The sequence below is a fragment of the Elephas maximus genome, chromosome 4 (genome assembly GCF_024166365.1).
Source record: "Elephas maximus indicus isolate mEleMax1 chromosome 4, mEleMax1 primary haplotype, whole genome shotgun sequence".
Taxonomy (NCBI): Eukaryota; Metazoa; Chordata; class Mammalia; order Proboscidea; family Elephantidae; genus Elephas; species Elephas maximus.
The window spans coordinates 181,409,635-181,475,436 of record NC_064822.1 but is presented as its reverse complement, the minus strand read 5'-3'; the positions used below and the strand labels follow the sequence as shown (position 1 = coordinate 181,475,436).

At 49.0% G+C, this 65,802-nt stretch overlaps 2 protein-coding genes across 2 annotated transcripts; one reads left to right on the top strand and one right to left on the bottom strand.

Annotated features, from left to right (window-relative positions):
* Window positions 1-8,620: 8,620 nt before the first annotated feature.
* On the top strand, window positions 8,621-24,240 carry LGALS2 (galectin 2). The gene is made up of 4 exons (XM_049884981.1): window positions 8,621-8,689; window positions 22,268-22,350; window positions 23,782-23,938; window positions 24,094-24,240. Exons 1-4 carry the CDS (start codon window positions 8,621-8,623, stop codon window positions 24,238-24,240), a joined length of 456 nt encoding a protein of 151 aa, XP_049740938.1.
* Window positions 24,241-24,394: 154 nt separating this feature from the next.
* Window positions 24,395-33,058, bottom strand: CDC42EP1 (CDC42 effector protein 1). Its single transcript, XM_049884377.1, has 3 exons — window positions 32,949-33,058; window positions 27,557-28,311; window positions 24,395-26,220 (listed from the first exon to the last, which is right to left on the bottom strand). Exons 2-3 carry the CDS (start codon window positions 28,017-28,019, stop codon window positions 25,622-25,624), a joined length of 1,062 nt encoding a protein of 353 aa, XP_049740334.1. The 5' UTR covers window positions 28,020-28,311; window positions 32,949-33,058; the 3' UTR covers window positions 24,395-25,621.
* Between the last annotated feature and the right edge of the window lie 32,744 nt (window positions 33,059-65,802).

Genomic DNA, 65,802 nt, shown 5'->3' with positions numbered 1-65,802 from the left:
TGACACCTCTTAGCCTCCTAAACAGGGTCCTCACCTACCCACATCAGGGGGCTAAGGACTGGTGGCTCCACTCAGGCCACTCAGCCACCTGCGACAGGGGTCCAAAGATAACTGGTACCTCCCAGTCCTTACAACCAAAAACATTGGGTGCCCATGGTTCATCTGTAGAACCCATCCACCTGTACAGTGTAGGGAAGAGTGATGCGCTTTTCTCAGAGACATTCGGGGGCGATTCTCAGCCCCCTGCCTTGTTCAGAGCATGACCCCCTGCTGCAACCAGATACCGGTACCTACACCAATCACCCCTGCCCCTCTAAGACTGTAGGACAGAGTCTGTACACCACACTTGATGATCAGCTACCTGGACACCTGAGCTGAATTCATACAAGAAAAGTGAATAACCTCCTAGACTGATATACCTGATAACAGCTGTAGCCAACTGGGGACAGGACGTCAGAGCTCCAAAGGTGAAAATAATCAAGCTATCTACTCAAGCAACCCATTTGGGCATAATCAAAGCAAAACAAAGCAAAAAGCTATGATACAGTAAGCAAACATAAAATAAACTAATACAATAACTTATAGATGGCTCAGAGACAACAGTCAATATCAAGTCACATAAAGAAACAGACCATGATCACCTCAACAAGCACTCAAAACAAAGAATCAAGGGATCTTCTAGATGAAAGTGCCTTCCTGGAATTACCGGATGCAGAATACAAAAGATTAATATACAGAACCCTTCAAGACATCAGAAAGGAAATCAGGCAATATGCAGAACAAGCCAAGGAACACACAGATAAAGCAGCTGAAGAAATTAAAAAATTATTCAGGGACGTAATGAAAAATTTACTAAGCTGGAAAAACCCATAGACGGACAGCAATCAGAAATTCAGAAGATTAACAATAAAATTACAGAATTAGACAACTCAATAGAAAGTCAGAGGAGCAGAATTCAGCAAGCGAAGGCAGAATCTGTGAACTTGAAGATAAAGCACTTGGCACCAATATATTTGAAGAAAAATCAGATAAAAGAATTAAAAAAAAAAAATGAAGAAACCTTAAGAATCACTTGGGACTCTATCAAGAGAAATAACCTACGAGTGATTGGAGTATTAGAACAGGGAGGGATAACAGAAAATACAGAGAGAATTGTTGAAGATTTGTTGGCAGAAAACTTCCCTGATACCATGAAAAATGAGAAGATATCTATCCAAGATGCTCATTGAACTCCACATAAGGTAGATTTTTAAAAGAAAGTCACCAAGACATATTATAATCAATCTTGCCAAAACCAAAGATAAAGAGAGAATTTTAAGAGCAGCTAGGGATTTAACAAAATGTCACCTACAAAAGAAAGTCAATAAGAATAAGCTCGGACTACTCGGCAGAAATCATGCAGGTAAGAAGGCAAGGGGATGATTTATATAAAGCATTGAAAGAAAAAAATTGCCAGCCAAGAATCATATATCCAGCAAAACTGTCTCTCAAATATGAAGGTGAAATTAGGACATTTCCAGATAAACAGAAGTTTAGGGAATTCGTAAAAACCAAACCAAAACTACAAGAAATACTAAAGGGAGTTCTTTGGTTAGAAACTCAGTAATATCAGGTATGAACCCAAGACTAGAACACTGGACAGAACAATCAGATGTCAACCCAGACAGGGAAATCACAAAAATAAATCAAGATAAAAAAACGCTCAGAACAGGGAAACAGCGATGTTATTATATAAAAGAAGACAACATTAACACAATAAAGCGGGAGTAAGAAATGTAGTCATAGATCTTTCATATGGAGAGGAAGACAAGGCGATACAAAGAAATGAAAGTTATATTTAAATTTAGAAAATAGGGGTAAATATTAAGATAACCACAAAGGAGACAAACTATCCTACACATCAAAATAAAATGCAAGAAAAAAATAGAGACTCAGCAGAAACAAAATCAACAACAACAAATATGAGGAAAAGACAATACATAAAGATAAACTACTCAGAACAAAATATTAAATGGGAAAAAGAAGCCGTCAACAACACACAAAAAAAGACATCAAAATGATAGCACTAAATTCATACCTGTCCATAATTATGCTGAATGTAAATGGACTAAATGCACCAATAAAGAGACAAACAGTGGCAGAATGGATTAAAAAACACAATCTGTCTATATGCTGCCTACAAGAGATACATCTTAGACTTTAGAGACACAAACTAAAAGTCAAAGGATGGAAAAAAATATATCAAGCAAACAACAATCAAAAAAGAGCAGGAGTGGCAATATTAATTTCTGATAAAATAGACTTTAAAGTTAAATCCATCATAAAGGTTAAGGAAGGACACTATATAATGATTAAAGGGACAATATACCAAGAAGCTATAACCATATTAAATATTTATGAACCCAATGACAGGGCTGCAAGATACATAAATTCTATCAGCATTGAAAAGTGAGATAGAGAGCTCCACAATAACAGTAGGAGACTTCAACACACCACTTTCAGTGAAGGACAGGACATCCAGAAAGAAGTTCAATAAAGACACGAAAGATTTAAATGCCATGATCAACCAACTTGACCTCATAGACATATACAGAACACTCTATCCAAAAGCAACCAAGTATACTTCCTTTTCTAGTGCACATGGAACATTCTCTAGAATAGACCACATATTAGGTCATAAATCAAGCATTAGCAGAATCCAAAACATTGAAATATTACAAAGCATCTTCTCTGACCATAAGGCCATAAAAGTGGAAATCAATAACAGAAAAAGCAGGGAAAAGAAATCAAACACTTGGAAACTGAACAATACCCTGCTCAAAAAAGATTGGACTATAGAAGACATTAAGGATGGAATAAAGAAATTCATAGAATCCAATGAGAATGAAAACACATCCTATCAGAACCTTTGGGACACAGCAAAAGTGGTGCTCAGAGGCCAATTTATATGAATAAGTGCACACATCCAAAAAGAAGAAAGGGCCAAAATCAAAGAATAATCCCTACAACTCGAACAAATAGAAAGAGAGCAACAAAAGAAACCCTCAGAGACAAGAAGAAAGCAAATAATAAAAATTAGAGCAGAACTAAATGAAATAGAAAACAGAAAAACAATTGAAAGAATTAACAAGACCAAAAGCTAGTTCTCTGAAAAAGTCAACAAAATTGACAAACCATTGGCCAAACTGACAAAAGAAAAACAGGGGAGGAAGCAAATAACCCGAATAAGAAATGAGATGGGCGATATTACAACAGACCCAACTGAAATTAAAAGAATCATATCAGATTACTATGAAAAATTGTAGTCTAACAAATTTGAAAACCTTGATGAAATGGATAATTTCCTAGAAACAGACTACCTACCTAAACTAACACAAACAGAGGTAGAACAACTAAATAGACTCATAACAAAAGAAAAGATTGAAAAGGTAATAAAAAACTCCCCCCCAAAAAAGCCCTTTTCTGGACAGCGTCACTGCAGAGTTCTACCAAACTTTCAGAGAAGAGTTAACACCACTACTACTAAAGGTATTTCAGAGCATAGAAAAGGATAGAATACTCCCAAACTCATTCTATGAAGCCGCCATATCCCTGATACCAAAACCAGGTAAAGACACCACAAAAAAAGGAAATTATAGACCTATATCCCTCATGAACTTAGATGCAAAAATCCTCAACAAAATTCTATCCAGTAGAATTCAACAACATATCAAAAAAATAATTCACCATGACCAAGTGGGATTCACATTAGGTATGCAGGGATGGTTCAACATTAGAAAAACAATTAATGCAATCCACCACATAAATAAAACAAAAGACAAGAAACACATGATTTTATCAATTGATGCAGAAAAGGCATTTGACAAAGTTCAACACCCATTCATGATAAAAACTCTCAGCAAAATAGGAATAGAAGGAAAATTCCTCAACATAATAAAGGGCCTTTATACAAAGCCAATAGCCAACATCAACCTAAATGGAGAGAGCCTGAAAGCATTCCCCCTGAGATCGGGAACCAGACAAGGATGTCCTTTATCACCGCTCTTATTCAACATTGTGCTGGCGGTCCTAGCCAGAGCAATTAGGCTAGACAAAGAAATAAAGGGCACCCAGATTGGCAAGGAAGAAGTAAAATTATCTCTACTTGCAGATGACGTGATATTATACACAGAAAATCCTAAGGAATCCTCCAGAAAACTACTGAAACTAATAGAAGAGTTCAGCAGAGTATCGGGATACAAGATAAACATAAAAAAATCAGTTGGGTTCCTCTACACCAACAAAAAGAACATCGAAGGGGAAATCACCAAATCAATGCCATTTACAGTAGACCCCAAGAAGATAAAATACTTAGGAATAAATCTTACCAGAGATGTAAAAGTCTTATACAAAGAAAACTACAGTACACTTCTGCAAGAAACCAAAAGAGACCTACATAAGTGGAAAAACATACCTTGCTCGTGGATAAGAAGACTTAACATTATAAAAATGTCTATTCTACCAAAAGCAATCTATACATTTAATGGAATTCTGATCCAAATGCCAACGACATTCTTTAATGAGATGGAGAAACAAATCACCAACTTCATATGGAAGAGAAAGAGGCCCCAGATAAGTAAAGCATTACTGAAAAAGAAGAACAAAGTGGGAGACCTTACTCTACCTGATTTTAGGACTTATTATACTGCCACAGTAGTCAAAACAGCCTGGTACTGGTACAACAACAGATATGTAGACCAGTGGAACAGAACTGAGAATCCAGACATAAATCCATCCACATATGAGCAGTTGATATTTGACAAAGGCCCCAAAACAGTTAAATGGGGAAAAGACAGTCTTTTTAACAAATGGTGCTGGCATAACTGGATATCCATCTGCAAAAAAATGAAACAAGACCCATACCTCTTTTGATTTCTTGACTGCTGCTTCCATGGGTGTTGATTGTGGATCCAAGTAAAATGAAATCCTTGACAACTTCAATCTTTTCTCCATTTATCATGATGTTGCTCATTGGTCCAGTTGTGAGGATTTTTGTTTTCTTTATGTTGAGGTGTAATCCATACGGAAGGCTGTGGTCTTTGATCTTCATCAGTTTAAGTGCTTCAAGTTCTCTTCACTTTCAGCAAGCAAGGTTGTGTCATCTGCCTAACGCAGGTTGTTAATGAGTCTTCCTCCAATCCTGATGCCCCGTTCTTCTGCATATAGTCCAATTTCTCGGATTATTTGCTCAGCATACAGATTGAATAGATATGGTGAAAGAATACAACCCTGACACACACCTTTCCTGACTTTAAACCAATCAGTATCCCCTTGTTCTGTCTGAACAACTGCCTCTTGCTCTATGTAAAGGTTCCTCATGAAGGCAATTAAGTGTCCTGGGATTCTTATTCTTCGCAATGTGCAATTAAGTGTCCTGGAATTCTTATTCTTTGTTATGATCCACACAGTCGAATGCCTTTTCATAGTCAATAAAACACAGGTAAACACCCTTTGGTATTCTCTGCTTTCAGCCAGGATCCATCTGACATCAGCAATGATATCCCTGGTTCCACGTCCTCTTCTGAAACTGGCCTGAATTTCTGGCAGTTCCCATTAGAGAAATGCAAATCAAAACTACAATGAGATTCCATCTCACTCCAACAAGGCTGGCATTAATCCATAAAACACAAAATAATAAATGTTGGAGAGGTTGTGGAGAGACTGGAATACTTATACACTGTTGGTGGGAATGTAAAATGGTATGACCGCTTCGGAAATCGATTTGGTGCTTCCTTAAAAAGCTAGAAATAGAATTACCATACGATCCAGCAATCCCACTCCTTGGAATATATTCTAAGAAATAAGAGCCTTCACATGAACAGATATATGCACACCCATGTTCACTGCAGCACTGTTTACAATAGCAAAAAGATGGAAGCAACCAAAATGCCCATCAATGGATAAATAAATTATGGTATATTCACACAATGGAACATTGTTAAAGAACAGTGATGAATCTGTGAAACATTTCATAACATGGAGGAATCTGGAAGGCATTATGCTGAGTGAAACTACTCAGTTGTGAAAGGACAAATATTGTATAAGACTACTATTATGAGAACTCGAGAAATAGTTTAAACAGAGAAGAAAATATTCTTTGATGGTTTCAAGAGGGGTGAGGGAGGGAGGGAGGAAGAGAGAGAGGGAGAGGAGTAGCCACTAATTAGATAGTAGATAAGAAGTTCTTTGGTGAAGGGAAAGACAACACACAATACAGGAGAGATCAGCACAAATGGACTGAACCAGAAGCAAAGAAGTTTCCTGAATAAACTGAATACTTCGATGGCCAGCGTGGCAGGGGCGGGGGTTTGGGAACCAGGGTTTCAGGGGACATCTAAGTCAATTGGCATAATAAAATCTATTTAGAAAACACTCTGCATCCCACTTTGGAGAGTGGCGTCTGGGGTCTTAAACACTAGCAAGCGGCCATCTAAGATGCATCAATTGGTCTCAACTCACCTGGAGCAAAGGAGCATGAAGAACATCAAGGACACAAGGTAATCATGAGCCCAAGAGTCAGAAAGGGCCACATAAACCAGAGACTACATCAGCCTGAGACCAGAAGAACTAGATGGTGCCCAGCTACACCCTATGACTACCCTGACAGGGAACACAACAGAGAACCCCTGAGGGAGCAGGAGAGCAGTGAGATGCAGACCCTAAATTCTTGGAAAAAGACCCGACTTAATGGTCTGACTGAGACTAGAAGGTTGGAAAAAGACCAACTTAATGGTCTGACTGAGACTAGAAGGACCCCAGTAGTCATGGCCCCCAGACCTTCTGTTGGCCCAAGACAGGAACCATTCCCAAAGCCAACTCTTCAGACAGGGATTGGACTGGACAATGGGATAGAAAAAGATGCTGGTGAAGAATGAGCTTCTTGGATCAAGTAGACACTTGAGACTATATGTTGGCATCTCCTATCTGGAGGGGAGGAGAGGGCAGAGGGGGTCAGAAGCTGGCGGAATAGACACGAAAAGAGAGAGTGAGGGAAGAGCGGGCTGTCTCAATAGGGGGAGAGTAATTAGGGGTATGTAGCAAGGTGTATATAAATTTTTGTATGAGAGACCGACTTGATTTGTAAACTTTCACTTAAAGCACAATAAAAAAAAAGAAAAAAAGGTCTCAGGTGCTTCCATTTTCAGAGCCAACCAAGTACAGCCGCTGCCCATGAGACGCAGGGCTGAGACTCGCCTGGTGGAGGTCTTTGGCCAGGAATGATGAGTGGGCAAGTGGGGGTGGGGGTGGTGGGAGCTCCAGGATTAGGTATAGAGTGTGAGGAAGCCTGGCAGGAAGGGTAAACCATGTGTATGAGGCAGGGTAAGGCGAGGGGAAGGATTCACGTCTCTATTAGATAAAGGTGCTAAGACCTGAGGGTAATATTTGAGGGTCCCCCTGTGGGCTGGCCTTTGTATCTGTGTGTGCCTGAGGAAGCACATACTGAAGGCATTTGTACCTGCTGTGGGTGTCAGAATTATGTTTAGCTTTGGAAATTGGGGGCAGGGTGTTCCTACTTGGTTCACAAAACAGGAGGCCAGTCACAGCTATTTGGAGTTCACCAGGGATATGTGGTATGAGGGTTTTATCTGAGGTGAATATTTGAGAGTTCACACATGGGCAAGTCTCACTTGGTGTTCATATATGAGGGTGCACCTGGCTGGGAAGACAGTATTCCACAAGTGTACTGGGAGTTTCCCAGGGCATGTAGTCAATGTTTCCTCAGCTTGCCTTCAGGTAAGCCTCTGCATACCTGGGTCCCTGTATTAGGATAAAGTTTTATCTGCTGTAACGGAGCTATCCAAATCTAACTGTTCTTTTCCTCTAACATAAAGTCTGGCTGAGCAGTCCAAGCGAGGTGAGGCAGCTCTACAGTCACCCAGGTCCCTTCCATCTTGTTGTTCTGCCTTCTTCAACATTCAGCTTCTACCCATGTTCCAAGATGGCTGTTCAAGCTCCAGCCCTCCCAGCTGCATTTGAGCCAGTGGTAGAAAAAAAGGGATCAAGGGAGAGCTATTCGTATACTTTGAACACTTTCCATTGTGCAGACTGGACTACTCATAGCTTCAGGGGATACTGGGAAATACAGCCTACTCCGCATAGCCATGTGCCAAGCTAGATTCCTATTACTATGAAAGGAGGGGAGATGGTAGCAATAGTGGTCAACAAGATGTATGCCACACTCAAAAATTATGTAGCCATGACTCGGCAGGCGGGGGAGGTTGGTGGGGTTCACATGCTATCTGTTAGCTGGGTTGACTCTGATGTAGGCCTTTGTGGGGTTCACAGCAGGGGCTGAGATTTCTAGGGCTCATCCACCCTCCATGTGCCTGCAGACCGCCTTAGTGCAGAAGGTGCTCCAGAACTCCTCAGCCTGGTGTTCTCAAGTGCTTCACCTGTACTTGGCACAGAGGTACCTGGAGCTTGAGTGGACAGTGGGATCAATACCTGTGAGATGAGTATCATGACAGGGATAGCGGTGGGGGCAAGGCCAGGGTGGCTTTTAGGCGAGGCTCACAACCCTATCTTTTCACTGAGTGAAGTGACAGCTGGGGGAAGGAGGTCATCAAGTCATTTTGACACGATGCTGGAGAAGAATGGACGCTTCTACACAGACAGCAATGGCCGGGAGATCCTGGAGAGGAGATCCAACGTGAGTCAGGAGAAGCCTCCAGATAAACCCGCAGACCTGGGAAGCTTCTACAACCATGGGAGCCATTTCTTTGACATAAATCTATATATATATATTTATACGTTTCACTGGTTTTGTTTGTCTAGAGAACCCAGCCTAAGATTGTATATATATGTATATATATGTTAAGAAAATGGCTTATGCAGTTGCGGAGGCTGAGAAGTCTCAAATCTGTAGGTCAGGCATCAGGCTGGAGGCTTCTTCTGACTCACGGAGTTGCAGGGGCTGATGAACCCAAAATTGGCAGGTCAGTGGGCAGGCTGCTGGCTCATGTCCCAAGAACCAGAGGTCAGAGGATGAAAAAAGAGTAGAATGCAGGACCCAGAGAGAGTAAGTTTTGGCAGAACATCTGTATATATTGGGTGCAGGCCACACCGCCAGGGAAACTCCCTTTTCAACTGATTGGCTGCTTACATCAGATCACAAAACTGGGGATGACTACATCAGATCACAAAATGGAGGATGACTACATCATTGCATAACTGCCAAATGACTGAGAATTATGGTCCAGCCAAGTCGACACACAACCTTAACCATCACAACATCACAGCAACACACAAGCTCCCGCTGATAGACGAGTGATTGCTGTACATGAGGTGCACTGGCTGGAGATAGAACCCAGGTCTCCTGCATGGAAATCATCCCCTGAAGAGCCTTTTCTTAATTGCCTCCCATGAAATTTTAATACTACGGATTTCTGTATGTGCACTGCTTCTGTGGTTTATACTTAAAAAAGAGTTATATTTTTTCACCCTTCCCCCAGTAAACACTTTTGACTCCTTTGGGGGCAATGTCATCCCTGCTGAGAGTGCATGATGTAAATCAATAAATGAATGAGACGATTTCACATAAAACAGGGCAAAGGGTCAGACAGAATGACTAGGTGGGGACCCTCTAGATGAAGTGGCCGAGAAGATTTCTCTGAAAAGGTAACCTTCCAGTGAAGATCAAAATGATGAGGAGCTGAATCCAGCCAGGAGTGGGGGAAGAGTTCCAGGGGAAGTGAACAGTATGTGCCAAGTCTTGAGGCTGAAAGGGGCTTGGTGAAGTCCAGGGCCAGAGAGGTCAGGTGGCCAGAGCGCGGTGACCAGGGTATACAGGGCAAGTCAAGGCTGCAAGGTGGACAGGGGTCAGGTCCTGGGGACCTGGTCAGCCAAGAGAAGGGTTTTGGGCTTTGCTCTGAGTGGGAGTTGAAGCCACTGGGGGGTTTAAAGCAGGAGGGCAGGATGCACGTTTTACAAAGGCCCAGGGAGTGGTGGAAGGATTGTGGAATCAGGGGTGGAGAAGGGAGACAGCTAGGCGGCGGTGGCCATCCCCTCTTCCCACCACTCTAGATTCCTCCCTCCCTCAAGGCCCAGCCCCAATTCCAGGGAAGGTGTAGATGACCCAGGAGCCCACCAAGCTCCAGAAGGCCTGGCGGGCCTGGAGGGATGGCAGCCAGCTGGGAGGGAGGCCTGGTGCAGCCAAGCAGCTGGGTTCAGAGAGGGGCCATGGAACCTGGCGGACAGGTTAGACAAGGAAGATCCTGGGATGGAGGAGGCAAGGACTCTGTGGACATCCCTTGGAGAACAGGCTGCTGGGGTGACTGGAGCAGGAGGAGCAGGGCTGGACATCTGCTCGGCCAGCCTGAATGTCCAAGCAAGCCTGGTAATAATGTTCATAACAGTGAGCATTGATTTAACACCGTCTTTTTTTTTTTATGGGTCGGCCTGTGCTTAGTGCTGCACGTACGTTCTTCCCACCAGCTCACATCTACCTGTGAGGTGTGACGGTTATACTGCCCGTTTCACAGCTGGGCAAACTGAAGCCCAGAGAGGTTAAGCGACTTGCCCAAGGTCACACAGCTGTAGAAAGACCACCCTGTGGCGGCTGCTAACACGCCTGAAGAAAGACTGTGGGAATACAGCTGCTTCCAATCTGCATGGAGACAGAAGAACAGGTCATGGGCCCTAATGCTGTCTGGGGGAGACACGGTCTCTGACTTGCTAGCATGGGTATCTGGTCCCCTTGGCAGATGTCCATGGAGACAGTATAACTGATGGCCAGCTGCCAGCATCTTCCTTTTTGCCCCGCATGCTCTGGTTCCAGGCAGGACCACTGTGGAGATCAGGTGCTGGTTGGAGATATCGTAGCTGAAAAATTTTTCCCAGTCTGTAGGTGGTCTTCTTACTCTTTTGGTGAAGTCTTTAGATGAGCATAGGTGTTTGATTTTTAGGAGCTCCCAGTTATCTGGTTTCTCTTTGTCATTTTTGGTAATGTTTTATATTCTGTTTATGCCTTGTATTAGCACTCCTAACGTTGTCCCTATTTTTCTTCCATGATCTTTATCGTTTTAGTCTTTATGTTTAGGTCTTTGATCCATTTGGAGTTAGTTTTTGTGCATGGTGTGAGGTATGGGTCCTGTTTCAGTTTTTTGCAAATGGATATCCAGTTATGCATTATTTTTTTATCCAGTTATGCCAGCACCGTTTGTTAAAAAGACTATCTTTCCCCCAATTAACTGATACTGGGTCTTTGTCAAAGTGGATGGATTTATATCTGGGTTCTCAATTCTGTTCCATTGGTCCATGTATCTGTTGTTGTACCAGTAACAGGCTGTTTTGACTACCGTGGCTATATAATATGTTCTAAAATCAGGTAGAGTGAGGCCTCCCACTTTGTTCATCTTTTTCAGTAATGCCTTACTTATCCGGGGCTTCTTTCCCTTCCATATGAAGTTGGTGATTTGTTTCTCCACCCCATTAAAAAATGTCATTGGAATTTGGATCGGAAGTGCATTGTATATATAGATGGCTTTTGGTAGAATAGACATTTTTATAATGTTAAGTCTTCCTATCCACGAGCAAAGTATGTTTTTCCACTTATGTAGGTCCCTTTTAGTTTCTCGCAGTAGTACCTTGTAGTTTTCTTTGTATAGGTCTTTTACATCTTTGGAAAGATTTATTCCTAAGTATTTATCTTCTTGGGGGCTACTGTGAATGGTATTGATTTGGTGATTTCCTCTTCGATGTTCTTTTTGTTGATGTAGAGGAATCCAACTGATTTTTGTATGTTTATCTTGTAACCTGAAATTCTGCTGAACTCTGCTATTAGTTTCAGTAGTTTTCTTGAGGATTCCTTAGGGTTTTCTGTGTATAAGATCATGTCGTCTGCAAATAGAGATAATTTTACTTCTTTAAGGTGCATTCTTGTTAACATCTACATACACATACATATATGGAGCCCTGGTGGTGCAGTGGTTAAGAGCTTGGCTGCTAAGCAAAAGGTCGACAGTTCAAATCCACCAGCTGCTCCTTGCAAATCCAGTGGGGCAGTTCTACTCTGTCTTCTAGGGTTGCTATGAGTTGCAGCTGACTCGATGGCAATGGTATACACATATATTTCATGGAAGAAGGAGCCCACGAAGGCAGAAGTGTCTCGGACACACGGAAGTCATACTGAGGCCCTGGGAGGATATAAGGGAGAACATTCCCACAGACTGAGTGCTCACACACCCAGTAACCAGGTGAGGGTGAGGTGGTGCCCCCCGAGTTAACTCACGTGGGGTCGCTGGGCTCCTGATAATAATGATAAATAGTATCTATTGACTATTAACCAAATGCCAGCCTTTATCTCCCTTAATCCTCGTAACATTATTGTTCTCACTTTACAGAGGAGGAAACCAGACTCAGAGAGGTGAAGTAATTTGGCCAGAGGTCACACAGCGAGGAAGTCGTGGAACCAAGACTTTAGTCCTGTGCTGCCCTCCAAATGACTTATGAGGGTCCCTTCTGCCCCAGGATTCTGGGACTTTCTAAAGCTATCCCTGATGACTCAAGTCCTACTCTGTCTCGAGTCCTCCCTGCCAGAGCTGTGGTCATGTCATCAGGCTGGGTGGGGCATAGCTAATTGTCCTCTAGTTGTTCCCTGTGCCCAAGCTTGTCTCTCCAGCTAGACTTGGTCTCCTTAAGGTCTGGCTGTGTTTGGTGCTTCTATGTAGGCTCTCAATCCCACGCACTTCAACAGATTCGTATGTGCATGCATAGACATTAGGGAGACCTTGTGGGACCAGCAGGGTCATGTCCTCCTTGGCACCACAGAGGCATACACATTAATGACTTTGTGGTGTAGTGAATTACTTAATATGGCCCTTTTAGCTATGCATAGTTTTGTAACTCCCATGCAGTGATTGAGTAGAACTATGCAGATAAGGTGCTTGTGGTCCACCAAGGGGATTGGACAGCTTACTAACAATGCAAATAAGGTGTATGGAACCCTGACATGGAAACTGGTCAGTTTTGCCTTTCTGCTAGGGTTAAAATGAGCCAATCCCAGGGGCAGGAGGGGGAGACTTCACTACCATTAAGAAAGAAGAGCTGAGAATGGACCCTGTCCTTTGGACCCAGGGTCCCTGGGCTGGGGACCTCCTAGACCCAGGAGACAGAGAGCTGTAACTCCAGAGACAGTATAAGACGGTGAGAACCAGTGGCAGAGAAACCACAGCCGCAGAACCAGGAGATTGGAGGAAGACAGCCCACAGAGCAAGGTGGCAACAGTGGACGTGCTGATGTTCAGAGTGAGAGAGTTGAGAGCCTTTGGACAGGAGGCTTCCTGATGGAGTGGGGTATCTCCAGGCACCTGTTGGTGGGCGTAGGCTTGCCAACCCACAGAGTGAGAGAGCTGAGCACCTTTGGGCAAGAGGCTTCCTGGCAGAGTGGGGTGCTTCTGGGCGCTTATTGGCAGAGCCAAAGAGCTTTGTCACATTTGACCAAGCAGGGCAGAGGCCAGGCCTATCCTGAGGGGGTCAAGGGGAGCCTGTCCTGAGGGGGGCAAGAGGAGCCCTGCATGGCCAAGAGAAGCTGAGAGAGCTGCCCTGCACTGAAGAAGGGAGACTTTTCCTACCTGCTTCCTGATCCTGATCCCCAGTTGTAGCCTGTTGGTCCTGATCCTGAGTTGTAACTTGTCACTTCCCTAACAAACCCCGTAATGATGAGTATGAGTTTCATGTGGCCATTGCAATGAATTACTGAACCCTGCAGAGGAGTGGCTTGGGAGGGACAGCTGGTGTTAGAATTGGTAAAAAGGCTGGAGAGAGGAGGTCTGTCTGAGCTCCGCCCTATAGGGATCAGCCCCGGGGCTATGATCTGGATCGTCCTCCCCCTCGTGAAGCTAGAGGAAGTCTGATGTCACGCTGCCATCTTTACAGACTTTGTCATGGTTGTTCCTCACACTGCCTCTGAGTGCAGCCCGGCAGGCTCATGTCGGTTCAGTGAAGGAAGCAGATTGAATTGTGGGTGGGCCCCTAGTGAAATCCTGGGAACTTGCACTGTAGCTCTTAATTCATTTAACACCGCAGTGTGAGAATGATCCCTGGCCACAGAGGGTCCCCCAAAATGTAACTTTTTATGGCTGTAATGTTGTTGGCTGCTGTTGAATTGGCTCCTGACTCATGGCACAGCAGAATGCAATTCTGGCCAGTCCTGTGCTATCCCCCTGATAGGTTGCAGATTGGACCCTTGGGATCCAGAGGGTTTTCATTGCTGATTTTCAGAAGGAGATCACCAGGCCTTTCTTCTTAGCCTGTCTTGGTCTGGTAGGTCAACTGAAGCCTGTTCAGCATCACAGCAACATACAAGCCTCTGGTGACAGATGGGCAGTGGCTGTACATGAGGCACTTTGGCTGGGAATTGAACCCAGGTCTCCTGCATGGAAGGCGAGAATTCTACCACTAAACCACCACTGCCCCTGGCTGCATCATAATTCAGCTATATTTTGTAGCATCATTTACTTAGCCAACCTTGTATTATTTATGTTTCAAATTTCAACTCCTCCCTAGTTTAAAAATTTTTTTTTTTTTTGGCGATTTAGTAAGTCAGCCAATAAATATTTATTAAACACTTACTAAGTGCTGAGAATAATTCTCTGATCACCTAAATTGATTTAAGGGTAACATTTAGAATATTGAGCGGAACATCTCAAAACTTATGAGAAGTGGCCAAAATGGTAGTTAGAGGAAAATACATAGCCTTAAATGCATATAGCAGTATATAGAAAAGACGAAAAATTAATGAACTCAGCAGTTGACTCAAGAAGCAAGACAAAGAGCAATAAATAAAATGAAAACTAAAACCAAAAGTTAACAAAGCCAAAAAATAATGAAGAAAACAAAATCAAGAACTAGTTGTTTAAAAAGATCAACATAATAGGCAAATACATAGAGACCAAAGTGGATATTTGTGGTTACTAGGGGCAGGTGGGAGGGGAAATGAGAAGGTATGGCTCAAGTGGTACTGAGCTCCTGTTAAATGTGATGAAAAAATTTGAAAACCAATAGTGGTGATGGGCACACAACATGGTGAGTGTAAATAATGTCACCGAATTACACACATAAAGGTGGTTGCAATGGCAAGTGTTTTGTTATATATGTATTTCACCACTATAAAAAGATCAATATAATAGACTGTCTAGGGACATGTACAGGCTGCAGATTCTTTAGGCAGGAGGATTTCATGAATGTGCTCAGCTGCTAACCAAAAGGTTGGAGGCTCAAGTCCACCCAGAGGTCCCTCAGAAGAAAGGCCTAGCGATCAACTTCCGAAAAATTAGCCATCGAAAACCCTACGGAGAATAGTTCTACCCTGACACACATGAGGTCGCCATGAGTTGTAATTGACTCAACAGGAATTGTTTTTTTTTTCACATAAAAAAAATTTTTTTTGATGTTGAAAATATGCACAGCAGAACATACATAAATTTAACAATTTCTACATGTACAGTGACATTGATTACATTCTTTGAGTTGTACAACCGTTCTCACCTCCTTCTCCAAACTGTTCCTCTCCATTAACATCACTGCCCCCCAAGCTTCCTAGCTAAACTTTCAAGTTGCTGTTGTCAGTTTCATCCCATATAGATAGTTTTTAAGAACAGCACAAAGTTTAAGGCAAAGGCAACTCGTTTTTTCCCCAAGCTTTTGATAAGAATTGCTTGGCAAATTGTATTAGTTATCTACTGCTGTGTAACAAATTGTCCCGAAATTTTGTGACTTAAGACAGCTTCAGACATGGCTTTAGCTGGGTGCCTCTGGCTCAGGGTCTCTCACAAAGCTGCAATCAAGGTATGGTCTGCACCAATCACCTCAAGGCTCAAGTAGGGGGAGATATACTGCCAGGGTCACTTTCATGGCTGTCAGCAGGCCTCAGGTCCTCACAGGCTATTGGCTGGAGACATCAGATCTTTGCCATGTGGGCCGCTCACAGCCTGGTGTGCTTCCCTCTGTTAATTAGAAGTGAGTAACCAGGTCCAATCATACTCGAGAGGAGCAGAGTATGCAAGGGAGTAAAAGCCAGGAGGTGGGGATCTTCTGAGGCCACCACACAAAGGGTTCAAAGGTATACTCCTGGAGGGCAAATACGCCTTTTGCTAAATGAGGACAGACCTACATGCCTTGGCAGACATCTGAGCAAGGGGTTGGCAGAAAAATGTACTGATTTCCTTTTCTTGTTGTTGTTGTGTGCCGTCAAGTCAATTCCAACTCAGAGCGACCCTGTAGGACAGAGTACCACTGCCCCACAGGGTTTCCTAGGCTGTAATCTTTACAGGATCAGATTTCCAGGTCTTTTCTCCTTCAGAGCGGCTGGTGGGTTCCAAATACCAACTTTTCAGTTAGCAGCTGAGCACTTAACCACTGCACCACCAGAGCTCCTATTAGTTTCCTAGGGCTGCTATAACAAAGTACCACAAATTGGGGAGCTTAAAAGGACAGAAGTTTATTGCCTCACAGTTCTAGAGGCTAGGAGGCTGAAGTCAGAGTGTTGATTCCTTGTGAGGGCTCTGAGGGCGCATCTGTTCCACGCCCCTCTCCTAACTTCTAGTGGTGGTTGGCCATCCTTGGCATTGCTTGGCCTGAAGACCCATCACTCTAATCTCGGCCTCTGTCCTCAGAAGGTCGTCTTCCCTCTGTGTCTGCGTCTCTTCTCCTGTTTTATAAGGACACCAATCAGATTAGATTAGGATCCACCCTACTTCAGTATGACCTCATGTTAACTGATAGTATCTTCAAAGTCCCTAAGCCCATACAAGGTCTTGTTCACAGGTACTGGGAGTAAGGCTTCAACATATTGTTTGGGGGGATGTAATTTAAGCTCTGTTACTTACTAGCTGTGTAAACCCTTAGTTCCCCATCTGCAGAATGGGACCATAATAAAGGTCACCTTGAGAATTTATTGAGAGGGTTAAATGAGATGAAGCTTGGAGGCAGTGCTTTGCAAACTGTAAAATACCCCCCAGAAAGCAGCCATTGTTAAGAGAACACAAGGTTCAGGTGTGAGTGTTGGTGATTTTTATGTTTTTTTTTGTTTGTTTGTTTCCTTTATGCTCGTCTTTGTTTTTAAAATCTTTCATTGATGTAAAACATAAACCAGTAAAACCAGTTGCCGTCTAGTCAATCCAACTTATGGTGACCTCAGGCGTGCTGGGGTAGAACTGCCCTCCACAGAGTTTTCAAGGACTGATTTTCCGGAAGTGGATCACCAGGCCTTTGTTCTGAGGCACCTCTGGGTTGACTCAAACCTTTAACCTTTTGGTTAGCACTGAGTGCGTTAATCCTAGATGGCACAAATGGTTTGTGCTTGGCTGGTAACCAAAAGTTTGGTGGTTCTAACGCACCCAGTAGCACCTTGGAGGAAAAGGCCTGGGGATCTGCTTCCGTGAGTATTACAGCCAAGAAAACCCTATGGGGCGGTCCTCCTCTGTCACACATGGGGTGGAAATGGACTGAAGGGTACAGGACAACAGACACCACCCAGGGCCGATGTAAAAACATACACGCAGAAAAGTGCAGGAATCCTACACGTGGTCACGTTCTCCTGTCTTTAAACAGTCTTCTAAAACAAGTGAACTTTTAAATATTTGATTTTGTGCACTTTCCAGTATTTCTACATTTAATTAGAATATTACTATTATAATCAGAAAAATACCATGTTTGAAAGGTGGAAAGTACTTCAAAGCTTTTTATCTTGTTGGGGCTTCACTGTGCCTCTGCAGAAAGGCTGAGAAGGGACAGATTTCCTGGTGGGTGAAATGAGGAAATCACTGCCACCCTGGGCCGCAGGGGACTGAAGGCGGGGTGCTATATGAGGGCAGGGCACCCAGCCGCTGGCCAGCACCTGGCATGGATGATGGCCCCCAGCGGCCTCCTCCTGACCCTCCCTCCTCCCAGAGCGGCCACGGCCAAGACTGATGGAAAACCCTGGATTCCGGGCTCTCTAAAAGCCCTATTCCTGGACATCTGTGCTACACAAACTGTCAAGATGTAGCCAAACTGGACATGCAAATTGATTTAATGAGGCGGTATTTTTAATAACAAAAATTTAGAATTCATTTTAAAATTTAGAATTAAGTGTTCCACAAAAGGAAATTGGTTAAATAAATTAAGTCCTTGAAGGATGCAATATTTCACAGCCATTTAAATATCGTTTTTTTTTATCTTCATGCCCTCTGTTATGCCAATTGACTAAGTTGTCCCATGAGACTGTGGTTCTAAACCTTTTAACCCAGTAAACCCATCCCTTGAGTTGTTTGCTATGTCAGGAAGTCTCCATAACTGTGTCCCCTATGAGCTTTACCATGTATACAGATACACTTGTTCACACGGGCATGTACTTGCATATGGCTTCGTGTACACATATATACATCCATATCTACCTATGTACCCGTATATATATTTTTTGTTGTTATCAAGTAGAGTTTTGAAATAAAGATTTGTGGGCTTTAACGTTTATGGAATGAAGCAGGATAAATTATACAGACAGAGGGGTGCCTACAATATACAGAATACGTAGAAAACCACCTGGCAGGAAACACGTCAATAGACTAGGCAGATTCCCTCCTGGTGGGGGATTATGCGTGATTGCTTTCCTTCTTATTTGTTATCTCCAATTTTCTAGAGTAGGCACATCAATGAATAAGCAACAGGTAAAGAGCAAAGTGTTTAAACCCCCGTGACCCCTCACCTCACCTTATCCCACTCCCTTCTCCTCTTTTAATAGTTTGTTGTAGATCCTTCTAGATGTTTTCTTTGAATTCGCCGCGTATTACTTGTGAAACTTACGTGTACAGAGAAAAAATGGGGTGAGGGGAGAAAACAAAGAAGACTCTCCCAGAATGAATCAGGGCATTATCGAAAATCAGCTGCTTAGAGATTTTTTGCACAGTAAGTCTCTCCTTTTACAGATGAGGAAGCCAGGCTCAGGGAGGTGGGTGGCCTGCTGAGCCACACAGCGGCTGTGCCAGAGCAGAGCTGGGACAGCCTCGCCTCCAGCCCTGGAGAGGGAGGCCCCAGGGTGCTCTGGGCTGGGCTGGGGCAGTAGGGAAGCTTTCTTCTGTTTGTTCTGGGTGTGGATTGTTGGGGGACAGGAGATACCTGGGTGGAAGGGGCCAAAGTTTCCATTTATGGTCTCAGGGGAGTTAATGTGTAATATTCCGGAATATAAGCTCGACTGCGAAGTGAGATCCTGAGCATAGGTCTTGAGAAGTCCCAGAGCTGCCTCTGGAGCTGTCGCCATGTCGGTGAGGTTACCTAGGGGCCCCTGCTGCCCACCTTCTTCCATTCATGCATGCCTTTGGGTGGGGGTGGGGTGCCTCAGCTTCCCCATTTGTAGAGTGAGGGACTTGGACAGGTCAGTGCCCTAGCCCTTTGGCCTTGAGGGTGTCCATGTTCCACCACCCATCTGCAGCGGGAGCTGGGACCATCTCTTTCCCTCTCCAGCCTTGTTTTTCATCGATATTAATAATAACAATAATTACAGTTGCTATGTTTTTTCTTTTTTTTTTTTTTTTAACATCTGTTGAAGGAGCCCTGGTAGCGCAGTGGTTAAGCTCTGGGCTGCTAACCAAAAAGTCTGCATTTCGAACCCACCAGCCTCTCTGTGGGAGAAAAGACCGGGAGGTCTTCTGTAAAGATTACAGACTAGGAAAACCCTATGGGGCAGTTCTACTCTGTCCTACAGGGCCGCTATGACTTGGAAATGACTTGATGGCACACAACAACAACATCTATTGAGCTTTTTAATAATAAAGACACTGAGGCTCAGAGATTGACTTGCCCAAGGTCACAATCTGTAAATTGCAGAGGGTAATGTGGACCCTTTTTGAAGCCCTTGGTATTTCGATTTCAAACCTGGCTCTGCAACAGCTTGCTGTGTGGCCTTGGGCAAGTCACTCGCATCTGTGTCATGGGGTCACGGCTGCCACCCTGTGAGGAGTAGGAGGGTTGTAGCCTGGAGAGGAGCATACGTGTCTCACTTCCCCACCTTCTCCTTTTCTTCATTGCCTGATCCCTCCCCTTGCTTTTGTCTCTCCTTCCTTTTCCAGGGACCACCTAGTCCAAATCCTCCCAGGCCCAGGAAGGGGAGGGGCTGGGCTCAGGGTCACTCAAGCAGCTAGTGGCAGGGCTGGGATTCCCGACTTGCAGCCCCTGGGCTCTATGAACTGCCCCCCAGCCCTGCTTTGCGTCCCTGCCCCTCTCTGGGCCTCAGTCTCCTCATTTGTTAAGGGAGGGCAAGGATCATGGATGGGCATACTACATGTCTAAACCCCGCTGTCATCGAGTCGACTCCGGTGACCCCATGTATTACAGAGTAGAACTGCTCCATAGCGTTTCAAGGTGCTGTATAAGAGAGTGAGGGCTCCTCCCCACCCAGCCCCAGCTCTCCCACCCCACCCCACATGGGGGGGGCAGGGAAACATGGGGGAGACTGGGAGACTCCAGCTTCTTACATGATGTGTGGCATCGTGCATGTGCCTAGAACACAAATCTATGAGCGCTGGCTCTGTGGCAGCAATGCCATTTCGACCCCTTTGTGAGACCCTATTATCCTCACTGGATAAATGTCATCTCCAAATGGTAAATTCATTTGTCAGTAAGAGGCTGAACGAGCGTATTAATCCAGTCTGTCTGGCTCCAAAGACTGGGCTCCAGCTCTTACATTAAACACTGATGGGGGGTTAGGTGTCCCACCTTGAACTCCCCCCATCTCTCTCGGGCAAGGAGATTTTGTCCCCAGGGGACATTGGGCAATGTTTGGAGACATTTTTGGTGATCATAACTTGGCGTGGGGGTATGATGTACCCTGGCATTAGTGGACAGAGGCCAGGGATGCTGCTTGACATACTACAATGCACAGGACATGCCCCCACCACAGCCCCCCAGTGTCCACAGTGCCAAGGCTGAGAACCCCTGGGCTGAGGTGTACCGCACCTGGCATGGCACCATCAGAGCTACACTCTCCTGGGTTAAGCGTTGCCTCTCTTGGGCCTTCCCTTTAAAATGCCCTGCCTCCAGGATAGTTGGGCAATATCTTACGACCCCCAGCCCCGTGACCCCAGATCACATTCTTCTTTGTAGGGCAGTGGCAGCTGCCTGTGGAGGGTACTGATCACCTCTACAGCCACTGCCCTTGACCTGTGACCGATGGGTTGATTCAGGGCTTCTCAGATTATGCTCCCTCCCAGAAAAAAACAGACCAGCGATCAGAAACCCCCTAGTTTGAAAGTGTTCTCCATATGTTGTTGGAAATCGCCGGTGCCTGCTGCCTCCTTTTCGGCCCAACACCATCACCCCCCCACCTTCCAGTCATGGATGTGAAAACTGGACATTGTCTCACTCTTGGGTAATGAGCTTTGAAAGCCCAGCTTCGAGACCCTTCCTCCTGACCATAGCACAGCCACAGAAAGCGCCAAGCTGCTGCAATGTACAAATCCAGGCACTGCCCAGAAAGGAAGGAAAACAAGGGGTAGATGCTAGTAACAACAGGTAATCACAACGACGGCCACCCTCAGCGGGCCTTTAATTGGTGCCAGGTCTGATGCTTGGGGCTTTGCAAGTATCTAACATCCTCCCCAAGCAGCTGGAAGATGGGAGCTCTTAACCTCGGTGACTTAAAAACTATTTTTGAATTACTTAATCAAATAAACCCATTTTACAGATGAGGGAAGTGAAGATTGGAAAGGGACTTTAGTAGACACATTCGGATATGTGACTCAGGCATTTATATAGGCTTAGTTATGGACGGGTCTCTCATACTATTTTCTGTTAGCAAAGTGACTCCTTTGGCGCAGGAACTAAACATATCCTGGTTTCAGGGGGTCTGCTAAGGGCACTGTACCTGCATCGGTGGGAAATGCTATATGAAGCTTCTTGTCACTCTCAGGCATCCTATGAGATCGGCAGGGACTACTTTACCCATTTCATAGATGGGCAAACTGAGGCTCCGCCAGCTGGTCCTTGTGCCTTCAGATCCAGCTGTTCTGCTAGCTGGGCTGGGTGGGTGAGAGCAAAGCAGATGGGCTCTGGAAAGCCTGGATCAGTGCACTGTGGTGCTTTTCCTTCCCGGTGTGCCTGGAGTGCTCTCCAGGCCTCCGTGGCTTCACCTAGGAAGGGGGATGTGAGCCCTGCAGCCGGTCAGGCTCCTGAACGGGCTTCATTCACAGAAGAGCGCTGGGCACAGTGAGGTGGATTTCCTGGGACAACTCTAGTGGAATGTTTTTATGTTGGCTCAGGAAGAATTTGAGATCAAGAACATGGACATGAAGTTGGGGGCAACCCTAAAGATCAAGGGCAAGATCGCCAATGATGCTGTTGGGTGAGTAGAGCGGGTAAAGGCAAGGGCTCGCTGTGAGTCAGAATCAACTCCACGGCAATGGTTTTTTTTTTTTTTTTTTTAAGGGTGGGAGGGATTACCCGCAGTCCTGGAGTAGGCTGGGAAGATGGCGGACAGGCTGGGCACCCCGTGAAGAACACCATGGTGGCCTCGGGGTCAGACTATGGGAGCAACCGGAGGCCAAGGGGGCCCTGTGGATGCCCTTGCTCTCTCATGTTAGGATCTCATATTATGAAGCTGGGTTTGAGGACCCTCAGAACTTCAAGGCCTACGCCATATACTCAGTTCCTTGACCCCAACAGCCACTGAAGGGACAGGTGGAGGAGCCCTGTTCAGCTCCCAGCTTCTACTGAAAGCCCAATCCCCCAGGGACACCCCTCTTTCCAGGACTGCTTAGCCACATTTCAGGCACGTTAAACCATGGGCAGCCACCAGGGGGCGTCAGGTGCTTTCCCCTTTGCAGCTCCCCCATTTGCGTTGAACCAGAGGCATTTATCTAACTCCCCGGAATACAGCTCAGCACTGAGGTTTCCCGTGCTCATAATTTCAGCATTTCTTGGGACTGATCCCCATCAGCTTTTGGTTGTGAAGGGGGTGCGGACAGATGCCTGGAGTAGCAGCCAAGGGAAAAATGATTCCTTGCTCCTACTTGAAAAAGAGCCCTGGTGGCACAATGGTTAAAGCATTCAGCTCCTAACAGAAAGGTTGTTTGAACCCACCAGTTGCTCCACGGGGGAAAGATGTGGCAGTCTGCTTCCATGAAGATTACAGACTTGGAAACCCTATGGGGCAGTTCTACTCTGTCCACCAGGAGCTCCTTGGAAACTTTCTGGGGCAGTTCTACTCTGTTCTATAGAGTTGCTATGAGTCGGAATTGGCTCGATGGCAAACAAAGGGTTTGGTTTGTTTTTTGTGGGCTCTTTGAGACTGCAGAAACGTAGAGTACTCCTGGCTTGAGACCTCAATCCAGAATGCCCCTGCTCTCAAGGATCCCAAAGGTCTAACCCAGGCTCCTGTAGCAATGCTGTCAAAAGGTCACACAACCCTAGATGCATACCTCTAGTGACAGGAAGCTCACCACCTTAGGTTTTCAGCTCTTTATAACCAAACTTAATGGGTCTGCAGAGATCTAAGGACAGCTATACTGACCTCCAAGATAAGACGCTTTCAATTTTTTGAACTGTCATTATTAGTTACCCTCCTATTAGCAGCCTTGGTCTGTGTTCCAAGTGGAACGTGATGCTCTGGTGCCAAGTCTGATTGGGTTGCCACCTCCCTTTTTTTAAGGCATGGACCTCGATTTATGCAACCTTTCTTTGGTGACTCTTCCAGCCTGTGGTCAACCAAACCCCCCCCAACTTGTTTTCCCTGGGGGTGACCCCCTAAGCCTCACCTAATACCCTCCTCCTATAGCTTTGTGATTAACCTAGGTCAGGGGGCTGAGAAACTGAACCTGCATTTCAACCCACGCTTCAATGAGTCCACCATTGTCTGCAACTCTCGCGATGGCAGCTGGGGCCAGGAGCAACGTTCAAATCACCTGTGCTTCAGCCCAGGGTCAGAGGTCAAGGTGAGGTCAAAGGGGGAAGGGACCTGGGTTGGATGTCAATGGGAGAGGCCAGATGGCAGGGGACCCCAGACTGGGCACCATGTGAGCCACTAGACACTGCCCTGGCCTGTTGAGGGTAACCCCTGCCTCCCTAACAGCTTCCCTCCTCTCCACAGTTCACCGTGACCTTTGAGAACAAACAGTTCAAGGTGACCCTGCCAGATGGACACGTGCTGACCTTTCCCAATAGGCTGGGCCACAGCCACCTGAGCTACCTGGGTGTGAAGGGTGGGTTCAAGATCTCCTCCTTTAAGTTGGACTGAGTGGGTACCTCTACTGAAAGCCATAATAAAACACCCGGGACCAGATTCTCTGCCAAGTCTTCCTCATCACAGCAGGCTGGGGGCCAGGCTCTATCCCTCCTTTCCCTCACCCACCTGCAATACCCCCCCCCGCCCCCCGCTCATTCTCCTCCCAGAAGGATTAAAAGAAAACCAAAGAATCTGCCTGGATTATGCCTTTCTGTGGCAGGAAATGTAGTCAGTGCTTCCTAAGCACTTCAATGCTCATGACACCCTCATGTAAGAGGGGTAAACTGAGGCACAAGGACACAGGACTGCCATGGTGGGGGGGGGACTGGGGGCTCCCAACCACCTCAAAGCACTTGCTTTTATTGTTGGCTGCCATCAAGTCGATTCCAACTCACGGCAACCCCAAGTGTGCGGAGTAGAACCGTTCCATAGGGTTTTCAAGGCCGTGACCTCTCAGAAGATCACCAGGCCGGTCTTCTGAGGTGCCTCTGGGTAGGTCTGAATCGCAACCTTTTGGCTAGTAGTCGAGAGCTTAAACATTTGTGCCACCCAAGGACCCCTCTGGCCCTGCTTACCTGTGCTGTATGATCATTGGAGCACTGCCCACGCTGCCCTATGGGATTATGGGGCAGACTCTGGCTCCAGGCACCTGGGCCAGAACTGTTCCCGGAACTGCAGATAAGGGCTCCCACCTGGGCAGCTTATCGCCGGGACATTCCAGCCTGGTTACTCATTACCCCCTGCCTCAGCCCTCACTGGGGGCCCTGAGGGGGGTCCTTTAGGTGGGTAAGGCTGAAGCTGTTCCCCCCAGTTCCTGTACAGGTCCCCAAGCATCTCACAGGGTGCGTTGTTTTATCAAAAAGCCCTTTTTAATCAGGCCTCAGAGGCAGGTCTAGGGTATACAGGAAGGCAGGATGATTCCCCTGGGAGGTCACACCTGACCTTTCTCAAGGCTTCTGGGATGACTGACAGGTTGGGGTGGGGCCCTGGCACACAGCAGGGACCGTGCCTGGAGCAGCTCCAGAATGAGCTGGGTGCAGGCATCCCTTTGGGAGACAATGGCCCTATGTGCCACGTCCCCACCTCCCACCCAATGAGGACAGCGTCCCACAAAGGCTGTACTGTGAGGCTGGGCAGGGTGGGGGCAGCACGGGGATAGGGGTGGGGCCCAAGGAATGGCCACTGGGTGCAGAGCGGCAGTGGGGAAGGCAGGTCAGCCCAGCAGGGCCTACTGGGAACACCTAGGTCCCAAGCAAGTCTGGTCCCCTTGGTCCTCCCTACCATGTCTGTCCTGTAGAGGCGTGGAGGGGCTTGGGGCAGCAGCTGTCTCTTCACAGGAAGCCCCCAAGGCAGCTGGGATCTGGGCCCCATGCCCTGGCCGATGGGCCAGCACTCACACCTTGACCTCATCGTCTTCTTCAGCGTCAGCAAACACAAAGGCATTCGCCTGGACTGTGCTGGGCACTGGGGCCCTGCCGCCAGCCTGGGAGGCCCCCCACTCTTCGTCCAGGCTTTCCCAGGAGGCCCGTGCTGGGGGCAGCTTCTCTGCCATCTCTTGCTGGGCATCCATCTTGGTGTAGTGGCGGCTGCTCCCCAAACCTGCTCCCCAGCTCCTGCCGGAGGCCACGTGACCAGGTGCACAGGGATCTTCTTGAGATGGACTGGGCCTTGCCTCAGTCCTTGGGCCTGACCCAGCGGTTACCCCGTTGGGGCAGTGTCCATGGGGTGGGGGGTTTGTGGCAGGGACTGGGGCTTGGGGGTTTGTGATGGGCACTGGGGCTGAGGTCTCCGCCACAGGGGCTTCTGAGAGGCTCATGACCCCCAGCAGCTCGCTGAGGAGGGAGGGCCCAAGGTCAAGGTCAAGGCGGAAGGACAGGAGAGAGTCAGAACGGCGGAGTTCAGGCTCCGGGGGGGAAGAGCTATCGTGGTCTCGGTCACGGGGCTTTTCTGGGCGGGGCAGGCGGGAGATGGTGCAGAACCCGGAGTCCAGGCCTGGAAGAGAAGTGGGGAGAGTCAGACCCTAACTGGGAACTGGGAGCAGAGAGCTGGGACCAACCTTGGCTTGCTCTGTGGCCTCTGGCAAGTCACTTCCCTCTCTGGCCTCAGTTTTCCCATCTTTCCAATACGAGGGGACCCAGTGGTCTCTTGTGTGATCCTCCCATCAACCCTAGAATCTTAACATTGACAATCCTTGTTCTCATTTTGCAGATGAGGGAACTAAGACTCAGTTTGGTACTAGAAGGGGCTTGCCCAGGACCACAGTGTGATAAGGTAGAGCCTGGCCTGGAGCGCAAATCCCCTGACTTGCAGTTCCAACTGTGAACTTGACCTTGACCCCCAGCATGGCTCTGAACAATGGCTGCAGTTGAACCCATAGCACATGGGCAGGTTTGAACGCCCAGGGATAGAACCAGCACTGGGGGTCTGACTGCATAGAAATCAGACTCGAAGGACAGCACATGCCCTCCAAAGGTCATCTGGCCTGGCCCCCTGCCTCCAGAACTACCAGGCCTGAGACCTAATGGATACTGTGAACCAGTTCTCGTTGAGGTTCTGAGCCACCACCTGGGTGGGAACACTAGAGGAACCCTCCGTTGGGTGTTGGGGTTTTTTCTGTTGATGGAGGCAAAGCCGCAGGGCAGGGAACGGCCACCAGGTGGCAGCGTGAGTCCACGGTTCCCTAGTTCTCTCCTTCCAGCAGAGCCAAGGTGGCCCTTGCCACTCCCTGCTGGGACAGGAAGGGCCTCTGGCTTCTGTCCATGTGAGTGGTTTTCCAAATTTGTCACGTTACAGAAACCTTTGTTCAAATAACAAAGGGTCACATGCCCTGAGCACCTACTATGTACCAGGCTCTGCGCCACGCCCATTACATCCCCCAGCTCAGTCAATCTTTGCAATGACCCAAGGGAGCCATTACACAGCAGGGACCTGAAGTTTACCGAGCTGAGTCGGGCAGAACCAGGATTCGAATAATCTAGAGCCTAGGCTCTTAACCTCTCCACTGTTATCATTGTGACATGAGGCAACTGCTTTGGCTGGAGGGGGCAAAAGCGAGTGAGCTGGTCCACCTGAGGCCCAGAGAAGGGGAGTGGCTTGCCCGAGTCACGTAGCAAGTTAGGATCAGTTAGAAGTCAAACCCCATCTCCTCACCTCTCAACCACGAAGTGTTTTAGGGAGTAAGCTCGTCCCTATCCTGGAACCACCCATCCATGCTCTGGGGTTTGGGCAAACAATTGTGGGGAAAAAGACTGATTTGGAGGTTTGGCTGAACCATCGAAACCCTCTGGGCTTCAGCCTCTGAAAACAGGCAGGTAACCCAGGCCCTCACCGTAACTGGAGTTGCCGTCTGTGGAGATGGCAGGGCTGTTGTCAAAGCCGAGCTTGCCCACCACGAGGGTGTCGTAGGTGGCCTGGTTAAGCTGGGGCAGGGAGATGGCGTTCTTGATGATGGGGGAGATGGCGGGCGGGGTGGGTGAGGGCGCCGGCGGGGAGGCCATCCTCCGGGGTGGCGCCCCCACCCTCCGCACCAGCTGCAGCTTCTTGGCCAGGAAGCCGCGGGGTGAGCGGTGGGTGCCCCCAGAGCTGCCTCCATGGTTGCTGAGGAAGGAGGTGTCGCCGAAGACGTCCCCGCCGCGGCCCACGTGCATGGTGTGGCGGAAGTCCCCAAGCGGGGGGCTGATCATGTCTGCTGTCAGCCTCCTCTTCCCCTGCGAGCTGGGCACCCAGCCCACAGGTGAGAGCTTGCCGAGGCTCATGGCGGGGGCTCCTCTGGCCCCCTGGGGACCTGGCATCAGCTCTGGCTGCTCACAGCTACTGGTCCATGCCCGCCGGGCTGGGGGAGGGAGGCAGGCCGGGCTCAGGGACCCACTTCTCAGCTCTCTCCCTCCTAGTGGAAGGTGCCAGGCGGAGGCTGTCCCTTGGCCACCTAGGGTGCTGCCCCCAAATGCTGAGGCTGTGGGGGGCCCATGGCTCGTCTGAGTACTGGCTCCCGGTCTTGGTCTTGGGAAAGCAGCTATAGATGTTCTGCCAGAGGACAGAGAGCCTCACACGTGGACGGCTCCTCTCCTGCTCGGGGACCGAGACCTGGAAGAAGGAGAGAGAGGAAGGTGAGGTGGTAGGCCCTGTGGGGGCTAAAGAGACAAACAACTGCAACCAACAACATGGATGGAGCTCACCGACAAAATGCTAAGCAAAGGTGGACCCAAAGGAAGACCCACTGAGCGATTCCATTGAGAAGAAGTTCAAGAACAGGCAGAACCAATCAATGGCGTTACAAATGGGAATTGTGGTTGCCACTGAGTGGGTATTGACTGGGACCAAAAGCCAAACTTGTTATGGTGGAGTCAATTTTCACTCATAGCGACCCTACAGGACAGAGTAGAACTGCCCCTGGGGGTTTCCAAGGAGTGGCTGGTGAGTTCAAATGGCTGACCTTTTGGTTAGCAGCCAAGCTCTTAAATACTGCACCACCAGGGCTCCATTGACTGAGAGGGGGCACAAAAAATGCAAAACCCAAACCCAGTGCCATTGAGTCGATTCTGACTCATAGCGACCCTATAGGACAGAGTAGAACTGCCCCAAAGTTTCCAAGGAGCACCTGGTGGATTCGAACTGCCGACCCTTTGGTTCGCAGCTGTATGCCACTATACCACCAGGGTTTCCTAGATGTATACCATACGTCAGAAAAAAACGTATAAATGATAATTCCACAGGGTCCCTGGTGGGGCAGTGGTTAAGAGCTACGGCTGCGAACCAAAAGGTCGGCAGTTGAAATCCACCAGGCCCTCCTCAGAAACCCTATGGGGCAGTTCTACTCTGTCCTATAGGGTTGCTATGAGTTGGAATCAACTGATGGCAACAGGTTAGGTTCAGCTTTCCGTTTACAGGGTCCACTCTCATTTCACACACACAACAGCCCTGAGGGAGGCATTTTTATTAGAAAAGAGAAACTGAGGAATGGAGAAGTGAAGTGACTTCCCCGAGGCCACACAGTAGGAAATGGTGAAGCAGGGCCCCAAGCCCCAGAGCCCTTGAGCTCCAGGCTACATTGCCTCCTGCTGGCATGTGGGTTAAAATCTCTCCGGCCCAGAGGCACCAGGAGGAGAGGAGGTGCCTTGGTGAAGGCCTTGTGAACTGCTGTGTAAACAGCCTCAGCAAAGGTTCCCGGAAAAGGGAGCCTGTGGATAAAGTGGCTTTTTCCAGCTGCCTCCTATATGCCTGAGCATATTCAAGGCTCTGAAAAGGCCTGCAGGAAAAGACTTTATCACAGTATGTCAAATTGATGTAGGAGCCTTGTTGTCAGAGAACAAGTTTGGGGAAAAGTTCAGCTGGTGCCAAAAGCTATCTCTTTCTCCCCTCCGGACCTTCGCCCCCAACCCAGCCCCACCCTTGTCTAAGCTCCCACTGTCCTCTCCATCTGACCCCATCCCTTCTAGTAGCATAGAAAGTCCAGGCTGGAGGAACATGCTACGGTCCAACCTCCGGGTTTTCCTCTGGCCCAGAAAAGGACCAACTTTGCTCAGAGGAGCTAGTCGAGACCTGAACTCAGAGCCTCTGACTCACGTAGCCCTTGACTGGCTTGTGGAGCCCAGTCTTGTCTCCCCAGGTCCGCAACACACTTTGAGGGTGGGGCAGCTGCCTGGATTGGCCCATCTTCTGCCCTCCCAGTACCCAGCTTGGGCTCTGCACACAGCAAGTGCCAAATCAATACCAGCGTAATCACAGATCTCTGTGATAACCTTCATACCAAAGGATCACCCCCTGCCACCTGCCAGGGGTGGCAAGGCCAGGCTGGGGACTCAGTGTCCTCCCCATGTGACCTTGGGCTGGCCGCTTACCTCCAGGGGCCTGGGATCTGCAGCTGCTAAATTGATAAGGATCCTTAACTAGAACACCTGGAAGGAGTAGCAACTATTTTTTTAAACCTTCGCTGCCACTTCCAAGCATAAAACTCTCAACACTGCCTTCTACTGTTATTTGAAATTCAAAATAGGTTAAATAAAAAAAAAAAAAAAAAAGATAAAAAACAATGGAGGCAACAGGACAAAGCTTGCTTTGTTTTCTGACCACATTCTCTTTCCTTCCCACCATCGGATCCTCCCCCTGACCCTAACTCCTCCCCCTGGGGGGGGTAGTCTGAATCATCTCTTTTCCTGGCACCGCCCGGCACCCAGAAGGCCTCGTGGAATGTTTGTTGAAGTTATGAAGCGCCAACCATTACGTGATGTCATCTGATTCTCCAACGACTCTGCAGAGCTGGAGGGCTAGCCCATCCTAAGAGAACAGAACGGTGGAGGTTCAGAGGGAGGGGACTTGTCTAAGGTCACCCAGCAGGGGCCAGGTTTCCCTGCACATTGGGGTCAAGGGTGAATCTCTTGGGGAAGGAACTTGCCATGTGTTGGGGTCACAGTACCTGTCTGCCATGTGGCCACATCTGCCTCTCCCCTGCCCCAACTCCTTGGCTTCCTTAAGCAGCCTCTTCCCTCCCAGCCAAGGGGGCTCACACCCCTACCCAACCCCTATGGCCACTTTGACTGCGGGACCAGCTTCTTTCCCAATCTCATCATGATACCACCTCTCAAATGCCTCTGGGCACCCCCAAAAGATCTCCTCCCACCCTCCGGCAACGGCCCACGTGCTGAGCCAAACTGCGTGCCGGGTGGGAGGGAGCAGGACAATCCAGATGGCTACGCCAAGGACAGGGCACTGTCACTCAGGCCTGTCTGCCCGCGTGGAGACTGGGAACAGCCCCCCAGGTGCTGGCCCCCCAGCCCCAGGGCAGTCGTAAGGGTGGAAGGTGCTGCAGTCAAACCTTCGGATCCTGGAGCAGTGCAGCCCCCGGGTTCAAATGCACACCCTCACACTAACGTCTTTCATTCCACTTGGCACCTGGTGCCAACTGCAGGGTGTTGCTGGCTATCGGGTCGCCCCATCTGGCGCTGGAGTGAGTAGGGCTCTGGGTATCCTGGCCAGGGTTCACCTGCTCCAGTAGTCCAGGTGTACTACCCAGGGCTTCCTGAATGCCCACAGCACCCGTTTACTCAGAAAGAGGAGTGACTTGCCCCAGATCAGAGAGAGAGAGAGAGAAAAAAGCAGCGGTAGAATTCTGCCTAGTATTCTAACCAGATCAACAGTAAATGCGGGGTGTGTGTATCCGGGGGTAGTGAGGGTGTGGGGGTGAAGACTACGGCTCCGGGAAGAGTTCTTGGAGGAGGCAGATACCAAGCCACTGAGTGCAAGGAGGGCAGACCTGGGAGGCAGAGGAGGCTTGCTGTTCCGATTCAGTGCCTGTGACCTGTGACCACGACGCCCCGGTGTCCCTCTTTCAAACGGAGTCCTAATATTTGCTCTGTGGGAGGACAGTCAGGGCCTGGCGCATGGCAGGCGCTCACTCAATACTGGGGATAGGACCGGCAAGGGCAAGCTTTGGGGCGGGTTGCATTACAGAAGGCCAGCAGGGGCGCTGTGGAGGCGCAGGTAGTGAGGGGCGGGAGGTCTGGGGACACATGAGGTTAGAGGTATCGGGTGCCCCCTGGCGCTCACCTGTGGGTCACCCGCACGCTGCCGTGCCCGTGGACGGCGCCACGTCTTAACTCGAGGCCACTGCTCGCATGCATGCTGCCCCCTCCCCGCTGATGTCCAACTGGGTGACGCTGGCCCCCATAGCAGGTCTCCACTAGGGTTGGGAATGGGGCTTCCCCAAACCATGTGGCCCCTGTGATAAGGGGTTAACTCCCCGGTGCCAGCTTCGTGTGCACCCTTAAGTCCAGGGGCTTGAAGGTGGAGACGGGGAAACTGAGGCCAGAAACGGGTAGCAAGCTCTCTACAGCCATACTGCGGGGACCCCAGTTCCCAGGACTCTGAGGGGGTGAGGAGGAGAAGGAGAAAGAAGGAACACTTTAGGCTGTAGGGGGCGACCCGTGGGGCTGTGGGCGCTTCCTGCCTCACCACCCCAAATTAGAACCAAGTCAGGCCCAGGGCTCCCCTAGCCCTGGGGTCCAGTCCCTGCCACGCGTTTGGGCCGCTGTGGTCTCCAGAGTAGTCCCTTTGCCTCTCTGAGCCTCAGTTCCCGGTCTAGAAAATGAGACCAAGCCGCGAGTATCTTGCTTGGCTGGGACGCGGATAGGACAACCTCAAGGGCAGCAGGGACTGGAAATCTGGGAAAGGCTGAAGCCATGAAACATTCCATCTGGGGTCGCTCCTCGGGGGAGGGGGCAGCCGGGTGCCTCGGCTGAAGGCGAACCGGACGGGATGATCTCACCCGCGGCTCCGGCCTGGAATGCAGCGGTGACGGGGGGCAGGGTGCCTGGTCCATCTCCCAGCGGGCCCCCCCGCCAACTTCCCGCTCCTGCGCGCCCTCCGCGGAGGAGCCAGGCATTCCGGCCACGGCCCTCTCCGCGTCCCTTCCTCTCCCAGCGCAGGAAGGAGCACAGACGGCCCTGCTCGCCCCCCCCCCGCCACCCGTTTACCCTCATCCCTCTGTTCTCTGCCCCCTCCGCCGCTGGGAACACCACAAAACAGCCCGAAAATTTGGAGCCTTCTCGCGGCCAGCGCTCCAGGCTGTCTGTTGGCACCGGGGCGCCTTTTGTGGCTGGGCTCCCTCCCCCACCGCGGCCCCAAGGGCCTAGGAGGGTGCCATCCCGGGGCTGCCGCGCACCCCAGCCGCCAGCTGCGTCCACGCCCACCCAGGGCTCGGGGACCCTCGGCCGGCCCGCGGTTACCTTCGTTCCACGAGCCCGGGGCGGGAGTTGAAGGGCGGCCTCGTCGGCAGTGGCGGCAGCGGCGCGTCCAGGCGCGCAGCCCGAGAGTCGCTGGGCCGGTCTGCGCCGCCCTGGCCGCGGGCTCCGGGCGGGCTCGGGGGCGGGGGCGGGGTGTGGGCGCTCCCTCCGCCTCCTCCCTCCGCCCCGCGGGCGGGGCTGGGCCCCCCTCCCGGGCACCGTCCAAGCCGCTTTGAGCTGCGGCTGGAGCTAGAGGGGGCGCGCGGGGCGCCAGCCCGACCCCTGACGCCCGGTGGGGCAGGGCAGCGGGGGAATGTGCAGGCCCTCCGAGGAGGGGACTCCGGTCCTCGGCCGCCACCCCCATCTTCCACCAGCACCCGCACGGCCTTGGGGTGCCCAGGCCTGATAGCTCCGGCTTCTGGGCCCATCACCCACTCCCTGGGGGTGTTTGGGGAACGAGGGGGCTCCATTTCAGAGGCCCTGAATGCCCGAGAAACTCATTTTGACCTTGAATTTACAAGACTGAGATCCCCACTCCCCTTTTTGCCAACTCCCTGTTCCTTTCAAACTGATACAGGCCCCATGGGGCCAGGACACAGACTTGCGCCAGACTGGGGCACAGGCCACACTGGGCCTCTTTAGAGTGTTGTGGTTTGGCAGTCAGTGCTGTGGGCCTTGGAGTGCAACAGCCTGGGTCCCTATCCTGTCCTGACTACTTAGCCTTTCTGTGCCTCAATTTCCACTTCTGTAAAATGGGGTAGTAATAACATGTCAGATGTTATTAGGTGTTCTTCACTTTGTCAGCACCTAGGAGGCTTGTTAAACAGGTAAATGAGGTCACACTTCAGATGGGTTCAGAAGCCTTTACTGAGCTCTGTTCAAAACCCCCACCCCCGTGTGTGTGTGTGTGTGTGTGTGTGTGTGTGTGGTGTGTATCAGCCATGCACTGGACCCTCTACCAGCCTCAAGAAGGGGAGAGAGCTCTCTGTTCCCTGAGTCCTGTGGTTCTGCCCTCCTCTGAGTACTTCCCCTGACTGTGAGCTCCCTGAGGACAGGCAGGAAGTCTTGAGGGCTGCCATGGCGCAGAGGGATCCCTAATCCACCTGCAGTGGAGGGGAAGGGGTTTAGGAAGGTTTCCTGGAGGAGGTGATACCTGAGTTAAGTTTTGAAGGACAGGTGGGCAGAAGAAAGGGCCATACGTGTACACCTGGCAGGAGACACAGCAAGAGCGCAGGCTTGGAGCTAAGGATCCCTGAAGGAGGCAGGTGTGGCTGGAAGAGACAGCCCACATCCTGTCGTGGCTGTAGATGAGGGACCATTTTTACACACACACAGAACGAGGACTTCCTGAATCCTCATGCCAGCCACCAAGGAGGCGATTATTTTCCCTGCTGGACAGATGAGGGAAACTGAGACACAAAGAATTCCAGCATCTGCTCGAGTGGCACAAAAGTCAAGCTGGAACTCCAGTTGGTCAGGGGCTTTTTTCCTGGGGTCAGAACTGGCAGTGCTCTGTTCCCTGGAGAACTGGGAACAGTGTCCACAAAATCTCAGAGGCACTGCAGGGCACGAAGTGAGAGGGAAAGGAAGGCTGCCCCTTCGAGACCAGGGAGAGGGTCGTGGGGGGCACAGGCAAGAAGGAAACTGCCCAGGTCTTGGGGGCTTACCATGGACCAGGTGTCCAGCCTCACTGAGGAAGGGCAGGGAACCAGGGTGGCACGCTCAGACGAGCATTTAGAAGCTCTGACTGTGAGTGAAGAAAGGATGGGGGCAGGGAATCCGTGGAACCGTGGTTATCACCAGTAACAGCAGTACCAATAACCGGCATTCATTGGGCATTTGATGCACACCAAACCCTATACACCTCTGAAGTGCATTGTCTTGTGGAATCCTCGTGAGAACCCTGCAGGGTGATGCTGCCATTGGAGAAGTGACGATGACGTGCTTGAAGCCTCCTTCCATGACAGCATGACCATCCTTCTCAGTTTGGCCAGTACAGTCCCAGGTTATGCCTATTGTCCCAGCATAGTATTATTAATTAGCACTTCCTTTTACTCTCAAAGGTGACCTGGTTAGACAATAAATTATACGTCACTCTAGACGGAGGGTCCCAGTAGTAGCTGGCAAAAGAAGCAGTTTGATGGATCGTTGAAGGCCCTGAGCCCAAATCCCGGCCCTTCCGGTTCCTAACTGTGTGACTGTGGGCAAGGCATTCAGCCTCTCAGGGCCTCAAGTTGCTCATATAAAATGGGTGTAATACCAGTGTGGGTATTAACTTCCCGCAGGAGCGTTGCAAGCCCCAGAGAGAATGCTGAGAAAGCAATCTCAATAGAAGTGGTTACAACCTGCCTCACCCTCACTTCATCCTCTTTACCCCTGGGCTGAGGAGGGGCAGGAAAGGAGAGGAACAACCATTGGTTGAGAACCTACATACTATGTGCCAGCCAGTTTGCGTCTGCCAGCCTATTGATTCCATACCAACCCTGGGAGGCAGGAATACTTCGCCCAATTTGCAGATGGGTAGACTAAGGCTGAGAGGAGCTCTCTCCCGTCAATCACAGCCTGTCCCCAGATGGAAGCCCCTCCCCATGTAAGCTGCATCTACTGATTCAATGGTCCAGCTCAGTTTTTCCCTCTGGAAAATGGGAGAAATGGGGTGGGTGGGTCTTGGCATCCCTGCGAAGGATGCAGGGATGGGCAGTCCCCATTTCCCGGTTTCCTCCAGTCTCCTTCCTCCCCCTGCCGAGAGGCTGTGCCCAGAGGTGCAGGGGTTAACTCTAGCCAAGCTATAATCACCATGCAGAATGCAGAACAAATGCCTCCCAGCTGGAGACTGGGGGCTGCTAGGTGGGACTAGGTGCCTGGAACCCAGGAACTTCCATCTCTTCCCCAGTCTTGGGGGAAGGAGGCCCCCTGGACCATAGTCAGGGAGCTGAACTGCCCCCTGAACTCACCCCTGCAGACTGGGTGGGCCGAGGCAGTGGGCGTAAGGGAAGGAGGCAGTTTCTGGCAGGGAGTCCTTTGCTGAGCCAGGCGGAGCAGGAGAGGGATGCCAGTGGCTGCTTCTCGTGCTCCAGTGAGGTTTGGAGTGGGAGCCTTTGCTGAGCCAGCCGGCTTGGCCACATCTATCTATCCGCCCCACCCCAGCCCCTCCCAAGGGAGCATGCACCCTTTCCTCTCCAGATCTGGCTGGGTTTTTGTCAGTTTATACATCTGTTCAGTGACCCATTGATTGGTGTTTCTGGTCCTCTATCTCTTCAGTGTCCACTGGCTCATCCGCCCACCTGTGCACTAGCCACCCATCCATCCACCCACTGCACAGACCCCTATCCATCCATCTACCTACTCCTCTACCTATCCATCTACCCATCCTTCTGCTCGCCCACTACCTACATTCCATCCAATCACCTAGCCAGCTACCCACCCCCTTTCACCCCCTGCCTACACCCTTATCCGTTCATCCATTACTCATCCACCCATCTATCCATCCACCTACCCACCCACCCACCCCGTCCATTTACACACCTCTACATCCACTGATCTACTCTATCCATCCAGTTTCCCTTGATCTATTGCCCACACCCATACCCATTTACCCACCCACCCATGCATGCATCTGTCCACCCATGCATTCATCCACCACCCCAAATCACTCACCCGCCCCACTCATCTCCCTTCCCATCCTGCGATTCCCTTCCATCCACTCATACCTGGCCTCTGCTGGCCAACCTGCATCTTGAACCACGTCCTCCTCTTGTGTGGACACACTCACACACATGCACCCCCTCACCTCCATCAGTAGGACACCCTTGGGCAGGACATCTTGGAAGGCTGCTATGAAATGTCACTTCCTCCTAGGCATCTGTCACTACCCTGTGAGATCTCCAATGGGATGGCGACATGTGTGTCCACTCCTGACCTGTTTGGGGGAATGGATGGTCAGCGCTCTCAGATGGAGGGGAGCCTTATCCCCACAAGTGGACTGCAACCACCACTAGGGCAGGAGCCCTCCTCCTGGGGCCACTCACCTTGGCACAGGCTCAGAGCCAGCTGAGCATGGCAGGGAAAGGAGGGGGCTGTGCTGGATCTTCTGAGAGATGCTTGTGCTATTGCCAAAGGATTGGTGTCGCAGCAATGGTTGTCCTCAGGGATTCCAGACCCTGGGGCGGCTCCAGATCCTTGATGAGTTTTCTAGTTCCAGAGGCGCCCTCCAGCACGGGACAGACCGGCAATGGGGCCAGGGGCTGGACACCCTGTTCTCATCTCTATGACCCAGCATGTATTTCCAAGTTAGACAAGCCTACATTCAGATACTGCCTTTGCCTCTTAGCAGCAGAGTGACCTTGGGCAAGTCCTTCCTCTCCTGGGCCTTAGAGCACGTATTTCACTGCCAGACCCGTAGTTAATGGTCAAGGAAGGGTAGCTATTATTAGTATTACTATTGTTATCATTTTCCTTTTCCCAGAAGGTAATTTCATTTAGCAAACAATAAGTGCATACCTGCTGTGGGCCAGGACCTGGGCTTGGTGCCTTAGGAGGAGGCAGTGGTGAGTAAAGGAAGCCTGCTCCCAAGAGACTTGTGGTGTGGTGCAGGGGAGACAGAGGCCAAGATGTCATTGGGGAAAAAAGGCCAAAATAACATTAAAAGGGGCCAGGAGCCAGATAACTGATGGAGGAGATCCAAGGAGGTTTCCTGGAGAAGGTGACATTTGAGCTGTGCCTAGTGTCTTGAGTAAGATGGCCCTTAGGTGGAATTGGGAAACCCTGGTGATGCAGTGGTTAAGTGCTATGGCTGCTTACCGAAAGGTTGGCAGTTTGGATCCACCAGGCACCCCTTGGGAACTCTATGAGGCAGTTCTATTCTGTCCTATAGGGTCGCTATGAGTTGGAATGGACTCCACGGCAACTGTTTTTTTTTTTTTAGGTTTGGAATTGGGGGAGGGTGAGAACTGACATTCCTAAGGATGGGTGATATGGTATTGGGAGGAGAGAGGAAGAGCTGGGAAGGTAGTGGGGAAGATGAGGGCAGGAGAGGCCTTGAATGCTGCATCTAGGGAGGATGGGACAGTGGGCCTGGCCCCTGGTAAGCAGGGCCTCCAGCCCTGGCAGGACCCTCTGTAGCATATATTGGGCTGGGGCCACTGCCCCGCCCCAGAGACGGCTGCCGTCAGGAATCCTAGGCCCTGGGGCAGCTCAGAATCTTTGATGGGGTTTCTCTTTGGCAGAGGCCGTGGACAGCCTTGCCTAATGTTTGTTTTTCCTTGCTTGCCTCGAGGACAGGAATGTGTCCAAAAAGTACCAGGGGAAGGACCTTCAGCCCTCTAGCTCCTTCCTCCTGCCCCAGAGCCCCCAAGACGCAACACTGGGGGATGGGAGGTTCTTCAGGGTCCTCAGCCAGCTTCTGGAGATGCTGAGGATGGAGAGAGAAGGCCTTGAGAGGGTTGTGCAGTCAGCCTGTAGTGGCGCCGGGAGCTGCCGCAAAATCCACACTGCCTTTGATGTGGGAGAGCATCTGTTGAGTGCCTACTGTGCGACAGCGCCCAGCCTACAGGACCAAGCAGGCTTACAGATAGTTTGGGCTCAGACAGAGCACTGACTTGGCAGAGCATCCAGGAAGGCTGCCTGGAGGAGGTGGGCCAAGATTGTACACAGATGTCTGAGGCTGTGCAAACCTGCAGCATGAGAGTCAGGAGAACCGGGCCAGGTGCTGCTGAGTGTGTGTGTCTGACACGGGTGTGCCCAGCCATGGGTGTCAGTGGGTGAGATAACTGAGATTCTGGGACATTAGGGGGGAGGCGGAGGGCTGGGCCTGAGGATTGAGTGATGGCAGATTAGTTCCTGGCTGTCTCAGGGTGATGCCTGGGTGTGAGTGGGTTCTTAGGGGCAGTAGGGTCAGGAGAGGAGTTAATTCCAAGGGTATTTAAGAGGGGAGTTAATTCCAAGGGTATTTTGGAGGGAGTGGCCGCCAGGCCCACAGGGAGAGCATGCCTCCTGGAGACAGCTGTCAGGCCGGAAACGCCTCTGGAATTCCAGGCTCTGGGAAAAGGGCTGTGTGGAAGACTTTTCTCAGGCAGAGCCTCTCAGGCTATCTTAGCTCCCGTTCCTTGTTCACTGCTCTGCAGGGAAATGTGGGCGGGAAGGGCCCCCACCTTGCCGGCTCCCTTTCTCCTGGAGAACAGGACAAGACATTAGACAGGCTAAGGAAGGATGTGGGGTCAGTTCCTCCTGCTCCACCCCTCAGGAGGACAGACAGATGGATGGATGGAGGGGAGAGTGCGGGTCTGAGGCGCCTGCAGCTGTGGGAGGTGGGGAACGGTGGCAGAGGGGTCGGGGTCAGTGACCCTGTCATCCGGAGGCTTTGGAGTGGGCTCTCCCAAGGTGGACCTGGATAGAGGGACGGTGGGGAGGGGTCTTCCAGGAGACCTTTGTTCTCAGGGCAAGGGGAGGGGGTTGGAGGGTGGAGGGGAGTGTGGGGGGACAGGAAAAGTGTGCAGGGAGCAGAAACAATGGCCTATTCTCTGAGGTCCAGCCTGGCCCAAGAGATAGGCCCATGGGCTGGAGGCCAGCCCTGCTTTGTGATGACCGTCTCCAGCATCCCTCCTCCAGCCTAGCCCAGCCCCTGGGGCTTGGCTTGACCCTTCGGGTAGGGGGGCTCCTCCCCCTCTCAACCACGAGCTCTTTCCTGGACATGTGGCTCTATTTTCTTCTAAAAGCCTGCCCACTTTGGTTGATGAAGAGCTTTCCTGTGCTCTCCTTCCTCTGGTGGAGACAGAGATGGAGGCCCAGAGAGGGAAAGCAACTTGCCTATATCACACAGCCTGTTCGCTGTAGAGCTGGGATTCAAACACAGAGCTCCTGGCTCCAAGTCCTAGGTTCATCCAATGATCCCCCCAGCCTCCTGCTTCCTTGTTGTTATGCCTTCGAGTTGATTCCGACTCCTAGTGACCCTACAGGATAGATTAGAACTCCCCCATACGGTTTCCTAGACTGTAATCTTTAGGGGAGCAGATCACCAGGTGTTTTCTCCCTTGGTGCTGCTGGTGGGCTTGAACCGAGGACCTTTTGGTTTAACCATTGCACTACCAGGACTCATTTTCTGCTTCTTAGCTCCTGGTTTCCACCTCGCTTTTCTGGGCTGATCATTAGAGTAGGATTATCAGAGAAACAGGGAGAGTGTGAACTGAGTTTCTCTTAAGTGCCAGACACCATGCTTGGTGTTTTACTTACATTGGCTCTAAACCTCACACCTCAATTGTACAGATGAGGAAACTGAGGCCAAGGAGGTAAAGTAACATCCTCAAGATCTCAGGGCTTTCAAGTGGGCATACTGGATTCTAGGGCATCCCGAGTCCTGTTGCCTTGAGGGTGAAGGCTCTGAGGCTACCCACGGAGGGGACGATGGCTCACTCTTGGTCTCAGGGTGTGGCAAGGAACCTCACATGCCACCCACACATCCTGGACAGAAATCTCCTCCAAGCATCCCCGACCGACAGCTGTTGCCTCTACTCACACCTCTTTGGTAACGGGGAGCTCACTACTTCACCAAGAAAGACAGCTCTGCCAGCCATGAATTTGTCCTGAAATGGAGCAGCAATCCCCTTGCCATAACCCCCCCCCCCCACCAACTGACTTTCCTTCCACCTCCTGGGGCTGCAGAGATACACCTGGGGAATGCCCTTTCCGAATGTCTGCCCAGGAGCCAGAAGACCTGGCTCCAACGAGTCCCAGCTGTAGAACTTGGGCAAGTTCCTTAGCCTACCTGTGCCTCAGTCCTCTCATCTGTAAAATGGGAATGATAATGCTTGTGATCCAAGAAGGTGGCTGGGATGGGAACTTTATAAACACCGGTTGGAGGTGTGCGCCGTCATCACTGCAGTTGTTCAGGCTCCTTGTACTTTTCTGAGTTGTCTCACAGATGTAACTGTCACATCACAGCAAGACACATTAAGCACCTACTGGGCACCTGGCAGCAGGGCACCGCCTTTGAACTCAGGAATTCACACCCCAGCTCGCAGAGACAGGACACAATGGTTTGCAAGGTTTTCTGCGCAGAGTAACTTTTATTATTAAAATGAGAAGAAACAGCTGCAAACATCCATTAGTATTCAGAACATGGGATGTATAAAGTATGAATCTAGGAAAACTAGAAGTTGTAAAAAATGAAACAGAACACAGAAAGATCAATATCTTAGGCATGAGTGAGCTGAAATGGACTGCAATTGGCCACTATGAAGCAGGAAATCATATGGTCTATTATGCCGGGAATGACAAATTGGAGAGAAGCGGCATCACATTCACTGTCAAAAAGAACATTTCAAGACCTATCCTGAAGTCCAACGCTGTCAGAGAGAGGGTAATATCCATATGCCTACAAGGAAGACCAGTTAAAAAGACTATTATTCAAATTTACGCACCAAACACTAAGGCCAAAGATGAAGAAGCTGAAGATTTTTATCAACTTCTACAGTCTGAAATTGATCAAACATGCAATCAGAATGCATTGATAATTATCGAAGATTGGAATGAGACAGCTAAAAACAAAGAAGAAGGATCGGTAGTTGGAAAATATGGCCTTAGTGATAGAAACGATGCCGGAGATCACATGAAAGAATTTTGCAAGATCAATGACTTACTCATTGCAAATACCTTTTTTTAACAATATAAATGGCTACTATATGTGTAGACCTCACTGGATGGAAAACACAGGAATTGAATCAACTGTATCTGTGGAACGAGACAATGGAAAAGCTCAATATCATCAGTCAGAACAAGACCAGGGACGGACTGCACAACAGACCATCAATTGCTCGTATGCAAGTTTAAGTTTAAGCTGAAGAAAATTAAAACAGTTCCACCAGAGCCAAAATATGACCCTGAGTATATCCCACCGGAATTTGGAGACCATCTCAAGAATAGACTTGACCCAGTGAACACTAATGACCGAAGACCAGACGACTTGTGGGATGACATCAAGGACATCATACATGAAGAAAGCAAAAGATCATTAAAAAGACAGGGAAGAAAGAAAAGGGCAAAATGGGTGTCAGAAGAGACTCTGAAACTTGCTCTTGAACAAAGTATTGCTAAATCGAATGGAAGAAATGACGAAGTAAAAGAGCTGGATAGAAGATTTCAAAGGGTGGCTCAAGAAGACGAAGTAAAATATTACAATGAAATGTGCAAAGACCTAGAGTTAGAAAACCAAAGGCAAGCATATGCTCGCCATTTCTCAATCTGAAGGAACTAAAGAAAAAAATTCAAGCCTTAAGATGCAATTTTGAAGGATTCTATGGTCAAAATATTGAATGAAGCAGGAAGCATCAAAAGAAGATGGAAGGAACACACGGTCACTGTATCAAAAAGAATTGGTTGACGTTCAACCATTTCAGGAGGTAGCATATGATCAAGAACCGATGGTAATGAAGGAAGAAGCCTAAGATGCACTGAAGGCATTGGTGAAGAACAAGGCTCCAGGAATTGACAGAATGCCAACTGAGATGTTTCAACAAATGGATGCAGCCCTGGAGGTACTCATTCGTCTACGCCGAGAAATTTAGAAGACAGCTACCTGGCCAACCGACAGGAAGAGGTCCATATTTGTGCCCATTTGCAAGAAAGGTGATTTGAGAGAATTCAGAAATTATTGAATAATATCATTAATATCACATGCAAGTCAAATTTTGCTGAAGATCCTTCAAAAGCAGCTGCAGTAGTACATCGACAGGGAACTGCCAGAAATTCAAGCTGGATTCAGAAGAGGACGTGGAACCAGGGATATCACTGTTGATGTCAGATGGATCTTGGCTGAAAGCAGACAGTACCAGAAAGATGTTTACCTGTGTTTTATTGACTATGCAAACGCATTTGATTGTGTGGATCATAACAGATTATGGACAACATTGCAAAGAATGGGAATTCCGGAACACTTAAGTGTGCTCATGAAGAACCTGTGCATAGACCAAGAGGCAGTTGTTCAAACAGAAGAAGGGAATACTTCGTGGTTTAAAATCAGGAAAGGTGTGCCTCAGGGTTGTATCCTTTCACCATACTTATTTAATCTGTACGCTGAGCAAATAATCCGAGAAGCTGGACTATATGAAGAAGACTGACATCAGGATTTGTGTAGGACTCTTTAACAATCCGTGTTATGCACGTTATACAACCTTGCTTGCTGAAAGTGAAGAGGGCTTGAAGCACTTACTGATGAAAATCAAAGACCACAGCCTTCAGTTTGGATTACATCCCAAGGTAGAGCAAAAATCCTCACAACTGGACCAATAAGCGACATCATAATAAATGGAGAAAATAAAGAAGTTATCAAGGATTTTATTTTACTTGGATCCACAATTAACGTCCAAGGAAGCAGCCATCAAGGAATCAAACGATGTATTGCATTGGGCAAATCTGCTGCAAAAGACGTTTTCAAAGTATCGAACAGCAAAGATGTCAGTTTGAGGACTACGGTGCGCCTGACCCAAGCCATGATATTTTCAATTGCCTCCTATGCATTCAAAAGCTGGACAATGAGTAAGGAAGACTGAAGAAAAATTAAAGCCTTCGAATTATGGCATTGGCTAAGAATATTGAATATACCATGGGCTGCCAGAAGAACTAACAAATCCATCTTGGAAGAAGTACAGCCAGAGTGCTCCTTGGAAGTGAAGATGGCGCGTCTTCCATCTCGTCTCACACCCTTTGGATGTGTTCTCAGAAGGGATCAGTCCCTGGAGAAGGACATCATGCTTGGTGAGGTAGAGGGTGAGAGAAAAAGAGAAAGACCCTCAACGAGATACACTGACACAGTGGCTGCAACAACGGGCTCAAACACAGCAACGATTGGAAGGATGGCGCAGGAGCAGGCAGTGTTCAGTTCTGATGTACACAGGGTCACTCTAAGTCTGGACAGACTTGACAGCACCTAACAAAAACCACCTTTATTAATTCATAAAAATTCTGTGAGCATCCTTTTAGGTAAGTAGAGGATCTCATAGGTGAGGAAGCCTGCCCAGAAAGGTGAAGTCACCTATCTGAGGTCCCACAGCACCTTTCTGCAGCTGGGTAATTGACCAATTAGTTGTTACCAGGCTATTTTCCTGTGGGGCCTGCAGAGGTTAACTGGGCTGGCTGGTGCCCAGACAAGCACGGGGTAGGTTTCATGGTGAGGGAGAGTTGGGGAGTGGGCAGCCCCCTCAGGTCTCTGACTATGCCTTGGTGGGCAGTTTGAGGCCCTGCCAAGCTCTTGTTGACTCAGCCGGCCACTCCGCTGCCAAGGCCTGCCAGCTGGAGCTCCCACAGGGAGGGTCCAGCAGCATTCTTCTCCACTGGAGCCTGGGCAGGGGGTTGGCTGGCACCTCCTGGTGGAGTCTGTGTGCTTGAGAGGAGCTCACTGGTTTGTGGGTGCTGGGACAGATGCTGGGGTGAGGCAGGGAAGTTGTTTATTGGGGGGGTCAAGGCTGGACACACAAGGGACCACTGAAGAGTAGACAAACCAGCCTGGGAACTGGGCTACTTGGGTGTGTGGCTTAGCTCTACCATTAATGAGCTAGGTGATCTTAGCCAGCCCCTCACCCCCACCTCAGTTTCCTCATCCATCAAATGGGTATAATGATAATACTCCCTACCTCAACCTCACAGCTGTCGGGAGGATCAAAGAAAGAAATGGGTTGGGCTGGAGTGAATGCCCTTTGAAGTTCAAGCGCGCGCACACACACACACACACACACACCACTGGCCCACCAGCCTGGTATTCTCTAGGTGGAATGAGTGTCCGGGAAGGAATGCAGGGGCAGCTGTTGGCTGGCAGGAATCTGCCTGACATTCCTGCCTCCTCCCCAGACTCGATGTACCCATAACACCTCCTTTCAGGTGCACAGCCCTTAACAGTTTACAAAGTCCTTCCACACACATTATCTCAGGTCATCCACACCACCTCCTGCCTCGGAGTCTTTGCAGTACTGTTCCCTCTGCCCAGAACTCTCTTCCCCATCAATGCAAGTCTGCCTCCTTCTCAGCTCAAAAGTTACCACCTCAGAGGCCTCCCTGGACCACCCATCTCAATGACCTTCTCCCCCAACCCCTCAGCCCTGGCCCGCCAGCACCCTCCCTTCCTTCCCCCTGCTTTGTGTCTTCGGTGACTGCTATGGTCTTGTTCAGCTGGGGGATCATCCCTGCCTCCGCCTCCCTAGGACATAAGCTCTGAGAAAGTGGACTGTGTCCGCCCGGTTTTGCTGCGGAGGGCTCTGTGCTGAGAACGGTGCCTGAGATGCTACTGACTGAGGGACCAAAGCCTTCCGCGGTGGCTGTTACTGTTCCATCTCTAAGGGGAGGAGCCAGAGGCTCAGAGAGGTCAAGCAGCTTGCCCAAGGCCGCACAGCTGGGAATGGATGGAGCCAGGCCTCAGTCCCAGGCCTCTTGGATTCCAGTCCAAGACTCTTTCCAGAACCACTTCATGACTGCAGTGCAGCCTCTTCTGCTGGCCCCATCTCCCTGGGAAAGAAAAACTTGTCTTACTCCTCCTTGTCACCCCACAAGGTGGAGCACGGTGCCTCTTCCTTCCACACAGTACGCCTGTGCACATGTTTGTTTGGTGGCATATGGGGAACAGATTCCCTTTGCAGGTGAATATGCCACTGAATTCAACATAACAAAACCCGTCGCTACCCTAGTGGTTGCTGCTGCTCTACCCAAGACTAACTCGCAGGGCCAGTGTGGTGGAGTCCCAGGGGCTTCTCTACCCTGCTCCAGCAGGCTGGCCGCTTGGCCTGGCAGCCCTCCTCAACTCGGCAGCTGCAGGGTGGCCGGATGCCCCACCCCTGGTGCCTCCGGGCCCTGAGCCCAGGCCTCATGGCCGAGCTGTGGCTGGCACTGCTCCTTCGGTTTGGTTTGGGGCGGGAACACCACAGGGATTTTAAAAATAAAGGGCCTTGAGACAGTGGCCTGGCCCAGCCAGACATGGGGCGGCGTGGGGGCCAGACAGGGACAATGTGGGGGGCTGCTGAAGCTTGGGGGCAGTCTGCCGCCTGTGGTCAGGACGGAGTTGGGGGGTGCCCATTCTCCCTCCAACAGTGCTGCTATCCCAAGAAACCCCCCGCCACAACCTAGCCCAAACATAAGTCTCAAATGTTTATTGAGCACCTACTGTGTGTCAAAACTGAGTGAGAGTGGGGTGGGAACCTCCAGCCTCTCTTCCAAGCAACTATGATTTCTCTCCAGGGCTGCTTCTCTCCTCAGGGTGCAAGTTATTTACTGTGTGCCTACTACTTACCAGGCCTGCTCTGGCTTCTCTCTTCTCAGCCCTCCTGTTCTTTTCTTCTTTGCAGTCACTCCCTCAGGCCTCTCCCCCATCCCAGGCCTTTTCTGTCTCCCTCTCTCTCCTCTGGCCCAGCTAACAGGAAATGCAGCTGGAGAGGTCAAGGGCCACAGGCCTCCAAGCCAGCACCGTGTCTGCACACACAGGGCCTGTCAGCCTGCGAGGAGGGGGGGCTTCCTGTTTATGAGATGCACACGGACCCCCAGGGCGGTGTCCAGACAGGCCTCCTGGGGCAGCCGCTCTAGTCTAGACCCTGGTATCCACCTCCCCCACCCCCCCCATAAGAAAGTCCCCCACCCACCGCCCCTCCAGGCCCAGCGCAGCCGCTCTGACTCAGGCCGCCCCCTCACCCCCCAGTGAGGGAGGGGCGGGAGGAGTGAGGAGTCTTGGGAATGGTCAGGAATGTAGGAGTTGAATGTCCGCAGGAAGCAACCGCAACTCCAGGGCCGTCACCCTCTTGCAAGTCTGGCGCCCCGCCCCAATCCCCCCTTGTCTCCCCAGAGCCCTTCCCCTGTTTTCATGGGGGAGGGTCTGAGGGAGACGAAGGAGGAGACCAGATGCCTTCCTGTCCCCTGGAGACCACAAGCCTGTGCTTTATCATGACCCAGCTCTGCCGGCCTCGGTTTCTCCATCCTCATGGCAGCGGGGTGTTGTGGGGGTGCTGGCCCAGTTCCTCGGTCATTCCCTACTCCTGCACCGTTTCCCTCGTTTTGTCCTGCGGTGTCCTTGCCTCCCAACTGAGATCTCGGATCAAGATGTCGCCTTACATCTTGAAGAATTCCTCCACGTTGGAAGGTTCAGGTCCAGGCCAGGGCAGATGGAGATGTGGGGCTGGTCAAAGGTGCTTCAGGGGAGGCACACAGCTGCCCGTTCCCCCGCCCCCTCCACCAGGCAGCCTGTACTATCTGCCCTCAGGTTGCCCAACAGGTATTGACCGAGGCCCGGGGGTCACCACTGGGAGGAGGGAGACTGCCTATCCCGCCCCATTTAGCCAGAAGGAGGCTGGCAACTTCTGTCCTCTGTTCTCCCCACCTCCCAGCTCAGAATACCTGGAGACAGACCTTTAGGGCGCAAAGTGGTCAGTGTCATACTTGAGGTAACGGGAGCACCGAGGAAGTCAGTTATTTCAGAAGAGGCAGTCAGGGAGGGCTGCCTGGGAGAGGCCACCCTCATAATGCGGTTCTGAAGTCGGGACAGGGTGTGCCTGGTCCGGGAAACAGCTTTGTCAAAGGCATGACATTTCCAGAGAAATGCTAGCAAGATGAAGGGGCTGGAGAAAGGGCGCAGACGCGGGAGCGAGGGGAGGTTTGTGGGAGAGGAGGGCTGGTGGAGGACGATGAGCTCATTCGTCCTGGCTCGCAGGCCGGGCTTCCCACTATGGCTCTCGGGCGCCCTCTCTCGCCTCAACCGGGAACCGGAGGGGAGCCGCGCTAAGGAACGGCCGCAATTCGGTGAGGCCGGGCGGGTACCGTTATGGCGAGTGGCTGGGCCTGGGGATCCCGACTGCGAGCCGGCTCCAAGCTCCACGGACCGCAGGCTTTCCGGCCCCCGCGAGACCTTGCTCCTGACCCGGCGCGTCGTAGGCCCTTCACCAACGCGCGGGCGCCGCTTCCACGGGCCACACTGTGGCCATAAAGGGAGCTAGTTCTCTGGGTTAGTTCTCAAGAAGAGACCCGGCTCTGGCAGCTTCCAGCCGGGAGACTTAACTTCCTGGAGCCTCAACTTATGGCTCGGAAAAATGGAGCTAAGGAGAGTGCCTTCCTCAGAGGGCTGTTGATAGAAGGAATGAGTTAATTTAGCAACGCCCCTGGGGTGGCTTACTGGTTTAGCGCTTGGCTGCTAACTGGCTGCTCGAACCCACCAGCCACGCGGGAGAGAGATGTGGCAGTCTGCTTCCGTAGTCTTTTCTGACTCATAGCAACCCTATAGGGCAGAGTAGAGTTGCCCCATAGGGTTTCCAAGGCTGTAAGTTCTACTGAAGCTGACTGCCACATCTTTCCGCTGTGGAGTACTTAAACCACTGCACCACCAAGGCTCCTTGGAAACCTATGGGGCAGTTCTGCTCTGTTCTATAGGGTTGCTGTGAGTCAAAATCAACTTGGCAACAGGTCTGGCATTAGTGAGTGTGCTATGCCAGTTAGCAAGTATTATTATCTGAGAAAAAAAGAGAAGGTTGGTTCTTTCCCAAGGACATGTTGACAGGTGGGTGGAAGGTGTTTTAGCAGAAATGTCTTAAAAAAAAAAAAAAAAAGGACCTGATACCTGGTTCCTGGGCTTCCCATACTTGCCTGATCCAAGGAACCCTAAAGGGCTTGTTGAAAATATCAGCTTCCCTCTCCCAGACTTTGACCAGGCAGGTCTGGAGTGGGACCTGCCTGGGGATTTACAGCAAGGCCCCAGGCCTGAGCCCAAGACCAGACAGGTGTGGAGAACATTCCTCTCTGGTGACAACAACGATTTGCTCCAAACACTTCCTCCTTGGAAGCGATTCCTTTAAAACACCTCTTTATAAAAAGCCGCTGTTTACTGAGCATGCTCTGTTGGCCAGGTGCTCGTCTAAACCTTGAATTCTCATCGCAGTCCTATGATGCAGTAGGAATTTAGGGTTATTCCCATTTTACTGATGGGGAAACTGAGGCCTACAGAAGCTAAGAAACTTGCCACGGTCACAGAAGCCCTGTGATTTTTAAGGAGTTGACTTGGGGCTTGGACCTGGACATTTGCTCTTAACTGCTAGGTTGTAGCCTCCCACCTGCCTCAGTGCCCCCCGGGACACTAGATAAAATGCCTCCAGGCATCCCGGGGTAGGCGCTGGGAATCTGCACTTGTCCCTAGCTTGCCCTCTGAGGTTGTGACCCTTGCATCAAGAAATGGCCAAACTCAGCGACCTTGTAGGACAGAGTAGAACTGCCCTATCAGGTTTCCAAAGAGTGCTAGTGGATTCGAACTGCCAACCTTTTGATTAGCAGCTGAGTTCTTAACCACTGCACCACCAGGGCTCCAAGAAATGGCCAGTCCACTTTAAACTCCACCCGGACATGGAAGACTGGGATTCATACTCCTGTGCCCTAATCATTTGCTATGGGTGGTCTCAGGTAGTCCCTTTTCCCTGAGCCTCAGTTTTCCTGTCTCTAAAACGGGGAGATAGCACCTCCCTGGGTGTCATCACTGAGTCACCTGAGTCCAGGGATGAGAAGGGGGTTTGTGAACCGTTCAGGCTGTGGGTTCCTTGGGGGTATTGGGGGTGGTGGCTTTCGGGGAGGAGGCAGTCCAGGAGTTGCTCAAACTCACCTGCCCCTAGGCTATACCCTTTCCCAGCTACGCATCCCCGAGAGTCCAGTGGCTGGGGAGGTCAGGAGTGCGATGGCGAGGTTGGGGGTGGTGGGAGATGGGCGGGGGGGCTGACAGGGAGCCTGGCCTCTTCTTTCCCGCCCGCCTGACACCCCAACACGCCCCAGCTGGCGGCTGCAGGTGATTCACCAGCTTTCAGCTCTAGTTTCATCTGTAATCAGGAAACGGGCCACCAGAGAGCCTGGGGCACTTTCTGGTGAGCCCAGCCGCCCTCCCAGAAACCTGGACTGGGGGGGCAAGGAGGAGGGAGAGTGGGACGGGTGGATACAGAGGGCCTGGTCCCAGAGAATTTGCATCATTTGTCCTTATCTTTGAGGAGGGTGGGAAGCCCCAGGACCTGACTTCCCTGGAAGCTATTCACTCATTCATTCTAGTTTATTGAACCCCCACACTGATGACCCCTATAGGGTTGCTGTGAGTCTGAGTTGAGTCATTGGCAATGGGTTTTGGTTTTACACTGAGTCAGCTACCAGGACCTGGAGAAGTAAGATGAAGTTGTCCAGGAGCTTCCCGGTGGGGAGACCACCGTGTGATCTGGCAATTCCTACACAGCATGGCGTTAGAAAACTCCGAGCCCATGGAGGAGAAAGAGATTAATTTAGGGTTGAGTGGTTGGAGTTCAAGTTAGGAGACGTTTCAACAGTTCAGTTCAATGGTTTTGGAGCCCCTACGAGGAGGAATGGCAGTGCCGGCTAGGTTCAGACCTTCTGCCCCTTCTGAATGGGTCTTCTTTCATCTGGGCCTCAGTTTTCCCACCTGTGAACTGGACATAGTGATGGTGCTTTTCTCTTGGGGTTGTTATGAAAATTCAAAGGGTTAACGTGTGTAAAGGGCTTAGAACAGTGCCTGGAATATGGTCAGCCTTGTGATGTGTTAGCTGTTGTCACTGCTGAGTGGCAGGTACCAAGGGGGGGTGCTGTCTGAGACATATAGAAGAGCATGTCTGGAAGATGGGGAGAGGGTATCCAGGTGAAGTGCACCTCCAAGTGTGAAGACCCAGCACGTGGGTGTACTGGGAATCCATGGGGAGAAAAACGGGGAAGGGCAGAAAGGGTATTTGAAGTTCCTGGCATTCCCTTTGGACATTCTGCTCAAGGCAGCAGGGAGCCATGGAAGGCATTAGAGCAAGAGAGTGACATGGTCAATCTGAGCACCAAGGCTACAGAGCGGGGATGGACTGGAGGGGCTGGATTAGGGCAGGGAGACCAGTGAGGAGGTGGCACAGGAGTCCTGGTGAGAGATGGGGAGGCCTGAACTCAGGTAGTAGCTGTGAGGGTGGAGAGGTCAGGGGATGAGGAGTAGTGGTGGGACGTGCAGCTGAACTAACAGCAAACACAGTGGGCTGAGGGAGATGGAGGGCTTCAGGTGTACTAAGAGCCCCTGACTCAGGGTTTACTAATATACTTAGGAAGAGAGGGTGTTTGAGGACCTTAAAGGGTGTATAGGAGTTCTCTGGGGGGGCTCATGAAGGAAAGGCAGCCCAGACAGAGGGCTCACCAAGAGCAAAGGGTGGACGGGTGAAAGAGCCTGGGTGTTTGGAGCGGTGAGCGTGGTGGAGCTAGGGTTTGGGGACAAGGTGGGCTCAGAAGTTGGGGGTCTTGGGCACCATCCTGTAGACGATAGGGACTGGGGGTCAGCTGGTTGAGCTGCCGGAAGAGAATTAAAAAATTCCAGGACAGTTCCATCTCATATGGAGGGGATTTTACTCTTCTTTTCTAGTAAGTCGCTTCTGGCTCCGGTAACTGTCACGGTCAGAGGCTGGCACCTCGCTGGACCTGCGGGGGCGGGCGCCACCGTGTGTCCATCTGGGAGCAGTGCGGCCGGAGGCCCGTTGACTACGTGGAGCGCTCTTGCTATGTGCCAGCCACTCCACAGGCGTCCCTGACGGGATGAAGTGGGAGTTATTACCCCATTTTTCAGACCAGGAGACTGAGACTTGCCAAGGTCACACAGCCTTCAACTCCAAAGCAGCACAGCACTAACCGACGAGCAGAAACCAGACTGTGTGGGGGTCGGGCGGGCTGCTCAGCGTCCCGTTTCCTCATTTGTGAAGAGGCGCAGATGAGCCCCCCAGGGTGGTTCTCCCCGGTGCTATGACCCTGAGAGAAACCCGAAGAACCCAGACAGCCTTTGGCTGAGGTGTCCTGTGGGTCTCTTTGCTTCAGCTTACTTCCCAAACCTTGGTCTTTTTTAAGTCTTTGGAACATTGGTCTTTTTTGAATTTTTGAGTGTTGATCGTTTCTCTGTAAACATTTTCATATGTGTGAACTATTTAATAATTAAAAATATATATTTTCTGGGTGAAAACTTTATGCAGGTCTCTAGTTCCCCTCTGAAAGGCAGTATGTGATGGAAGCTTCTTTCACATTCTTGCAAGGATGATCTATGCCTATGCAGGTGTGTGTATATATATCCCTGCTTTTTTTTTTTTTTAAACAAACATTGGAATTCAATGTATTTCTGTATTTTTTTGTCAATGATATTTTTACAGTTATTCTGTATGATTGCATATAATTTGGGGACGCATTGGTGGTTTGATAGTAGGATTCTTACCTTCCATGTGGGAGACCTGGTTTGGGTCCCAGCCAGTGTACTCCCAAGTGCAGCCACCACCCATCTGTCAGTGGAAGGCCTGTGTGGGATGCTGACAGGTTTCAATGGAGCCTCCAGACTAAGATGGACTAGGAAGAAGGGCCTGGCAGTCTACCTCTGAAAACCAGCTAATGAAAATCCCATGGATCACAACAGAACATTGCCTGACCTGCAGAGCTGGTAGCGTTTCGTTTGGTTGTGCATGAGATTGCAAGTCAGGGCTGACCTGACCACAGACAACAACGACACATATAGTTTACTCATTTTGGGAGTACAAGTTTTAATTAAATATTAAATGGTTATAAAAGAGCACAAATCACAGGTATACACGAATGACCACACCCTGTAGTCAGCAGCCAGATAGAGACACAAGGTGTCCAGCTCCCCACAATCGTTCTTCCTGTCTTCTCCCAACAACTTCCCTCAAAGGTTTTGTCTCCTGCGTAGATGGAATCCTTTTCAGTATATTCCCTTTTGTCTGTGGCTTCTTCTGCTGAACGTTCTGTGTGTGAGATTTATCTGTGTTGTTTTCTGTTGTTGTGCGTTATTCATTCTCATTGCTGTGTAGTATTCCGATGTGAGTATACCACACTTTTTGGCACAGTGGTTAAGTGCTCGGCAGCTAACTGAAAGGCTGGCGGTTCGAACTCACCAGCCTCTATGCAGGAGAAAGATATGGCAGTCTGTCGCCATAAGCAGACTTGGAAACCCTGTGGGGTGGTTCTACTCTATCCTATAGGGTCTCTATGAGTTGGAATCAACTTGACGGCAACAGGTTTGGTTTTTGGTACTATTGGTGGACACTTTGGTGGTTTTCATATCTTGCCTGTTACAGATAGCGTTGCTACGAAGTGTTGCTGTGAACATCATAGAGGCTCCCAGGTGGCACAAACGGTTTGCTCTCAACTGCTAACCTAAAGATTGTTGGTTCGAATCCACCCAGCGGCACCACTGAAAATAGGCCTGATGATCTGCTTCCGTTGAGATTACAGTCAAGAAAACCCTGTGGGGCAGTTCAGCTCTGTAGCGCATGGAATCACCATGAACCAGAATCAGCTTGACAACAAGTAACAATCACACGAGTATCCTAGCGTGGTGAACATGTATACACATTTCTGTTGGGTATTTGTTCAGTTGTAGAGCAAATGGCTGGACCAAAGGGTCTGCATATGTCCTGCTTTAGCAGAAAGTGTCAAAAAGTTTTCCAGAGTGATTATCATAATTTACAACCCCGCCAGTTCTTACTGGTCTACATCCTTGTCAACACTTGGTAGTTTCTGCTTTTTTCATTTTAGCCATCTAGTGGGTATACAGTGCAATCGCATTATGGTTTTAATTTGCATTTCCCTGAAGACTAATGAAGTGGAGCCCCTTTTCGTGTGTTTATTGGCCATTTGGGTATCCTCGTTTGTCTTCTGCCGTTTTACTATGGGGTTGTCTGCCTTTTTCATACGAACTTGTAGTTCTTTCTCTATTTTGAGTGGAAGCTGTTTGCTGTATATGTGTGTTCTAAGTCTCTTCATCCTCTCTGTGGGGTGCCTTTTCACTTTTTACAGTGTTTTTTTTGTTGTTGTTGTTGTTGAATATAAGTCCTTAATTTTTATAGAGTCCAATTTAGCTGCTGCTTCTTTTTTTTTTTTTAATGGGTAGTGCTTTGTTTTTGGTTTAAGAAACCTTTGCCTGTTCCAAGGTCATGAAGATACTCCCTTGTGCTTTCTTCTAAGGCTTTATTGTTTAAATCTTTTACATTTAGGTCTGGAATTTATTTTTGTTTATGGCATGAGGTAGAGAGGCTGAAAAATGCCCCTCTCCTCAAAGATACTCGTGTCCTAATACCTGGAACCTGTACATGTTACCTTATATGGCAGTCTTTGCAATGGGATTAAGTTAAGGATCTTGAGATGCAGAGATTATCCTGGCTTATTCAGGTGGGCCCAGAGTCATCACATTTAGGAAGACAGAGGGAGATGTGTCACCCACACACTCACGCACACGGAGGAGAAGGCCATGTGAAGAGGGAGCAGACAGAGATCTGAAGATGGTAGCCCTGAAGATTGGAGTGATGCCGCCAAGGAATGCTGTCAGCTACCAGAATCTCCCCTAGAGTCTCTGGAGGGAAGAAACCTCCCTGATTTTGGCCCCTTGATGCTGATTGGAAACCCTGGTGGCTTAGTGGTTAAGAGCTACGGCTGCTAACCAAAAGGTTGGCAGTTCAAATCTACCAGGCACTCGTCGGAAACTCTATGGGGCAGTTCTACTCTGTCCTATAGGGTCACTGTGAGTCGGGATCGACTCAATGGCAGTGGGTTCTTTTTTTTGACACTGATTTCCGATTTCTGGCCTCTAGAACCGTGGGAGAATAAAGCTCTGTTGTTTTGAGCAATTGACTTTGTGAGCATGTTACAGAGCCACGGGAAACTACAAGGCCAAGATACGGTCCTCCCCCAGATTCTATCCAATTGAAGACCATCCTTTCCCATTGTTCTGCATTGTCACCTTTGTCAGAAATCAGGTGGCTGCAGGTGTGGGTCTCTTTCCAGGCTCTAGTCTGTTCCATTACTCTGTTGGTCTATTCTTGTACCAATACCACATGGTCTAAACTGCTAACCTTGTAATAGTTCTTGATATCTGGTTCAGTAAGTCCCCTGGTTTTGTCCTTTGTCTTTGAACTTTATATAAATGGCTTTTCCTTTGCATTTCCATATACATTTTAGAATCAGTTTATTAATTTTAGGGAAAAAAATGGACGGGATTTTGGTTGGGATTGTATAGAATCTGTAATCTGGGGCGAATGGATAGCTTTACAACATGGAGTCTCCCAGTCCATGAACAATGTGAATTCCTCCATTTATTTAGGTCTTACTTAATTTCACACAATAATTGTTTAAATCTTTTAACAATTGAGATATATTTCACATATCACGGAATTTACCTGTTTAAAGTGTAAAATTTAGTAATTTTTAGTATATTTACAAAATTGTGTCACTATCGCCACTATCTAATTCCAGAATATTTTTATCACCCCCAAAAGAAACCCCGTACCCGTTAGCAGTAGCTCCCCATTTCTCTGTCCCCCCAGCCCCTGGCAGCCACTCGTCTTTCTGTCTCCATGGTTTACCTGTTCTGGGCTTTTCCTATGACTGGTCTCCTACCAGTGTCTTTTGTGTCTGATTTCTTTCACCCTGCATATTTTCAAGGTTCATCCACGTCGTAGCATGGATCAGTACTGCATCCCTTTTTATGGCTGCATTATATTCCGTTGTATGAATACGGAGCCCTGGTGGCACAGTAGTTAAGAGCTCGGCTGCTAACCAAAAGGTTGGCAGTTCAAACCCACCAGCTGCTCCTTGGGAACCCTATGAGACAGTTCTGCTCCGTCCTGTAGGGTTGCTGTGAGTCAGAATTGACTCAACAGTGATGGGTTTGGTTTTTTGGTATAGGGTTGCTATGAGTCAGAACTGACGGCAATGGGTTTGGGTTTTTTGGTATGAATATACCACATTTTATCTATCCATTCATCAATTCATGGGCATTTAGGTCGTTTCCACTTTCTAACTCTTTTGGATAATGCTGCTTTGAACATTTGTGTACAAGTTTTTGTGTGGACATATGTTTTTAGTTCTGCTGTGTGTATTTCTAGGAGTGAAGCTGTTGAGTCTCATGGTAACTCTGTGTTTACCTTTTGGAAGGATTACCGAACTGCCTCCCAAAGCAGCTGCAGCATTTACACTCCTGCCGGCAACGTACGAGGGTTGCAACTTTTCCACGTTCTCGCCAACACTGTTAGTGTCTGTCTTTTTGATAATTGCCGTCCTAGTGGGTATTAAGCGCTATGTTATTGTGGTTTGGTTTTCATTTCCCAAATGAGCACTACACAATAATGTTTTCCAGTCTTCAGCGTAGAGATCTTGCATGTCTTTTGTCTGGTTTATTCCTAGGAAGTTGATGTTTTTGATGGTCCTGACAATGACTTTGTTTTTTAAATGTTGTTTTCTATTTGCTTGTGGCTTTAGGTGATAGAAATACAATTGATGGTATGTATTGATCTTATCTTAGTTACCTAGTGCTACCGTAGTATGAATACCATGAGGAAGTGGCTTTAAAGAATGAAATTTTATTTTCTCACAGTTCGATTCTTTCTGTGGGCCTGTCACCTAATTTCTGGTGTCTCTGCCAACCCTTGGCATTCCTTGGCTTGTAGACAACCTTTACATGGCATCTGTCTTCCTCCTCTGGTATCTCTGTGTCTATTTTGGTCTTTTTATAACTCAGACGTGATTAGTGTTAGGATCTGCCCTATACTGGTATGGCCTTATTAATATAACAAACAAACAAACAAAATCCCTATATCCAAAAAGGGTCATACTAACAGGTACCAAAACCAAACCAAGCCAGGTGCCATTGAGTCAGTTCGACTCCTGGTGACCTCATATGTTTCAGAGTAGAACTTCCCTCTATAGGCTTTTCATTGCTGTGACCTTTCAGAAGCAGATCACCAGGACTTTGTTCCCAGCTGCCTCTGGGTGGGTTCAAACTGCCAACCTTTCAGTTAGTAGCTGAGTGCTTAATGGTTTTTACCAGCCAGGGACTTCAGATTTACAGGTACAGTGGTGGGATTTCAACACATGTTTTGGGGGGGGGGACATAATTCAGTCCATAACAAACCCCATATCTAGCAACTTTGCTAAAATCATAGAATTTATTGAGAGATATGTTTTGTACATGAAAGTAGATTTGTCTATTCCTCCTGTAAGTTCCATTAACTCCTTATATTCTGGCGCTCTGCATACACGTTTGGCTTATGCTGATACCCTTCTGTTTGATTAACCCCTTTATCATCATCAAATGTCCCTTTTAGTTCTAGCGGTTTTCTCACCTTACATTCTACTCTAACATCGGGGTGGCTACAGTGGCTTTTTTTTTGGTTACCGTTTGTGTGATAAATCTTTCTATCTGTTCATTTTCGACCTTCTGTGTTCTTATGTTTAAATCATGTCTCTTATAAAAGCATATAGTTGGCTTTTGTGACAGAGCAGAGCTGCCCCGTAGGGCTTTCCAAGGCTGTAATCTTTACAGAAGCAGATTGCCATATCTTTCTCCTGCAGAGCGGCTGGTGGGTTCAAGCCGCTGACCTTTCGGTTAGCAGCCAGATGCTCAACCGCTGGTCCACCAGGGCTCTTTCCCATAAAGATTATGGCCTGGAAAACTCTATAGGGCAGTTCTACTCTGAAACATGGGGTCACTATGAGTCAGAATCGACTGAATGGCACACAACAACAACATGGGCATGTACTCAAGAGGAATGCAGATACAGTAAAACCTGCGAAAACCGGAACTTGTGTAAGGCAGAAACCAGTCAGAAAAGGAAAGTGCAAATATTTTCACTAAAAAGAGCCAGAGAGAAGTGGTAAGACTGCACCCTGTCAAAGGTGGAAAACTTTTGAGAACCAGAAAAACAAGGCTGTCCCATTGAGTTCTGGCTCTCACAGGTTTCACTGTAGATGCCATCAAAGGAAGTGGACACAGACCAGAAGAACTAGATGGTGCCCGGCTACCATTACTGAACATTTTGATCAAAGATTCCATAGAGGAATCCTGATCAAATTCTCATGGACTCTAGACTTTCTGGAGCCGTGGAGTGTAGATGAACCCCGAAACTACTGCCCTGAGATAACCTTTAAACCTTAAACCGAAAGTATCCCAGAAGTCATCTTAAAACTGAACAATAGTTCAGCTTAACTCGTAAAAAATGTCTGCCCTGAGCAGTAAGCTCTTTTAAGAACTACCTACACGGGATCAAACTGACAACAGCAACTCGAAAGATTAGATAGGAACCTTAGGGGGGCAGTGAGTTTTTGTTAATGAGGGAGGAACAACTCAGAAAAGGAGGGTGAGGATGCTTGCACAACTCGAAGAATGTAATCTGTGTCACTAAAGTGTACATGTAGAAACTATGGAATTGGTGTATATCTTGCTGTGTATATTCTCAACAATAACAACAAAATAAACAAAGTTTAGGGGAAAAAAACCCCACAGTCTAGAGCCATTTCATGTGGGGAGGAATGTCCCTCCCCACTGCATCCCTGTTACATCAGAACAAATAACGGACACATAGGTTGACCATTTGAATTATGGTGTTGGCGAAGAATACTGAATATACCATGGACTGCCAGAAAAACGAACAAATCTGTCTTGAAAGAAGTACGGCCAGAATGCTCTTTAGAAGCAAGGATGGCGAGACTTCGTCTCACATTCTTTGGATGTGTTATCAGGAGGGATCAGGCCCTGGAGAAGGACGTCATGCTTGGAAAAGTACAGGGTCAGCGAAAAAGAGGAAGACCTTCAAGAGATGGATTGACACAGTGGCTGCAACAATGGATTCAAGCATAACGATTGTGAGGATGGCGAGGGACCAGGCAGTGCTTGGTTCTGCAGTACACAGGGTCGCTATGACTCTGAACTGACTCGATGGCACTTAACAACAACATGTTGACCATTTCTGTCATCAAGAAAGGAGTAACTTCTGCTCTGTGTACTCAGTTTAGGAGAACAGGGATATTTATGTAGTGAATTAAAAAAAGTATATACATATATATAACCTGTTGCCATCAAGTTGATTCCAACTCATAGTGACCCCATAGGGCAGAGTAGAACTGCCCCACAGAGTTTCCAAGGAGCACCTGGTGGATTCAAACTGCTAACCTTTTGGTTAGCGGCCACAGCACTTAACCACTACTCCATCAGGATTTCCGTATATATATATACAAAAAAAAAAAAAAAGCAGTAAAAAAATGGGTTGATGCCGACAGTGACCTGGTTATTTGAACTTAAATTATCAGGGACTTACCTATGTGGGCCAAACTGGCAAGTCCCTTCACCAACCTGGACCTAAGTTTCCTCATTAATAAAACCAGCTGCTTCTATACTGGGGTTCGGGGAGGAGGAAGGAAGTATACGTGAGTGTTCACAGAAGGACTATTCCTAATAGTTTCTGTTATGCATTGAATCGTGTCCCCCAAAATATGGGTTGGAATCCTAACCCTTATCCTTGTGGATGTAATCCAATTTGGGAATAGGGTCTTCTTTGTTATGCTAACTAGGCCATTTCAGTATAGGGTGTGTCTAAAATCACTTCTGAGCTATAAAAAGAGCAGATTAGGCACAGACAAACCAGTACAAATTGGGGAGGCAGAGGCATTCAGTCGGGGGTACAGACACTGAAGGACACAAGGATCTTCCCCGAGAGCCAACAGAGGGAGAGCTTTTTCCCAGAGCCTGTGCCCTGAAGTTGGACTTCTATCCTCCTAAACTGTGAGAAAATAAATTTCTCTTCTTTAAAACCACCTGCTTGTGGTATTTCTCTTACCAGCAGCATTCGTTAACTAATCAAGAAAAGAAAAATCCAAACCTGTTGCCGTCGAGTCACAGCGACCCTATAAAAAAAAAAAAAAATTTTTTTTTTTTTTGGAAAGAGTAAAACTGCCATACAGTTTCCAAGGAGCGATTGGTGGATTTGAACTGCTGACCTTTTGGTTAACAGCTGAGCTGTTAACCACTGTGCCACCAGGGCTCCTAGGTAATGAAGACAGCCCCCAAATAGGAAGGAACTACTCAAATGTCCGTCAACAATGTGTTTGCACAGTGGAATACTATACAGTAATGAGAATGAACGAGCTACAAACACACAGAATGACATGGAAGAATCCTGCTGACATCATGGTGAACGAATGTAAGATGTCAGGCACAGAAGAGCACAGGTTGTCTGATTCCATTTATGTGGAAACGGGTGAAGCTGATTTGTGGCCATAGAAGACAGAACAGTTGCCTCTGGGGGAGGTCTTGACTGGGAAGATCCGTGTTAAAGATCTTTACCTGTTGTTGTTGTTAATTGCCCTTGAGTCAGTTCCACTCGTAGTGACCCCACGTGTGCAGAGTAGAACTTCTCTATGGGGTTTTCAAGGCTGTGACCTTTCAGAAGCAGGTCGCCAGGCCTATTTTCCAAAGTACCTCTGGGTGGGTTTGAACCGCCAACCTTTTGGCTAGTAGTTGAGCAGTCAACCATTTGCACTACCCAGAGAAAGTAAAAACCCAGGAGTCTTGGTGGTGCAGTGGTTAAGAGCTCAGCCACTAACCAAAAGGTCAGCAGTTTGAATCCACCAGCCGCTCTTCAGAAACCTCATGGGGCAGTTCTACTCTGTCCTATAGGGTTGCTGTGAGTGGAATCGCCTTGACGGCAATGTTTTTTTATATATATATACCTAAATAAAATAGGGAAAAGAAAAGCTTAAAGACAAGGTTCTGGGGCTGGCTCTGTCCTGCACAGGCAGAGCAGGCTCCTCGACCGACACTTTGATCAGCCCCAGCCACTTGCTGTGATAGAACGGGTTTTCCAGCCCACACATACTCTTCCAGAACTTTGCCATACAAAACTCCATTATTAGCAAATGGTGTCTATGTCCCACCCCTCGCCCCCTGGACCTGCCAGACTCGGGACTGCTTTGACCAATGGAGTACGACAGAAGTGACACTGGCTGACTTCCAAGGCCAGGTCACAAAAGGCGATAGTGTCCTGTGACTCCCTTTGACACCAGTCTTTGGAACTGGGAAGCACCCTGCCGGAAGTCTGGCCACCCTGACACCACCGTGCTGTAGAGGCCATGTAGTGAAGCCAGAGAGACGAGCGGTGCTAAGGAGCCCCAGCTGTCCAGCATCTAGCTGCCCTTTGAGTTGTCCCGGCTGATGTCATGTGAGCAGAGCTGAACTGTGCCTGCTGAGTCTTACCCAACCACACATTCATGAGCTAAGTCAATGATTGTCCTTGTCTTATGATACTGTGCTTTGCTATGCAGCATTAGATAATCGGAACATCCAGTAACCTGATCCCCCAGTGCTTCCTTCAGGCCCTCTGGATACCCACTCATGCCAGCTGCACCCGGAAACGCGTGGTTCCCTGCCCCAGGAATGCCCTCCCCAATCTGTGGTGCAGGAGTCTGCTCCTCTCTTCCAGGCCCCGCTTCTACCCCACCTCCTCCAGGAAGCCGTCCTGCTTGCAATATGGGGCAGTGTTTAAACACAAGCAGAACTAGATTGTGCCTTCCTGCTGGACGCCCTTGGACAAATTACTTAACTCGGAGCCTCAGTTTCCTCATCTGTAAAATGGGGAGAGTAATAGTGCCTACTTCACAGGTTTGTTGTGAGGATTAAAGGAATTAACCTATTTAAAGCATTCAGGACAGTTCCCGGCACACAAAAAGCATTCAATAATGGCAGCAATCATTATTTTCCCAGGCCCTGGGGTCCTGTCATCTTTGAGCTCTGGGAACGCACTCAGGGCGTGAGACTTGTTGGGTACCTAGTATGTATTATTCACTGATTGATTTGCTTATTTGTTCTATACATAGCTCTTGAGTGTCATCTGTATGCCTGGCATGGAGCTAGGCTCTAGGGATGCAGCAGTGAAGAGGTGGGCACTGTCTGTGCCCTCAGGGGCTTTCATTCTATTGGGGGTGGACAGACAAAACACCAGGAAGTGGGCAAAACATAATACAGTTCACAGAATATGCGAGCTCCAAAAGGAAGCAACAAGGAGTTGAGACAAAAAAATAATTGGAGTGTGTCCTTCCCACAGGGTGGACAGGAAGACCTTTCTGAGGAGGGGCATGTGAACAGAGAACCGAAAGGTATGTAGGAGCCTGTCTGAGTTATCTAGTGCTGCTATAACAGAAATACCATAAGTGCTGGCTTTAACAAAGAGAAATTTATTTTCTCAGTTTGTTGTTGTTAGGTGCCACTGAGTAGGTTCCAACTCGTAACTACCCTATATGTACAACAGAACACTACCTGGTCCTATGCCACCCTCATAATCCTTACGTTTGGACCCATTGTTGCAGCAACTGTGTCACTCCATCTTGTTGAGGGTTTTCCTCTTTTTCGTGACCCTATACTTTACCAAACATGATGTCCTTCTCCAGGGACTGGCCCCTTCTGATAACGTCCAAAGTGCTTGAGACGAAGACTCGCCGTCCTTAATTCCAAGGAGTGCTCTGGGTATATTTCTTCCAAGAGAGACGCGTTCATTCCTCTGGCAGTCCGTGGTATATTCAATATTCTTTACCAACACCATAATTCAAAGGCATTGATTTTTCTTTGTCCTTCCTTATTTATTGTCCAGCTTTCACGTACCTATGAGGCAACTGAAAATACCATGGCTTGGATCAGACACACCTTAGTCCTCAAAATGACATCTTTGCTTTTTAACATGTTAAAGAGGTCTTTTGCAGCGGATTTGCCCAATGCGATATGTTGTTTGATTTTCTGATTGCTGCTTCTATGGGCATTGGTTGCGGATCCAAGAAAAATGAAATCCTTGACAGCGTCAATCTTTTCACCCTTTATCACGATTCTGCTTATTGGTCCAGTTGTGAGGATTTTTGTTTCTTTATGTTGAGGTGTAATCTGCACTGAAGGCTGTAGTGTTTGATCTTCATCAGTAAGTGCTTCGAGTCCTCTTCTGTTTCAGGACGAAGGTTGTGTCGTCTGTATATCGCAGGTTGTTAATGAGTCTTCCTCCAATCCTGATGCCCCATTCTTCTTCATATAGTCCAGCTTCCTGAATTATTTGCTCGGCATACAGTTTGAATAAGTACGGTGAAAAGACATGCTGATGTGCACCTTTCCTGACTTTAAACCACGCAGTGTCCCCTCGTTCTGTTTAAACAACTGCCTCTTGGTCTATTATGTACAGGTTCCGCATAAGCACAATCAAGAGTTCTGGAATTCCCATTCTTCACAGTGTTATCCGTACTTTGTTATGATCCACACAATCAAATGCCTTTGCATAGTCAATAAAACACAGGTAAACCATCTTTCTGGTATTCTCTATTTTCAGCCAAGATCCATCTGACATCAGCAATGATATCCCTCATTCCACATCCTCTTCTGAATCCGGCCTGAATTTCTGGCAGCTCCCTGTCGATGTACTGCTGCAACTGCTTTTGAATGATCTTCAGCAAAATTTTACTTGTGTGTGATATTAATGATATTTTCGATAATTTCTGCATTCTGTTAGATCACCTTTGTTTGGAATAGCCACCAATATGGATCTCTACCAGCTGGCTGGCTAAGTAGTTGTCTTCCAAATTTCTCAGCATAGACAAGTGAGCACTTCTAGTGTTGCATCAGCTTGTTGCAACATTTCAGTTGGTGTTCTGTCATCCCTGGAGCTTTGTTTTTCGACAATGCCTTCAGTGCAGCTTGAAGAAGAATTGATGCGTTGAGTTATGGTGTTGGCGAAGATTATTGTATATACCGTGGGCTGCCAGATGAATGAACGAACCTGTCTTGGAAGAAGTACAGCAGAATGCTCCTGGGCGGTGAGGGTGGTGAGACTTTGTGTCATGTACTTTGGGCATGTTATCAGGAGGGACCAGTCCCTAGAGAAGGACATCATGCTTGGTAAAGTAAAGGGTCAGTGAAAAAGAGGAAGACCCTCCTCAATGAGATGGATTGGCACAGTGGCTGCAACAATGGGCGGAAACATAACGATTGTGGGGCTGGCGTAGGACCAGACAGTGTTTTGTTCTGTTGTACATAGTGTCGCTATGAGTCGGAACTGACTTTTAGACACCTAACAACGACAATATACCAAAAAACCAAACGTGTTGCCATAGCAACCCTATAGGACAGAATAGAACTGCCCCATAGGGTTTCCAAGGCTGTAAATATTTACGGAAGCCGACTGCCACACAGGGGTGGATTATCCAATAGACAAGGTAAGTGCGGTGCTTACCTGGCTTACCACATCGTATGTACTGAACAATTCCACATTTTTTATCACTCCAAAGATTCTGCTTGTAGGTATGGCTGGCATCTGTCTCTCTCCCAACCCTACAGCACCCTCCTACAGAATCAAAACCTCTTTTCAAATTTATCATCCCTGACAGGGACGGAATACCCCGTAAGCAGGGTAAGAACTGTTAATTGTGGATCCAAGTAAAATGAAATCCTTGACAACTTAAAGTGATCCACAATTAACAGCCACGGAAGCAGCAGTCAAAAAATCAAACGATGCATTGCATTGGGCAAATCTGCTGCAAAGGACCTCTTTAAAGTGTTGAAAAGCAAAGATGTACCTTGAAGACTAAGGTGCGCCTGACCCAAGCCATGGTATTTTCAGTCACATCATATGTGTGTGAAAGCTGGACAGTGAATAAGGAAGATCGAAGAAGAATTGACGCCTTTGAATTGTGGTGTTGGCAAAGAATATTGAGTATACCACGGACTGCCAAAAGAATGAACAAATCTGTCTTGGAAGAAGTGCAACTAGAATGCTCCTTGGAAGCAAGGATGGCGAGACTGCGTGTTACATACTTTGGACATGTTGTCAGGAGGGATAAGTCCCTGGAGAAGGACATCACGCTTGGCAGAGTACAGGGTCAGCGGAAAAGAGGAAGACCGTCAACGAGGTGGATTGACACAGTGGCTGCAACAATGAGCGCAAGCATAACAACGATTGTAAGGATGGCTCAGGACCTGGCAGTGTTTTGTTCTGTTGTGCATAGGGTCGCTACCTAACAAGAACAACAAGGTAAGCACCGGCTTATTTACGCTTATTTGTACTGAAAAACTTCACATGTATTTCATGTATGGGGGTTAGGATTTACAACCGTAGTTTTGGGGACAAAATTCAATCTGTAACAGAGCCCATCATAAGAAAGTTGTGCCAGAAGGTAGGGCAGGATGAACGTGGAGGTGGGGGAGGGATGGGGGGGGGATAGATGACCATCCCACACTGCTAGAACCAAGGGTCTTCCAAGCAGGTAGGGTACTCAAGAATAACAGTCAACATTAGTGAACACCTGCTCTTCTCAGGACACTGCGCTAGCCCTTTATACGAATTCACTCGTTTTGTCCTCAGTGGAACCCTGAGGATGATATCATTATCTGTTCCATTTTACAGGTGATCGGAGAGGTTTGAATGCAGGCAGAGCCTGTGCTCCTGGCCACCTTCTGTGTTGCAGGTTCATTTCGTTCAGGCCACCCCCACTGCACAGATGGAGAAAATGAGCGCAAGAAAGGAGGTGACCCTTCCTCAAAGCCCAGTATCAAGTGAGAAGCAGAGTGGAGATTTGAACCCAGGATTCCTTATCCACACCAAGGCTGCTTGTTCTCCTGAGGTAGTGTTGAAGGCAACACAGGTTACTGGTTGGGAAGGGACAACTCTGTCCCTGGCCTTTCCTGGGCCTCAGTTTCCTTGCTTGTATCTGGAATAGTAACAGACCCTGCACCCGGGGGGTTGCGTGAGAATGAACGAGTTTAGCACCTGGTCCAGCAGCGGTGCTCCTTCCCTGAGCACTAGTTTGACAATTATTCACCAGCCTTCCGGAAGGGACTGCCCACTCACCTCATCTCCTGGGGGGTGAGGGTGGGGAGGGGGCAGCTGAGTCATGGGACTGGGGCAAACAGGACTGATGGCTTGGAATGGTGCAAGTTAAAGCAAGTGAGTGGGACCAGGGCTTCTGCGCCGGCTGCTGTTTCTGCCTGGACTGCCCTCTGCTCTCTGCCTGAGCCTCAGTTTGTGATAGCTCTGGGTAGAGTTGATGATTC

What these genes read in the sequence shown, in the direction of transcription:
- LGALS2 (XM_049884981.1), top strand. Translation starts at nt 8,621, where the DNA reads ATGCTGGAGAAGAATGGACGCTTCTACACAGACAGCAATGGCCGGGAG. An exon ending in TCCTGGAGAGGAGATCCAAC is followed by an intron (nt 8,690 to 22,267) that starts GTGAGTCAGGAG and finishes ATGTTGGCTCAG; the next exon opens with GAAGAATTTGAGATCAAGAA. An exon ending in GCCCAGGGTCAGAGGTCAAG is followed by an intron (nt 23,939 to 24,093) that starts GTGAGGTCAAAG and finishes TCCTCTCCACAG; the next exon opens with TTCACCGTGACCTTTGAGAA.
- CDC42EP1 (XM_049884377.1), bottom strand. Translation starts at nt 28,019, where the DNA reads ATGCCAGGTCCCCAGGGGGCCAGAGGAGCCCCCGCCATGAGCCTCGGC. An exon ending in AGACGGCAACTCCAGTTACG is followed by an intron (nt 26,221 to 27,556) that starts GTGAGGGCCTGG and finishes CTTCTCTTCCAG; the next exon opens with GCCTGGACTCCGGGTTCTGC.